We start from the raw sequence: 65,298 nt of genomic DNA on the forward strand, positions 1-65,298 counted from the left end.
CCCACCTCTGCCACTAATTGACTGAGTGGGCCAGTGTGGGTATATTACCAGACCTATAAGCACCACACAGCAGGGACTGGAGCTCGGAAATACTGGTGGCTGCCTGGAAGCAAAAAAAGGTAAGTGTTGTTTTTTTTTTTTTAACTTTCCCTTGCCTGAGCATATGCATAAAAACATCCTTCCCAGACCACATGGTTTTCATGGTGGGATTGTGAACATACTTTAGGTTTTCACCAATTACAAAAATCCCACCTTTTCCCTCATCTGGTAACCCATTTAACATGGAAGTACTATGGCCCTCCATATAGCAGGTTTTGTAGGCTTGGCTGCTCACTTTCCCTGCAGCACCCCCTACAGGTGCAATGTGCTATTGCATGGATGTCTTAACTGATCTCTTTGATTTGCCTCATCTATAGCAGCTACAACAGAGACAACCCCTTTATCTTCCCCTTTCTCCTCTATAACAGCATAACTGGGGGATCCACATTACAGGAGTCTAAAACAGGTTGGTGACAACCACTTTGTCCATAATAACAAGAGCTAAGCTGGTTGTCACCCATGACAACTAAGAAATAGTGGAAGAGAATTTCAGCAATCTAACTATGGAGACCCCTGATCAAAAGGAGTTCTAGTAACAGAAGAGACTCACATACTGAGATGATAACTTCCATTCATTCGCAAGCAGCGATCTCCAACCTATGGCTCTGCAGCTGCAAAGCTACAACTCCCAACATGCTGAGGCTGTCGGGACATTCTGGGGGTTGTAGTCTCCAGCAACATGGATGGCCATAGGCTGGAGACCACTGTTATACAGTACGGAATAAGGACATGGGGTGACAGCTGTACGGCTAAAGATCTAGCAGCCTGGAAGAGCCACAAGCCGGTAATGTACCTGGATTAGCGCCTTGATTTCCAGATCATACTTTACGATTTCCTGGTGACAGATTTCGACGTGGACATCACGGGAAGCCGCCATCGCTGTTTTCCTGCTGACTACGGTGTGCTATGTGGCACAAAAATAAGGAAGCGAGGTGATTTTGTTACTTCAAGTTTGTGCTCTGTCGCCACCTAGCGAGCAAAGTGATGTATGCAGGCGCTCACATCGAGTACAGGCGTGAAATGGAGGATGCTGCAATGTTCTGTGGAAGAAGCTAGCGCCCCCTTGTGACTTGTAAAATAAACGGAAAACATGTTTTCTTTCCCTTTGGATTTAGCAATAAATACCACACAGACACAAGGAATATATTTTACCTTTTTGTTCTGATTACAGGAATGTATTCTACACAGAATAACATACAGTCTATACCGGTACTATATATCAAATGGCCATTTTATTAGAGACTCTCATCTGGTGTCACTAGGGGAGTTGTGGGGGTCCTCTAGAAAGCATCCAACCCAAAATATATGGAAGGAAATTAAGCTATCAATCTAATTTGCAGACACAATAGTAATACTCCCAGTATAATATATGATCAGGGACGGACTGGGCATAACATCCAGCCCTGGTATAAGAGAGCATAGAGGCCCACTTGCTGTTTGGTTTTTGGTTGTTAAACATGTTTAATGGGTTTTTCACAAGAATTTCTTGGTGTTTTTACAGAGGTTATTCTGACAAAATAGACAGATTAACTTATCCACAGGATAGGTCATCCGTCTCTGATCAGTTCCTGTTCATTTAAATGGGAGCTGAGCTGCGGTTACAGGTCGCTACCTAGAGATGAGCACGACTCAAGCGTGCTGGGGAGCGATCGCTAGGAATTCGAGTGACGGTGACTAACGACATTTGATGCAGCCTAGATATGCAGTGTCCCAGAACAGAGTATTTATTTGTCACTTTATCTCTGTACCTTTTATTATGGCCAGTTCTGTTCTGGAAAGCTATGGTCCACTGCAAACTGTGTGTATTGTGTCACCCCTCTCAGTATTCAGGTCTGCTATTCCATTCATTTCTTGTATGCATATTCAGTTATCAGTGCCTAAGGGTATTGTGTCGCGCGCCCCCCCCCCCCCCCCCCCCCCCCTGCCCCTGCTTCCATGGTAACTCCAATGGCCATCGAGCTTTGGCTGGGGAATACCATGTGACTTCCTCTCTGCCTCGGGTCTTGTCTCCCACCTTCAGGGGGATAGGTTGTGTGTTGCTGCTGCTCCTGTGTCACAAGGCCGTAACCCTGCGGTATCTGCTGCAGCATTACCAGAAGTGTTCCTGGCTGTGTTCTATTCTCAAGTTCTCAAGATTCTCATCTATTCTCAAGATCTGGGTGCCGTTCTTCAGTCATTCCTCTCATCATCTTCTCTAATTATCAACAGAAAGTATTCATCTCAGTTCTATTCCGCCCAGCATCTTATCCTTAGTATCACTACTACTCCCATCATTCAGTACGCTATTATCACAGCCTATTGCAGCATCACCCATTACTCTGCCTTATTTAAGTCTGCCTTAAACCCCGTTGCATCCGGAGAGACTGTTGCTACTAGTTACCACTGTTACAATAAATATAAAACTACCGTTGTTTCTGAACCTTGGCATTGGTGTAATTATTGGTGCCCTGACTAAGGACAACGAAGAATCGTATGCCTAGTCTCCGCTCGGTCAGGAGCCCGCTTTCCAGCTGTGATCCCTCATGCCTAAACCGTAACAACCCTCTAGCTAGCAGCTGTCCCGGTTCCTGCCCGCATAAACACCTCTCAGTGGAGTAGCCCCTAGGGGCCCGGGCATCGCAGATACTCTTTCCCTACGGTCTATGGCAGTGCTTCTCAATTCCAGTCTTCAGGCCTCACCAACAGGTCATGTTTTGAGGATTTCCTTAGTATTTCACAGGTGATATAATTATACTCAGTGCATCAGGTATTATCACCGCTGTCCTTTGAATAAGATAGCCTCAAAACATGACCTGTTGGTGAGGCCTGAGGACTGGAATTGAGAAGCACTGGTCTATGGCTATGTTCACACTACGTAAGTTTCGTAATAATCACGGCCATTGTAACAACGGCCGTGATTACTACGGAATTCACATAGTGCTGCCTTCTAAGGAATCCCGTCTGGAGTCCAGGACAAAGAGTAGGCAGGGGTAGGCGATGGCCTTGGACGCGAAGTGACAGGATGTGCCAGGCTGAACCCGGAAGCAGCATACAGGAGCTGATTACATCAGCCCCATGCCAGGAGATTCACAGCACCTGTGAGTCCTCAGATGCTGCTGTACATAGGAGGGGCGGCCCCCTGCCAGGGACACTGCTCTGGCAAAGCTCCCGCTACCAGGAGGCGTCTGTTCCAGGACCTAAGACTTGGCACAGCACCCCACTGCTTAAGAACGGTGCTCCCTGACTGTAGGAGAGCATTCTCCATCGTTGCCTTAGTCCCTTTCATCTTACATTTTATGGCCTCCAGGAAAGGGTTAAGCGTTAGGGTATTGTTTACCCCCTCCCCTAACTGCTCTGCGTATAATGGGAGAATCAATGGTGAAAGTTCCTGGGCTTACGAGCCTATCAGAAATTGAGGCGCACCCAGACAACGTACCTGATATATATAGCTAGCGCAGCCCGCACTTTCAGTGATCTGCCTCTCTGAGAAGTTGAGCAGTGCACCATGGCATCGGCCGATTAATTATTGCGAGCCGCACTTCAGGCGCATGCTGCCTCGGAGGGTGAGGGCTGGCTCAGCAGGTTCCTTGCTGGTTTCAGCTCCTCTCCAGTCAGCAGCCAGCTGCAGAGCGGTTTGAAGCGGCGGTCCACTCGGCGATCCCGTGCTCCTGTTCGTCTCAGTCCCAGCCCCCAGTTTCTGGTTTCGGGGGTCGCACGCGGTAGGTCCCGCAGAGCAGCTCCTGCTGTGCACTCTCCTCCAGCTGTCTCCCCCTTAACAGGTCGCAGCTACGGTTCCCTCGGGATCGGTCCCTCTTACCTCGGCTGTGCAGTGTTCCGGGGCTTTCTCCACAGCAGCTGCAGGTTCCTCCACTTCCCTCGCGGTGCCATCTGAGGTGTCTGCTGCCCAACAGGCTGCTTCCATGTCCCTGTCTACTCAACAAGGCGTCGCCACCTTTGTGCAGCCTCTTTATTCTGTACCTAATAGCACTCCGTTAGAGATGAGCGAACTTTTCAAAAGTTCGGTCCGATCGGACTTTCGGATTTTTTCGGAAAGTTCGGTCTGACCGAATTTTGGATTTCTTCTGATTTCATAGTTTAGGGTGCCTTCACACGTACCGACTCGCAGCATTAAAACGCTGCGAGTCGGCTAGGTCCTGGCAGATCACTGTCACTACATACACGCAGCGGTCTGAACAACCGCTGCGTGTATGTGATTCTGCCAGCCGCTTAACCCCTTCTGATGCCGCCCGCCTCCCGCTCCGCTCTGTATACATACCTCCTGGCTCCACAGGGTCCCGGCGTCCTGCTCTCCTGCCCTACGGCAGGGCAACACACTGATTGGCCGGGCGCGAGAGCAGGACGCCGGGACCCCGTGGAGCTGGCAGATTTACATACACGCAGCGGCGCTGCGTGTATGTAGTGACAGTGATCTGCCAGGACCTAGCCGACTGGCAGCGTTATTAACGCTGCGAGTCGGTACGTGTGAAGGCACCCTTAAAGCATCTATATGATACGGGGGTAGTGTATTTGGTTGAATTTAGGGCTCTACATGTCAGTAACATCATTATCTTTTCGATATCAAAGTCAAATTTTTTTTTTTTTAGACTTCAATATTCACCATTACAGGGTCTATGCAGGAAATAGGTCACAAATGCAGTTAAGGAGCAGCAGTAGTCATTGGAGGCCAGTGGCGGTCCAGCAATAGTCATTTGAGGCCAGTACAGGAGCAGCAGTAGTCAACATGGAGGCCAGGCAGGAGCAGCAGTAGCCAACATGGAGGCCAGGCAGGAGCAGTCTTCAGTACTTATCAGCTGTTGTATGCCCTGCAGGAAGTGGTGTATTCTTTACAGTCTAATACAGTGCTCTCTGCTGCCATCTCTGTCCTTGTCAGGAACTGTCCAGAGGAGTAGCAAATCCCCATAGAAAACCTCTCCTGCTCTGGACAGTTCCTGACATGGACAGAGGTGGCAGCAGAGAGCACTGTGTCAGACTGGAGAGAATACACCACTTCCTGAAGGACATACAACAGCTAATAAGTACTGGAAGACTGGAGATTTTTTAATAGAAGTAAATTACAAATCTATATAACTTTCTGACACCAGCTAATCTGAAAGAAAAAGATTTTTGCTGGACAACCCATTTAACTTGGAGAAAAAACAGAATTACTTACGGTAATGATGTTTCCGTAAGGCCATGACAGCACCCCTGGAGAGGACCTCCCACCGCAGGACAGGAAACCTGTGAAGATAAAAGTCTGACACTCCTCTCCACACCTCAGCTCTACAAAAGTACCCCAGTGGAGAAAGTTAAATAGGTATAATACCATAACAAAAAAAAAAGGGGAGAGGGGGTATACCGGAGGGGTGCTGTCATGGGCTTACGGAAATATCATTACTGTAAGTAATTCTGGTTTTACCCAGTCGCCCTATGACAGCACCCATGGAGGAATAAACTAGAAACTAAATTACGGAGGGACCACAGCAGACAAAACTTTCCTACCAAATGAAAGATCAGACAGAGGATTTAGTCTATAGTGACGTAAGAAAGTATGTGGTGAAGACCAAGTTGCCGCTCTACAGATTTGGTCTAGAGAAGCATCTGCTTTTTCTGCCCATGATGCTGCCATAGCTCTAGTGGAGTTAGCTGAGAAATATAACGGGGGATCCCTGTTTTGAGATGTGTAAGCGAGTGTTATGGCTTGTCTAATCCAGCGACTAATAGTAGGTCTAGAGGCTAACTTCCTTTTGTTAACTCCAAAAAACTGGATCAACAAATTCTCTAAACATCTGAACTCTTTAGTGACCTCAAGATATCTGGAAAGGCATCTTCTAACATCCAGATTAGGGAAGACCCTTTCCTTTTCATTAGATGGATGATTTCTTGATTTTTGTGAAATTCTGATACTACCTTAGGGAGAGAAGATGGCAAGGTTCTCATAACGACTGTCCTCCAAGATTTGTGTATGAGGAGGAAAGGCTGACAAGGCCTGAATCTCACTTACCCTTCTGGCCATTGTGATAGCTAGGAGAAAAGTAAGCTTTAGAGACAGAATGTAGGTAGGTTGTCTAGAGGCTCAAATGGTTGTTTAGTAAGGGCTTTTAAGACTAAATTCAAATCCCAGGGAGGAACCGTAATCCTGGATGGAGGGTGTAGTCTGACTGCTCCTGTGATAAATCTTTTTCCTAAGAGGTTATCCGCAATTTTAGCATTTAAAAAGGTACTGAGTGCAGAGATCTGTACTTTAAGAGTGCTGGGTTTTAACTCTTTATCTAGACCTGCATGGAGAAAGCTCAGTATTAAGGGGATATCAGGTTTACCCAGAGGGTCTTGTTTCCCCTGCGAAAACCTCAGAAATACTCTCCAGGTTCTAAGGTAGATGGAGGAGGTAATTTCTTTCCTGGAGGCAAGCATAGTGTTAATTACAGCATGAGACAGTCCCCTACCTCTGAGAATTAGCCTCTCAGCATCCATGCAGTCAAGTGTAAGTGAGGGGAGATCGGGTGTACTATCGGACCTTGAGTTAGCAGGTTGTGGACTTCTGGTAGTATCCATGGTTGGTCTATTGAGAGTGTTCTCAGTAACGTGAACCACAGGCGCCTGGGCCAAAAGGGAGCTATCAGAATGCTTCTGGCCTTGTCCTGGGCTATCTTCTTTAGAACTCTGGGGACCAGATTAAGCGGAGGAAATGCATAGCCCAACTCCTTGCTCTAGTCCTGCGCAAACGTGTCTAAAGCTGTTGAGGCATCTTTTGGATTTAGGAAGCAGAACCTCCTTAGTTTTCTGTTGCTTCTGGAGGAAAACCAGTCCATAGTTGGAGAACCGAACAGTTTTATTATTTTGAGAAAGATGTCTTGGTTTAAAGACCATTCCGCTTGACTGATCCTGGTCCTGCTGAGAAAGTCTGCTTGTCTGTTGAGATCCCCCTTCAGGTGTACTGCTGAGAGGGATAGAAGGTTGTTTTCCGCGAACTGAAAAATCCTGTATGACAGATGAAGAAGGGACAGAGAGAGGGTCCTCCCTTGCTTGTTGATATATGCGACTGCCGTGGTGTTGTCCGAGTATATCTGCACCTTTTTTGAGAATACTTGATGTGAAAGGTCCTGCAAGGCTTGAAAAATTGCATAGAGTTCTTTGTAATTTGAAGTTTAGTTCTTTAGATGATGAGGCCATCTCCCCTGCACAAAGGTTTGATTGGTGTGGGCACCCCAGCCCCAGGGACTGGCGTCTGTTATTACTCTGACTATAGGAGAGGGATTCCAACTTACCCCCTTTTGGAGGTTTTGCGGATTTAACCATCACTGCAGGCTTAATCTTGCTGGGGAGCTTAGCGTAAACTTCTGGTTCAGAGCTGTTTGGGTGCCATTCCAATTCTCTAAAATGTTAATTTGTAGAGGCCTTGACCTGTTCTGGGCCCAGCGAACCGACTGAATGCATGAGGTGAACAGACCGAGCAGCGACATTGCCTCCCTTAGAGTGGGCCTGTGGGTGAGAAATAAGTCCAATGACCTCTGCCTGATTGTCTCCTGTTTTGGGGAGGGAAGGAGAGAAATCTGAAGAGATGAGTCCAGGAGTATTCCAAGAAACACACATTGTCTTGAGGGCAGTAAATTCGATTTTTTTCAAGTTTATGTTCCAATCTCTCTATTATTTGTGACACTATCTTGAGATGTTGTTGAAGACAAGAAACTGTATTTGCTACTATCATGAAGTCGTCTAGATAAGGGATAAAGACTATGGGAGGCATTTATTAAGTCCGGCGTTTTTTACGCCGGACGTAAAAATGCCCCCGCAGCTCCGGCGCTACGGAGATTTATGTAGAGGCGGACTGCCTCTACATAAATCACGTGCGCGCCGTTGCGCACCGCCGAAAACCTACGCCAGCTGAGGACTGGAGTAGGTTTTCGGCGTACATTTTGGCGGAACGGATGATAAATCGCGAGGACTCTGAGTCCGCCCCCTGGCGTACTCGGCGGAAAGTGCCGATTTGCGAAAATTTTATTCGCAAATCGACCATTTGCGTATAAAAAAAAAACGCAAATCGGCACTTTCCGCCGAAAATCATCCGTTCGCCGGATGATACATGTGGCCCTATGTTCTGTTTTCTGATATAGGAGGCCATGTCCACTACAGTTTTCGTGAAGGCCCTGGGTGCCTGTAAGACTCCGAATGGAAGTGCCCTGTACTGTAGGTGAACCCCCTTGTCTCTTACCCAGACTGCTACACAAAGATATCTCTGGTGTGAAACGTGGATGGGTACATGATAATAGGCATCCTCCAGGTCTATAGATGCCATCACACAGTCTGGGAATAGAAGATTTATTGTTGACTTCAGGGTCTCCATTCGAAATCTCTTGTATTGTAGGAATTTGTTTAGGCCCTTGAGATTTATTATCACCCTGAAAGAGCCATTTGGCTCCTTTACTAGAAATAGGTGAGTAATACCCTTTCTGTTGTTCCTCTAAAGGGACTGGGACCAAGACTTTTTCTGCAAGTTGCTTCACATTGTCTGATAATTTCCTGGTGGGGAGAAATCTGTCTCTGGGAAGACATCTGAACTCCAGAAGAAGTCCCACAGAAATAGAACTGAGTACCCAAGGACTGGGGGAAATACCCCCCCCAAGCCTGGGAGAAAAGAGACAAACGACCCCCCACCGGGAAAGCATCATTGCTGGGAAGGTTTAGGCTTGTTGTCTCTGGAATTGAAGATGAAGCCTTTACCCTTTCCTGGGACTCTAAATCTCTTGTTTTCTTGAGAGATACGAAAGGGTCTTTTATACTGTTTTCTCTGTTAAAAGGTCTTGTTTAGGCTGGGCCGGGAACCCTTTCTTTTTATCTGCGGCCTTTTCTAACAAGGCATCTAAAAAGGGGCCAAACAGGAGTTTACCATTACAGGGAATGCCACACAACTTCGCTTTAGCTCTCATATCACCTTTCCATGATTTGACCCATAATGCTCTTCTAGCAGAATTAGAGAGAGCAGCTGCTTTGGCCGCCATTTTGATAGAATCTGCTGAGCCATCAGAAAGAAAATCTGCCGCTTTGGCTAACACTGGAATATCTGCTAGCAGTTTCTTACAGGATGGTTCATTAGTTAACTGGGATTTAAATTTTTCAATCCAAACTCTTAGAGACCTTGCTACGCTCGTCCTAAGAACCCCCGTGGCCGCCTCCCATGTTCGTTTGTTATAATAGTCAGATTTTCTGTCCATTGGATCAGACAGGGTGGCTATGTCTTTGAATGGGAGAGAGTTTTTTTTTAGCTATCTTGGCCACTGGGGCACCTATTGCAGGAACTTTGTCCCAAGCACTAGTGTCCTCCTCTTCAAAGGGATATTTCCATGTAAAGTATCTGGGAATGAAGAATTTTCTGTCCGGGTTTGCCCACTCTTTATCAATCAGGGCTTTTACGTATGTGTGCAGAGAGAATGTACGGGGTTTTTTAGGAGTCAAGCCCTCATACATAGCTTCTTCCACAGCTAACTGGGCTTTCTTATCCTCAATGTTGATTGAAGCCCTGATAGCCTTAATTAGTTGGTCAGTGTCATCTGTTGGAGAAAGATTTCTACTGGATGGTCCACTATCTTGTTTCTCATCAGATGAATGTATGTATTCAATTTCACCTTTCTTCTAAACTTTTTTGCCCTGTAGGGGGCTCGGATATAATTTCTTCCTCGATATTTACAGAGGCCACCAATAAATTAGGGGCGGTAGAAGTAGTGGGTGCCAGAACTCCCAATCCCCTTAGGGAAGCCTGAACCTCTTCCCTTACAATTTGTTTAAGGGTATCGGCTAGGGATGAAGATTCCTGAGACACTAGTTTATCGATGCAAATTTGGCATATAGACTTAGCTGAGTCATCAGGTACCGGGGTTCTACATTCTGCACACTCTTTATGATGCTGTTTAGTAGCAGATTTTTTAGGTGGTCTATCAGAAACCTACAAAACATTAACATATAAAAAAAATTCATATTAGAGAAGGATCGAAAACTCTCACCAATATGTCCCCCTGGCCCCCAAGGTACCGGACTCTTAGGTGGTTTGTCAGGCTTCTCAGGTCTGTGATGTCTCTCAGATTTCTCAGATCTATCAGACCTCGAGGAGCGATCATGGCGTCCTTTTTCCTTCCTGCCAGAGAATTCAGACATGCTTAGGCTGGAAAATGTTTCACCAGTCAGGTGTGGTTGGCTGGTAGAGTCCTCCACTCCTGGACGCTAAGGAGTCATGGACAGGATGCAGAGGCGTTCCCAGGCCTTTTGAATATGCCGGGCACACCGAGCTCTGCAAGCGTCGGATGCGGTGGCCCTGGCGTCTGACATCATCCCCCCGCGCCACTGCCTCCGGCACCAGGGAGCAGGTCTGACATATGCGCGTGCGCGTCATTCGTCGTACGTCCAGATGCACGCCGGAACGCACGCCGCGCGGCCCTAGCCCCCGGATCCATACAGAAGAACTGCATGGTCCAAGGGGCTATTGGGGAGGCATCCGCTCCATCCGGAGCTCTTACCAGACTTGAGGCTGCTGTCCGAAGACAGACTTCTGCCTCCAAGGAACCCCTCTGTTGCCTACCAAGTGGGGGAACCTGCAGCCAGCGTGGAGAAAGTAGATTTTATCCCAGGATGGAACTCTTCAGAGGCCTCCTATCCGCCGGACAGGAAACCTAAACTGAGGTGTGGAGAGGAGTGTCCGACTTTTAACTTCACAGGTTTCCTGTCCTGCGGTGGGAGGTCCTCTCCAGGGGTGCTGTCATAGGGCGACTGGGTAAAAGCGGATTATGCAAGGGCCCTGCAGAAGCAGCTACTGAATGAGATCCATCTGTATCCGCTCTGTATTGCATTGCATGGTTAGCGCAAACCCCCCACACACACTTCCCCAGAGGAGGGCTCGGCTGCACTACACCATACTGATAGAACACCAGCTCTGGGAATGTCACTGCTGGTCGTTGCTGCTGATAATAGTTTTGTGTTATAACTCATGCAACAATGATCAGCCTTTAATGGCCCTTGTCCCTTGTAATAGGAACGGTGGGAACAGACCACCGCTATGTTCTATGGGTTACCTCCAGCAGCCCTTCCGGCAGCTCTCCCCCCCCCCCCCCCCCCCTTCTAGCTCGCTGTCAGTGTGTGTAATAGCACTGACAGCAAGCGGGGAATGAGGAGCAAGCGAGCACTGACCTGACAGGTTGCCGATCGCTTGCTCCTAAATATCAATCTGTGTAATATGCCTCTAAGAGTGAATGGTCAGTGGGCAGCCGCCTACCCTTCTGCCCAATGGGAAAAGCAGCTCTGCCCCTTCCCTGTTTGAAATGATCTGACTAAGTTTAATATGAGCAGCGACGATGGAAGTAACACAAGATACAGCTGAAGATAAAGATTTATTAACAACCAATTGTTAAAGGTTTAACCGCAGCATGAAATCCAGACCAGATGAAGTACATGTGTATGTACCTGGATTGTCGCCATCACTCCTGGGCCAGCGCTGTGTGCTTGCCAGCCAATGTATATTCAGCACAGTATTAGCAGTGCCTACTAGATGCGGAGAGGAGGCAGATGGTAAAGATGGTAATGCCAGATGCGGAGAGGAGGCAGATGGTAAAGATGGTAATGCCAGATTCGGAGAGGAGCCAGATAGTAAAGGTGGTAATGCCAGATGTTATAGGTAGATGGTAATGCCAGATGGTAGATGGTAATGCCAGTTGTTAAAAATGCCAGATGGTAAAGATGGATGGTAATGCTATTTTAAATGTGCCAGATGGTAATTGCAGATGGTGATGCTAGATGGTGATGCCAGATGTTGAAGATGTTTTTATAAACTTGTATAGAGCAGAGAGACACCAAATGATGGTAAGCAAAGAGGTGACAGATCACATCTCATGGCTCTTTATAGAGATGAAGAAATGAATAATTTCCTACAGAATATTCTAGGACTAGAACTGAATAAGCTGTAAAAAAATTTCTAAGTTCTAACAACACAGTAATGACCGATATGCGGGGGGCAACCAGCCATAACTATAGAGCGTCAATTTCTGGGCACTCCATACGGTCTCCACCCCTCTACTAATTCCTGCATCTATATAATCTATGGTGTATAGCAGCTTCTAATTGCCCCAGCGACACAGTATCCAAACAACGTAAATTTTCTATTAATCATGGCCATTGTTGCAATTTGTAACAACGGCTGTGATTAATTAAAAAATTACATTGCGCTGAAGTTAACGGAATCCCAGCCGGAGTTTATACACATAGTATACACTCCGGCCAGAATTCCTAGACATGTCAGTTTTGTGCGGCCGCCATTCATTGAATAACGGCCGCCCACACTGACAATTCACACAATGGAAAGTGCAGCTCCGGCCGCACTTTACATTGTCTGCTGTGGTGAATTGGGATGAGGGCACAAAAGAATGCGCTTGCAACCCAATATTGCTGTACTGGCTGGGATAAAGTTCCCTGACATCGAATGGTCATCCTGTGTGAACCCAGCCTTAAAATGCAAACATTTAACACTCTAACCGTGTAAGTATAGGACAATGTGCTGGGCTTAAGCCTCTTTACACGGGCCGATTATTGGCAAAAAACATACGGCCAATAATTGTTTCAGCGATCAGCTGAGGAGGAGGAAAACGGCCACTCAGCGGCTGATTGCATCTCTTGTGTGGGTGGTAAAATCTATCGCTGTCTTTGACATTTATGAGCAGTAGGTAAGGGGGGCAATGTGTGGAATGACTACAGAAAGGATCTGGTATACTCACAGTTTAGTCCACAACGTTCGGACGGCAGCAGCAGAAGAAGGATCTTATCCTAAGGAATAACAAGAAGAAAGCTGACATGAGGAAGCTTTAGAGACCCCCAGGAGAGGAGCGCACTGACCGACTCTCTAGCAGGCATTTCACATCCGGTGGCATCTTTGTGCAGCAGGATATGCCCCATGACTGACACCACTAGATGGCGCCTGTGTGTGCATATATAGTGTGTGCAGACAGGTTTTTTTTTTATCAGTGTCTTCTATTGGGGCAGTAAGACGTCTATATGGTGGTGTGATCTATAATGTGTCTGTATGTTAGTGTATTGCATCTCTCTACTTACATAGCCAGCCTCCTCTCCTTCTTCTGCTCTCTGCGCTCCTTCTTCAGCTCCTTTTTGCGGTCCTTTTTGGTCTCCTCCCTATTGTACATAAAACATATCATGTTATATGTAACTATACAAAGCCTGGGAAACATTATCCAAGTCTCTATTGTCAATGTAAGAGGATCAAACAGAAAATACTAATTGATAGAAAAGTACGGGGTCTTAACTGATAGGTGCCAGGGCCGCCAGGTGTTTTTCTTACAGCCGCCACTGGTAGGGATAACGTAAATGGAATCTACAGAAAATATTCAGATGTTTGGATTTTTTTTTTTCCTACAAGGAAGACTCCACCATACCTGAAAGCATAAGGAGCCGAACGCAACAAGGAGAGCCATCTGCAAGAAAAGCCAGAAGAACAAACACATTGACAAGTCTTCTACAAATAGTGATGTATAGAACTACCCACACTACCCAGGAGATAAGTGCCCATTGGGTATTAGGAGATAAGTGGCTATGGGGTATTAGGAGATAAGTGGCCATGGGATATAAGGAGATAGGGGGCCATGGGGTATAAGGACATCAGTGGCCATAGGGTATATGGAGATAAGCGACCATGGGGTATAAGGAAATAAGCGGCCATGGAGTATGAGGACATGTGTGGCCATGGGGTATAAGGCGATGGGTGGGCAAGGGGGGAGGAGGGGGTGGAAGGGGGGGGGGGTGATACTCACGCCTCGCCAGGTCCATCGTCCTCGTCAATCTTGGACTTATCAATCCTGTTATAGAGAAAAAAAGAGAATGATGATTAGTCATCTCTTTTAGCAGCTATATAGGGTTAGCTGTGGAAAATATTCAGATGTTTGAAATTTTTTTTCCTTCTACAAGGAAGACTCGACTATACCTGACAACCTGAGGGTACAGAGGCACCACCAACAGCCATCTGCAGGAGAAACCAGAATAAGAAACATATTAACAAGTCTTCCACGACCAGGGCCGGCCTTAAGGTAATTGGCACCCTGTGCAAAACTTTTTTCGGCGCCCCCCCCCCCCCCCCCTCAAGGTGTTATAAAGCTCCTACTCCTCCAGACAATATCCAGCACCCATCACCCGACCCTCCAAAATATTTCCGCCACATTACAACCACTACCATCACTATCATGTTGTTACTGACCAAATCAGTATACTAAATCCAATAAAACACAGTACCAGATTACAAGTAACAAATATTACCACCGCATACTAACTAATACCACCACATACTGACTAACACCGCAGCTGCTACTGACTAACACCACCACTGATACTGAACAACACCACCACATACTGACTAAAACCACCGCCACTACTGAATAAAATCCTTTGTACACAGATCACTATAGAGGTAGAGCCAGCCCTACACAGGTTGTATGCGCCATATACATTACAGTGAAGTTATATCCAGCGACTCACAGGAGACGTCTTCTCTGATCAGAGTTCTTTCCTTTTTATCTTCTCCATCCGCCCTGGGCCATCATGAGAACTTCTTCGAGCCACGAATCCACAGAATCTGCCAGACAGACATATTAGTCTCCTCACTCTGGCATCATCCTCATCTCTATACTAACTGCACATCTGTATTGGCCCTTTTATACCCTCATTTAGTGGGTAGGCTGACTCTATGTGACCCCCTCATAGTATATGCCCCCCTGTGTATCCTCCTTACAGATGGCCCCTTGTTTAGACTTCCCGATATATGGCCCTATGTGGATCTCCTTAAGAACCACCCTCTGTGTAGTCCCCCTATGGTATATGGCCCCCCTCTCTGTAGCCCTCCCTTATAAATGGCCCCCTCTTTGTAGTCTCCCTTACAGATGCGCCCCCCCCCCCATGTTGTCCCCTCTGGCCCTCTTACAGATGGCTCCCCTGTGTTGTCCCCTCTGCCCCTCTTACAGATTCCCCCCATGTTGTCCCCTCTGCCCCTCTTACAGATGGCCCCTCTGTGTTGTACCCCTTATAAATGGCCCCCGTGTTGTCCATCCCCTTATAGTTGGCCCCCGTATTGTCACCCTTATAGATGGCCCTCCTGTGTTGTCCATCCCCCTTACAGATGGCCCCCTTATGTTGTATCTTCTTATAGATTTCCCCCTTATAAATCGCCCCCCTTTGTTGTCCCCCTTATAGATAGCCCCCTTATGTTGTCTCCCCTTATAGCTTGCCCCCTTATGTTGTCCCCCTCTTATAGATTGCCCCCTTATGTTGTCTCCCCCCTTATACACTCACCGGCCACTTTATTAGGTACACCATGCTAGTAACGGGTGGTCTTCTGCTTCTGTAGCCCATCTGCCTCAAAGTTCGACGTACTGTGCGTTCAGAGATGCTCTTCTGCCTACCTTGGTTGTAACGGTTGGCTATTTGAGTCACTGTTGCCTTTCTATCAGCTCGAACCCGTCCGCCCATTTTCCTCTGACCTCTGGCATCAACAAGGCATTTCCGCCCACAGAACTGCCGCTCACTGGATGTTTTTTCTTTTTCGGACCATTCTCTGTAAACCCTAGAGATGGTTGTGCGTGAAAATCCCAGTAGATCAGCAATTTCTGAAATACTCAGACCAGCCCTTCTGGCACCAACAACCATGCCACGTTCAAAGGCACTCAAATCACCTTTCTTCCCCATACTGATGCTCGGTTTGAACTGCAGGAGATTGTCTTGATCATGTCTACATGCCTAAATGCACTGAGTTGCCGCCATGTGATTGGCTGATTAGAAATTAAGTGGTAACGTGCAGTTGGACAGGTGTACCTCATAAAGTGGCCAGTGAGTGTAGATACCTTCCCTATTGATTGCCCCCTTATATTGTCTCCCCCCTTACAGATTGCCCCCCTTATGTTGTCTCCCCCCTTATAGATGCCTCCCCTATTGATTGCCCCCTTATGTTGTCTCCCCCCCTTACAGATGCCTCCCCTATAGATTGCCCCCTTGTTGTCTCCCCACTTATAGATGCCTCCCTATAGATTGTCCCCTTGCTGTCTCCCCCTATAGATTGCCCCCTTGTTGTCTCCCCCTATAGATGCCCCCTATACATTGCCCCCTTGTTGTTTTCCCCTTTACAGATGCCCCCCTATTGATTGTCTCCTTATGTTGTCTCCCCCCTTTTAGTACTTTGTGCAGATTAAAAAAAACAAACACACACACATACACAACTCACCTATTCCGCGGCTCTCGTCTCTGCATCATTGCCCCGGCCGATGCGCGCTCTCTGGGCAAGTCACCGGCACTACACACACCAGTGACTTCAGCGCGCGCTGGGGCCGGTACTTCCTCTCTGTGCCGGAAGTACAAGGCTGACGGGTGACGCAGAGGTCACTGATGCGTGCTCTGCTGGGGAATTCCCAGGGAGCGCGCATCAGCTGGGGGCGTACTGTCCTATCAATCTTCTGACCGCTGGGGGAAGCCACCACAGGAGGGGGTCGCCGGGCGGCCAGCTAGGGGAGCGCTCGAGCAGAAAGACAGCTGCACAGCTGTCTTTCTGCCTCAGTGCCCCCCCAGCTAGACAGGAGTGATGCGCCCTGTGCAAGCGCACAGGTCGCACACCCCAAAGGCCGGCCCTGTCCACAACTAATGGTGTCGTGGGGTATGAGGAGATAAGTGGTATGGGGTATAAGTAACCATAGGGGATAAGTAGATAAGTGGCCGTGGGGTATAAGTAGATAAGTGGCCATTGGATATATGAGGTCCCATGAGGCAGGACATTTTGACGATTTACTGAGGTGTGACTGATGTCACTCTGTGATGTCATAAAGAAACCAGACAGCCAATCAGATACCAGATTGCTAGGTGTAATTTTCATATGGATAGATAGATAATGATTATATAGATATTTGATGGTAATTTTACTAGAACTACCTAATTAACCCTTAGAAGACCCAGCCAATTTTCATTTTTGCACTTTTTTCCTCCTCATGTATATAAGGCTGTAGCACATGCATTATTTTACCTAGAAACCCAGATGAGCCCTTATTTTTATTTTTTGCGCCACTAATTGTACCTTGCAATGGCAAACGTACCTTTTGCCTAAAATAGGCTGTGAAACCAGAAAAAAAGTATATGTGGTGAAATGTAAAAAAAAAAAAAAAAAAAAAAATTTTGTAAATTTGGGGGGGGGGGGGGGGGGGGGGGTTTACGTCGTTCGCCCTAGGGTAAAACTGACTTGTTATATATGTTTCTCAAGTCAGTGCGAATATGATATGTAACTTGCATAACTTTTATTTTATTTGATGGCTTTTAAAAAATTAAAACCTTTTAATAAAAATGTGTTCCTTAAAATTGCTCTATTTCCATGCTTATAACGCTTTTATCCTTTGGTCTATGGGGCTGTGTGAGATGTCATTATTTGCGCCATGATGTGTACTTTCTATCGGTACCTTGCTTGCCTATATGCAATTTTTTGATAGTTTTTTATTACAATTTTTCTGGATTTGATGCGACCCAAAATGCGCAAATTTGTACTTTGGCATTTTTTGGCGCTTACGCCGTTTACCGTGCGAGATCCGGAATGTGATAATTTAATAGTTCAAGGAGCTGGGGCAGGCTGAAAGAACTATTCCCCACACCTGGGAGAAGGAAGGGCAGTGCGGCAAATTCAAACAACCATTTGTTTAGAGCAGGGATTCCCCTCATAATGCCAACCTTACTGATAGTTTTTACACTCTGTGGGCCGTGCGCTCTGCATCTGACCCGTGGAGTCAGGACCGCCATCACGGCAGAATTGACAGCCTGGTGATGCCTCTTACACTGCACTTGTGTTGGTTAGAAGACTTATCCACAGTGTGTGCCTGTGCCGTACCTGGGAGCTGCTGCAGAGTGAGGCTGGTCAACAAAGAGACATTATTTTAATATAGTAAAAAAAAGATCCCTGGGGGCAGGGCCGGGACAAGGAGTTTTGGTGCCCTAGGCAGAGAAAACAAATGCACCCCCTCGAACCCAGTGTTATCAGAATCAATGTGCCACACAGTATAAAACCCTGAAATTGCCCCCACATTGTATTACGAGCCCCGGTACATATCTTATAACAATGACATATAGTTATTACATATTGCCTCTAAACAAAACCGAAGGATATCACTGATACCCGTGAATAATACCGCCACACCATGACCACTATCGCTACAGAGAGCAGTTGCTTACAGGTGGTGTCTTCTCTGATAAGAGTATTTCACATTTTCTCTTTCTCCATCCAACGTGGGCCACCTTGATGTCTTCTCCTGGCTGTGAATCTTCACTCCAGAATCTGCCAGAGAAAAATTTTAGGCCCCAACATATACAGTAGTTAGGTCCCCTGTACCCCATAGAGTAGTTACACTACTCTGCCCCCATAATTTTAAGGTGTCCCTACTTAATAATTAGGTATGCTCTGTGCCCCAGTATAGTAATAAGGCCCCTCTGTGCAGTCCCAATGTGGTATAGACCCCTGTGTGCTGCCCCCAGTAGTATATAGACCCACGTGTGCTCCCCCAGTGGTATATACACCCCTTGTGTGCTGCCCCCAGTAGTATATAGAACCCCTGTCTGCTCCCATTAGTAGTATATAGACCCCTTTATGTGCCCCTGAGTAGTATATAGACACTTGTGTGCTGCCCCCAGTAATCATTAGACCCCTGAGGGCTGCCCAGTAGTATATAGACCCCTGTGTGGCCCCGCAGTAATATATAGATCCTTGTTTGCTCTCCCCGTAGTATATAGACCCCTGTGTGCTTCACCGTTGTATATATATCCCCTGTATGTTTTCCCAGTTGTATATATAACCCCTGTGTGCTGACCCCAGTAGTATATATATACCCCTGTGTGCTTCCCCCAGTTTTATATATGTCCCTGTTTGCTGCCTCCAGTAGTATATAGACCCCTGTGGGCTGCCCCCAGTAGTATATAGACCCATGTGTGCTCCCCCAATTGTATATATATCCCCTGTGTGCTTCTCCCAGTTGTATATATGTCCCCTGTGTGCTCCCCAACTGTATGTATATACACACAGACACATTTGTGTAATTATATATATATACACACTTATGTATACACATACATTTATGTACAGTATATACACAGGCACACACTTTATGCATATGCACACAAACACAAAACACCTACCTCTCAGCTAGGTGTGTGGAACTTGCACTCTCTCTTTTCCTCTCCATCCTGGGACTGTCATGGAGGGCTCTGATGATGATGATCTAGATGAGCGGCTGACAGGAGAAGCCCATGACACAAGGCACAGGAAAACACTTCCTGGTCACCATGTGTGGTCTCTGCAGGCGGCCGTTCTTCACCACCTCCTCCTCTCTGGCCCAACAGCTCAGCTAGCTCCGAGAGGCTGGAGGATGTGCAGCTGAGAATGTGAGTGAGGGTGGGTTCACACTACGGAATTCTCGCGGATAAACTCTGCGGAATTCCGTCGGCTGTACGCGTGCCTTTCCGGCGGCTCCATAGAGCCATTCTATGTCGGTCCATGAAATGGTATCTATGGAGCCGGCAGAAAGGCGCGCGTCTGTGAGCGCATACAGCCGTCGTAATTCCGCTGAGTTTATCCTCGAGAATTCCTCAATTTGAACCCACCCTAACACTGCACACTACTCCAGTCATAGGTCCTGGAACAGGTTACAGGCCTCCTGGCAGTGGGAGCTCAGCCAGAGCAATGTCCCTGGTCGGGGGCTGCCCCTCCCCCTCCTATGCGCTATGAATCTCCTGTATGCGGCTTCCAGTTTCAGCCTGGCACCCCCTGTCACTTGGCGCCCTAGGCCATCCCCTACTCTGTGTCTTGGCCCTGCTGTGATGTCACTGGAGTTCTTTAAGTAAACAAACACAAATCCAAAAAGCAGCAACAGAGGATGATGCCTAGGGTTAGAGAATACCTCTAAGGGTCCATTTACACAGAAAGATTATCTAACAGATTATCTGCCAAAGATTTGAAGCCAAAGCCAGGAATGGATTTGAAGAGAGAAGAAATCTTAGGCTTTCCATTATAACCTGATCTTTGTTTATAGTCTGTTTCTGGCTTTGGCTTCAAATCTTTGCCAGATAATCTGTCAGAAACTGTATAAATGGACCCTAAGGAAAAGGGACAGATTACAAATTATTCCCATTTGTAATACGAAAAAAAAAAGGTTGGACAACCTCTTTAAAGGGTTATCCTAGGGATCTATGATACAGTCAGTTTAGCTCATCAAAACTTTGGTCAGGCTGGGACTTGCAGCTATAATACCCAAAAATGTAGCCATATTATACTTCAGAAATGGTACTGCACTTTATGCATTTTCCTGTTAAATCATTTTTTGGTCTGACTGGCATCAACGGCATGAGGATTTATTATGCAAGTTCTTAAAAACATCAATAAAAATTGATAAAAGTAATAAAACACATTACCCAAAAATTCTACTGTATTTTTTGTTTGTTTTATTTTTTTTAGGATTGGGATGTTTTTCCCTTTCCTATCGTTGTTAGTCTTTAAAAATGCATAAAATTCTATAAAAATTTTATTGATTAAAAAAAACACAAACAATTGGCTGTGAAGAGACAAACAGCTTTATTAAATAAAAGGCAAACAGAAGATAACAGACTGAAAAAAATAAACTTAAATACCAATATTTTTTTTTTACAGTATCATAACTTTTGTATTACAAACTCCAGATTCGGTTCCAGCTACACATCCTCCTCCTGTGTGTTTATAGTCCATTAGGGTAAAGTCCTAAAGTAAGTGGTACAATGATGATGTGCACATTGAAACAACACAGAGCTAGTCAATCTATATGAATATTCACCTATTGTGGAATGGAAGGCTGCTGGATCAAGAAAGTGTCACAGACAGACTACCCAACGCCTAACTCTTAGGACTTTAGTAATGACAGCGGCTGGGAGGAGTCAAATGAATGTGGGCCAGGTGAAATGTGGCACAGCTTACATTTATGGACACCATATAGCAGCCTAATAACAGCTATTAGGGCAACAACAAAGAAATAAAAGAGTCTGCAGTTAAATAGAATGAATCAGCAACAAACATACTTCTAACATCTTAAAGTGCCATCTGAAAACCACGTGCAAAAATAATATGAAGACCTACGAATGTGGGTTAGGTTATTTTGTCATATGCTTCTGTATAATGGCTTGTAGCAGCATCAAGCAGAGCTTCCAGAGTATATCCAGTCCAGGGAAATGATACTGACTTCTGAGTGACTGGTCAATGGAAAAAAAAAAAGATGAAGACTGAAAAAATGAGTGTTGGTGAGGCAGTAAAACAAGCATTGGAGTAAGTACATGCAAGTACTATGACATCTAGCTCCAAGCCAGACTCCAAATGACCAATAGTTACTTTTTAATTGGTTGGGGTATACTTTAAAAACTAATGTTTGGTGATACCTTTTTCTTGTATTATGAGTACTGCTATTGTGTTACTAACAGAATGACTCAAGTAACAGAATTATCATATAGCTAGCCATTTTCCTACAGCTGCTACTGCCATGTATAGAGCTCCTACCAGGGACGTTCTATTACTGCAGGCAGGTGGTATGCATGAAACGTTCCCATAACCCTGCAGGAACAGTATTGTGATATTATGGAACTACTCATAATACAACAGTATTTTATATGATGATTAGTATCAGATGGTCAAATTTAGAGAAAAAGGGGGGGGGGGGGGGGTCACTGGTAAAACTACAGTACATCAGTGATACTGTGGTCACCAGCATTTTCAGACAAACCACTCAGTATATAGCTTAACATAACAAACCCATAGCACTCATCAAATAAAGTAAAACGGAACCTAGCATACAATTTTATGTATTCACATCATATCTTACTCATAATGTGATCGCTGAGATTGTTTGCAAGCATTGCCCATGACTGGAGAGAGGCACTCAAATGTACAGTTTTTTTTTTTTTCGTCCCTAACACACATCATGAAGTTTTTGTCTTCAATGGTCCAAGTCAACAAGGGCGTAGGGCATGCCCCACTTCTATTCTGAATGTACAAGTAAGGCACAGTTATAAAAGCCACATCACACGCACGACAGGCAAGGGTAACAAACAAGACGTAGGTCTCCATAATAAGTGCTATACATGACCAAACAAAAAAAGGTAGACAGTTCTGAGACCTGGTGGGTCTACTGCAGCAGACAAATTCAGAAGTACAGTAATACTGGAAAAAGAGTTTGTGCCCAATAACCTCATTTGGTTGTTGGCTTTACAATTAGGCATTCAGAGCATAAAATTTGGACAGCAGTGAGAGACCACCATAATAAATGCACCAAGTATATGGGCAAGTACCATAAGATTCTGAATAATGACAAAACTGCATGGTGGTCATCTCTAAAGTGACAAGTTTCTACAATTCAATTTTCCCCATATAGGGACATTCCTAGACCCACAACTGCCCTTATCAAGTTTAACCAGACCTAACCCCCTAGAGAGAACATCTCTAGGTATATAATCCAGTAAGGTTTCTTTTGGTGAAATACCTCAGCCTTGCGTGACGTGTGCATGCTGTGCAAAATGAAACATTGAGTTTTTTTTAAAGTTAACACACAGAGGTGGATTATACAGGATGCTCAAATCCATGCTGAACCCACAGCTATGCCACCTTAAGTAGCTGGAATCTGGCTATCCCCAAAGTAATGTACAAAAATGCAGAAATCAACATTTATATTGTTGTTATCAATTTACATTGATTTTTTTTTTTTTCATGACAGCATTAAGTACACTAGAAGATTGACATTATAATACATGTATATATGTTTTAATGACAATAGAGGAAGCAGAATATTACTGGCATCAAAGTACAACCATATCTAGACTGTTTTTAAATACCACAGAGTCTCCTGGTTAATGTGTAAAGCCGCACAGCTTTCCTATGAAACTGTGTCATTGTGTGGAGGGTGCACGGTGGCTCCTGTGGTCTGGGCAGGCTCAGACAGTCTCCTACTTAAGTTTTTTATTGTGTTATACTGGTCCTGGGTTATTACCTTATACTAGACTGGCTGGAGATAAGGACGTAGGTGTTGCTTTGTAAGAGCTTTCTATATGATCGGACAATTCCAACAACATCTTGTATTTAACACCTATGATATAGTGATAAGAACTTTGAGGCTTCTCCTTGGAGAAAATAATGTTATACATATGCTGTTTATGGAAAGGATCATAAAAAAAGACTTTCTTAAAACGTATATTCACCAATGAACACTATGTATTCAGAATTAATGTACAGAAACGGTAAGTAACTTGGTCAATACACTGCATTGTATTGAAATAAATTCTGTTGTAGTACAGGCTGTATTCATTTTACATACACTCAATGTATATCATGGCAAACAGGACCGATATCTGGAGGACCATTTTACATCATGGCCTTCCAGTTGCTGACCAATTTACTGCGCAACAAAATAAGCATACTACAATGCCACCATATTATGGTATGCCAGTCCTCCTCCATGACCATCGGTGCAACTGTTAAACAAAACTTCTGATATGTCATTGAGACATGTCAAAAATTTTGATCTGGGTGTTTAGACTCCAATTGATCATTAGAAAAAGCTCACTGCTTGAGACAGGCACCATAGGCTTCTTTAGAATCTGTCTACTGCAGCAAGACAGGGAAAGAAGCTCTCGGCTAAAAAACAACTACTCCGGACTCGGTGGTGGTGGTGGTATGTCTAAACACCCAAGACCCTGACCGTTAAAAACTCTTGATATGTCATATGTTGTTAATGACAATATGACAATGACTCTTTAGATAATAGACTTACACAAGCTACTCAATGTTATCTGTATATTATTTCTATGTATAAACTGTAAAGTAATATTTAAAGGTGACAATACGTTTTAAGTCCTCTGCCAGACAACTTACTTTCAGCAACAATCAAAGATTGCACATTATTTTTTTTCAAAAAAAATCTCATGCAAAACATAGAAACGCTTAAGGGCTTAATACCACAACATTCAGGACCGGTAAAGTAGTAATATCAAAATTCGGGACTGCCTGACCATGTCCCCGATGACAAAGTCAAATAGACAACCGTGTGATTTTAACCTAACCTGAGGCTTAACATCCCTCTGTATATCTTAACTGCCAGCGGCACATATCTTATATCAAGTATTGCTGCAGCATACAGAGCAGTCTAGAGTTAGCAGCAAATGGCAGGAAACTATATATATCTGAATATATACAGGTATATATATTCATGTAAAAACAAAATCTATTTTAAACAAAGTGCTTATCTGATATACACAAATACTTACAAAATAAAGTGTCAGTTAAAATAAAAGAAACGTAAAACGTAAAATCTCGTAAAGCCTGCGCTCTAAACAAGCTGGCAATAACACTGCATGGCCGTGAAGAGGCAGGAGAAACAATGTGAAATGTGTCTGGTAAATACCCAGAGGGTAAGGAGGATGGGGAATAAGTGAGGGTGGTGCAATGTTCTGCTGTTATATGGGCAAACAACTGCACTTATTAATCCAATAGCAAAATGGTCAGGAAAACATGGCTCAGTTCAGACTATTACTAAAATAAAGGACACTATTTTAAATGCACAGAACAGCATAACTTATGCATTTCACATTGGACTATCCCAAGCAGGCTGACATAGTCCTTTCCTTTTACTTACACACCTTGGTTATGCATTTTCCATAAAGCAAAAATAATTAAAGCAATTTTAGTGTGTGAACCGGGGCTAATGGCATTCTGCTGTCCTCAACAGTAAGCAGCACATTTCTGCTCTTTAGTTTGTGGACAAAGATTTAGAGGCTGTGGACACCTTTGAAAAAGCATTTTTTTCATCCTTTTGTTGTGTTTTATTATAATAATAATAAAAAAAACTACTTCATAGTTCTTTAGCTTAAAAAAAGAAAAGTTGTCCCTTAAAGACGCAGTTTTTTGACAAGTTTGTAATCAGCCTTTCTTGTCTCTCCTGAATGAACCTCTCAGCTGGTGATACCACATCAGAGCTGAATTTTTATTTGGTTATAAATTAGCTTATACGTTCACTTGGGAGCGAAGGAAAAGAATGGACTGATAATAGAAACTGTACAACACACAGAAAAGTTTTAAAAATAAAAATACCCATGAAGAAACAGTTTAATGTATAACACAAGAATTGGAATCTTTTTAAAAAGGTATCCATAGCCTTTAAAAATGCTAAATCATAATGGAATGGATATGCTTATAGATGTAAGATTGTCGGGTACATGTGTCTGTTCAGTCGTCAGCTTGTGCTGTATGTAAGTGGCTCCTTGGGCCTTGTGTCAGACTTATGTAGAATCACTGCTGTTACAGCAACCAATCTAAGGTCTGGTTTCATGCTTTAGACAGTGCTAAATAAAAGATCTACGGTTGCTGTGAGAAACAAGGACAGTGTTATCTGACGCCACGCTGATAAATGAGGCCAATGATTCCTGCCACAATCCACATACAACATATATTAGTGTATAATGAGAATGTAAATTCTTTTTCTGAGAGTAACTCATGGTGACAAATACTACACAATACATAGCATTACTATTTCACCCTATGTAAAGCATGAAGAATTCAGAGAATCACTACAAAAGGCAACTGCGACAATACACAGCAATCGCCTATCCTATATCATATCAAACAGATGGCCCATCAAAGAGAAAACTAATGCAGTCATTTCATTCCACAGCAATTTAGGATACATTACACCCCATAGGTTTCTCAAAAATATCATGCTATACAGGTTTCCCTTAAAACAATATACATGTTACAAATACCATACCTAGCGATAAGAGCCCACAAAATTGAATTGTATTAGCGGGTTTCCTGAGTCATTTGTGCTTTTTAGGATAGCGGCTTTGTGTCAGATAGTTGGAGTGTTTTGTTACCTAGCCCTGTGGTTATAAGCAGATAGCAGATGCAAAACCCAAAAGCATAGGATCTGTGGAAGTCTTGATGTGTTCAGAAATTACTATATGCTATTGAAATGGCTTGGGGTGCTCTTACAGCAGTAAAGGGCTGAAATATACAGTACATTGGAATACCCTCTAGCAAGGACACATAGTAAAGGGTTTTGGCATTAGAATTGTGCGCTGCACTGACATACATCAGATGATGGATGTCAATTTATTTGCCCTCAGTGTAAAGGAGGATATGAAAGAAGCCCGCAGAACACAGGAGAAGAAGATAAGAGAATGTATATTGTATCTTTAGGTTACCAAGGAACCCACCCCATAAGAAGACCTTGAGAAAACCAGGAAGCGACACCGGTTGGTTATTATAAGGCACTCCAAAAATTCCACCAAATGTAATCACCAATAAGTTAACACAGAAATGTCATGAGGAAGGATCAGGCCTTCTATCGGACAACAAAGTGCAAAAGAAGAGGAGCACCTCCCAAAACACAGTTGGGCATTAATGTAGCAGCTACTGAAGAGGACTTCTTCAGCTTGTGGGCCTGGAGGCACACACATATTACAACTTGATAGTTCAATGTGAGATCTGAAAATTGGCTGGGACTTTAAGGATTTGCTGCTGACATCAATGGGAAATGCAGCGCAGTGTCTAGGAGATGCAATATACTTACATTTCTAACATGAAGCAATTTCTCTACTAAGCAATCTATATATGCCATCGAGAGACAACATCTACATTTTTACTGAACTCAAAAAAAGACATATAGATGTGAACAGAGGTGGCTGTGCATGCCTGCTTAGATCTAAAATCACAGCCATAAACTATCCATTAGTTCTGGGTGAAAGTAGGGAATTCTCCCAGAGGGCTGCCAAACTACAAGGTAAATCTATATGTTTTTTCTATTTTGTAACAGGTTACATCACGGAATCATAACCAAGCCCTGTTCACATAGCGTGTATTCAGATCTGCTATTGGGTGCTCTCTTAGGGTGCATGCACACTACGGAATACGCGCGTAAAGGCAGCTGCGGATTGCCGACGCTGGCCCCTGCATCTCCGCCTGTGCCAAAGAGTCCATTCTAGGCACAGACAGAATTCGCACGGCCATGAAATGGTGTTTATGGCACGGGCGGAGATGCGTGCTGCCACGTGCAGGAATCCGCAGACCTTACAGTGGCTCTGTCAGGTTGTCTTTACCATCCCATCTTGCAGTATAGGATAGGAGTGGAGAGGTAGAGCAGAAGAATATATTGTTTTGAATTAATTTAGTATTTTCATGTTAAAAGGTAATGAAATGCTGCCAAGACATGCTTATCAATCGGTCAGAGACTAAAACTGGAGTGATATGCTCAACAATACAGTTCAATATCCAGATGTTAACAAGCTCTTCAAAGAAAAAAAAAAGGCAAAGGGCAAACCACTCCAGATTAATAAATCTGGGCCAAAGAGATCTGGCTATTCTGGCCATAGAGTAATCCATATCACACTATACATTCTCAAGTTCAGCATCCCCACTTTTCTGTTCTGCTTCTGGGAAGGGTAGCATAGACGAGTTGACAGACCCCCTTTAAGCTGTTTAAACACTGGTAAATTGCTAGGGGAAAAACCAAAAATCACACAAAAATTCTATATCTTGCTACATGTGAATCTATTGCATGTGGGTTTGCTTCTGCACCATAAATAATTCTATTTAGCTACGTATTAGTTGCTTGTTTCTATGTAGAAAAGATGGTTACAATGCCCACTGCCTGCAATGGAACATAACTGTTTGTATTGATAATGCGCTGGAAAATGGTTTCAAGAAACATCTGATTTTCTAACCCGGTGAAAACAACCTTCTACACAGTGTGCAATGTCTCTTAAGGTAGAGTCACCATCAAAACAATTGCATTGTAAATGGCCATCTAACTCTCTGTACCATCTTAGGACTGACAACAAACTTTAATCCTGCATCCAGTCAGCTTAGAAGAAATTTTGTAAAGCAGCTCATCTCTAAAATAACGGGCCCTGTAAAAAGAAATACTAAAAACAGAAGTGCAGTAGGCTTTGGTATCAATAGGGTTAGATGATGGTAATGCTATTAACATGGCACATGACTGAGGTCTCATTTCGCTGAACAGAACCTCAGTATAATCTTTCTACCAAGAGACTAAATTCCATCATGGCAAACCTGGTGGTCTTGGATCACCATCAATCTCTAGGACTCCAGAACAATATTTTAGGAAAGATAGGCCAATCTAAATACCCAAAGTGTTTAAAAGTTCTATACAGCCCTTTCACTCTGGAAATCAGTGGTGGGTCTAATTGATATCTAAAACATAAAGTAAACATAAATGAATTTGGCCTTTAAAAGTGGTTGCACATGCCAATTTGGTGAGATATACCTGCTAGCAACAACCTGGTTTTAAGGCTTTTATGCAGAATTATTTTCAGGCTGTTATAAATGGGCTCTGCTCTAACTACTCTTGTGGCATATATGCTGGCCAAATATATCCTTGGACTTCTATGACCCTAACTTGACCCAAAAGTGTGTCCTTTGGGCAAACATCTGGAAAGTGTACTTTTTTGTATTGAAAAGCCCAGTTGACTAGTATACAATGTAATATAATATATTGACTGCAATGTAATATATTTGACTGCATGGCATACTGCTGATGTGAAGATTTTTCTAGGTGTGGTTTCAACAGAACTTAACAGACCAATAATACTGTTGTATAAGGGTGCCTTTACACAGAGATTTAACTCACAGATTTTTGAAGCCAAAGCCAGGAAGAGACTATAAACAGGGATCAGGTCATAAAGGAAAGATTGAGAGTTCTCCTCTTTTCTTATCCATTACTGGCTTTGGCTTTAAAAATCTGTCAGATAAAGGCAACCTTAATCAAATCCCAAGTAAAACTTAAAAATAGTTTTTAACCATATGAAGTCGCCTGAACGCAAGACTCTTAACAATCCACCTGACCCAACATAGTGCTTGCTATGGCAATACAGCTGAATTTCGGTGGCATAAAAGCTCACACTGATTAAGATTTCACAATAGTAAGGTTCAAAACTCCTAAGTTCACTATTTACTTAAAGAGGACCTGTAGTCAACTCACAAAAAGTGACATGTTACTACCATGAAATAGCTTAGGGTGCGCTGATTACACACTTTTTTACAGTTTCTTGATCCAGCCTTCTGTTCCCAAGACGTGTGGGTTTATTGTTTCTCTGACAATTCAGTTAATAGTCAAATGGGCGGAGAACTTAACTTTTATAAAAAGAGAGTGGATATCAGGTGATGGACAAGTTTATACAATCAAGGGTTATACCTGTGGCTGGTGTAATCTCGCCCATAACCTGACATTCAATCCCATTATTAAAATTAAGTTCACACCCATCTGACTATTAACTAAATTGTCAGACAAAAGATAAACCCACATACCTGGAAAATAAGGGACGTGGTTGTAAAGAAAAAAGTTTTAAGAAAGTGATCAGGGCACTCCAAGCTATATATAAATGATAGCAATATCTAATTTTTTTGGGGGGGGTTGGCTACAGGACCCCTTTAACACAAACCAAGATGACAAACTACAACCAACAATCTGTATTTACCTCAATACTGAAGTTTATCATATTGTAATTACAGCTGTCATATCATATATCACGCCTAAGTTGTACATACCAGGTAATAGTAAAGTATATAGGATTATAAGGAAAGGTGTAATGCATATTTCTGCATCACATCTATTGTTAAACGATTAAGACTTAATGAGGCCAACTCAATCCCCAAATTCACTAAATATGTAAGGCACATCTTAGGAAGCCATCTTTCTTTTTTGGCATTACAACTACCAGTGGACATCATATAAAATAATTAAGCATTATCCACAACATTTGTCATTTAAACCTTATGGCATATACTTCAGAAATTTGCATGAACAAATGGGGTCAGAATGCAACAGCGCTATTTATGCATGGGTTAGACATGGAAACACGGCATTGCCTTGTGTGAAAGAGCGGGCGTTGATCCAAACAAAGAAAACTACTTGAACTAGAGAGCAAACTATAGACTATCAGGGCTGAGCCATAACAGATATCTACTGAAACTCACTGACTTACAAAGTTTTATGAACCATTCCCTGGCTGAAACTTTCTTCACCAAGAAAGGAGCATTACTATACTCCATGCATCTGCAAAAACACTACATGCAGGATAAAACAAATACACATTTACAAACATGAAATAAATTCAAGTCCCCAACATCCAAAGAAGCAATTCCTGCAGTTCTAGTACAAAAATATAAAATCTATTTTTTTTTTCTTTTTTTTCATTTTTTTTTTATATTTAGTTTTAACATCTTAAACCTTTCATATCAGGTCATGCTCTGAATGATCGAGAACATTAAGAAAACAATATTGGCAAATATAATATCTAAATTTCTCTCTTTCTCCCCTTCGGTCTGAATATTTATATATTCAGGTGCATGTTACAATAGCAAAAATAGATATATTTATTCATATATATATATATTTTGTTTTACAATGCCAATGGGCCTACACGTTTTATACCACCTGGCTAGGATGGGAACAATCAGATTCTGGAAGTTGAACTAGATAAATGAAATGTAGCAGCTCTGCCTATCCTCCAAAAATCTGAAAATTCTATATCTTAATAAAAATAATAGTCTTTGTTTATCTACAACGGGAAAACGGTCTCTTAAATGTAGACACAAGACTGTGAATGCACCCTCCAAATATATGTTGGATACTCCTAAAATTGGACCACTACAAAAAAAAAAAATCACAGTTTAATAAATTCCCTAGCTATCCCAGAATTCCGCTGACCTCAGTTTTATATTTATATATTTATATATTTTTTACATTCATTACAGTATCTTATAAGCTGTGCAAATCTTTACTTTGACTGGCAGTCTGCCACCTCAATGTGTTTTTCTTTGGTACAAAACAAAAAGAAAACAATCAAAGTAATGTGCAATTTTTGTTTCTCTCTTTTCTAAGTAAAAGTACCAAAGAGAAGAAAAAGAACAAACAAGGAAAAAAAAGTGCGGCTTATAGTTCAAGAGCCACCTTTTTCAGTTTTTTTTTTTACTCTTTTGTTGTTTTTTATGTTTTTGTTTTTTTTTTACCTTTTTTATATTTCTATTACAATTCACAGACTCTGTGGCACATATCTACATTTTCAACATGTTCCTATGTACATTCTGAAAAAAGAGGAAGTCACAAGGATTCTTTGTTTTTAAACATGTAAGCTTAACCCGATAAATATGCACCAAACTATGCATCTTAGGCCACTACACTACAAGGTTTAAAATATCTTATAACGTTTTAAAGCATACAAAAAATCCTTAACGGCTTTAAGCTGTAGAAGAGTCTTTTTCACTCCGCAAATAACAAGGCACAAAGATAAGTCTTAAGATCATAGTTCCACTTGCGACAAACTATCAGCTATCGCAATGTTATTTTATCAACAAATACACATTTTGTATGAAGCCACATTTTGACATTTGCACACCTACTGCATCATATAGAGCAGTGAATGTGCATCTCGAACAGGAATCATGTCTTTACCTCCCATTTCAGATAGTGGCTTATTATCACCTGTGTCTGAAGCTTATTCCAGCTAATTTTGGCATTAGCTCAAAACTATGTGAACCTAAAAAGAAAAAAAATCTGTTTCTGACTCTAAGACAAACACTACAAATACAATACATGTTGCCTATTTGTTTTTGCACATTTAAGTTGAATATATAAACTCTATGGCAATGATAGAATTGCTGCTAATAGTACTCTATGAACAAATAGCTACTACCAACCAGACATTGTGATAAGAGTTCCATGCAATGGGTACTCGCACTTGTCAGCATGTCAGTTTGCTTATTCCACCCAACAAACCTGCTAAGTATAATCATAACAGATGATGAGAGAATATAACATGCAAAATCGAATGGAGTTTTTAGTGCAGACTTGAGAGAAGACATTGTATGATGACGCATCAGCGCTGGTTGAGAAGAATAGGCGTTACACCTTTGAAGTGGGTATACGGAGTCCCACTAGGCCACCGGTGGAATCTCCGTCTGAAGTTTTTTCCAAAACCTGATTTACAAATTCAGATGTTTGGCCAGCTACTGGTGCACCTGAAAATAAACAGAATTATAAATGTAATTTTACCATTATCTTTCAAATCATTATCATCAATACCTTACGGCACTGGTCCAAGATTACATCTTTCCATTAACAAAATTTTTAATTTTTTTATTGAAATCGTATCCAGTGCTGGTAGTAAAAAGCTGCTGATTCCACTGCATTAAAGGCGTTATCCTCACTTCCTGTTATTCCACATCTCGGAAGTAAACCTTCCATGTAGGGATGAGCGAACGAACCGTAACGAACTTTGCAAAAAGTTTGGTTCGTCACTTTGAGAAAGTTCGTAACAAATCTGGTTAAAATAACAATAGCAAATAAAATTATTATTACTCCTATAATCCCTTGTATCCTGGTTTTCTGTGATATATTATATATATATATATATATATATATATATATATATATACATATACACACACATACATACATACACACACACATATATACATACATACATACATATACACACACATTTATTTATATATTTTTTTATATACAGTATATTTAATTGCAAAAACATTCATTTGTTTTTTAGAACGAAACTTTGTTTTATTAAATAATTAACAACTATTAAAGGGGGCGGTATTATTGCTGGCAATTTTTTTTCAATATTTTTGCACTTTGATTTTTTCCACTTTTTTTTTTAATTGTAATAGCAACTGCAACTAAACTAAACTATACCCTATCAGACTCCCACTATTGTAGCTGCAATTATTCAGCAGGTATTGCAAGGTTTGTTTTAGGTTCGGTTCGTACGAATCCGAACTTCAGGAAAGTTTGCTGGATCCAACCGAACTTTTCAAAAGTTCGCTCATCCCTACTTCCAAGATGTGAAGGGGGTGGTTGGGTATCTGGATGAATAGGATATCACCTGCCCCTTCCTTGCCTTTAGAAGGCTTGAGCCATCTTCTGCTTCATGGGTAATAGTTTTAATTCTTAAAGGCTGCTGCTTCCCTTGTACCAGTTGGTGGGCCTGAACTACTGGGCATGGATGATCACCAGCAGTAGACCACTAAGAGAAATTTAGAATAGAGATGGGTTTGTGCAAACCCAAGTGATAGGCATTTGAATCTCACTCCATGGAGAAGGTGGATGTAGCCCAAGGACTGCCTTTAAAACATGAATACAGGCTTTTGGCAAGTTTGCTCATCTCTAATTCAGAATTAAGCACATATAGGACAGGCCAATTAATCCAGTTTCAATTGATTAATTCACAATTAAAACCCTTCACAGTTCTGATTTTCATTAGAATTTTCACTAAGATTTTTAAGCCCCACCCAATATTGGGTAGGGAGAGGTGGCATGTCTGCTTCCAGCAACAGGTACAAAATGGGGCCAGGGGAAATGGACATTTTTTCCACTACTGCTCTACTCATAGTTTGCAGTAGCAGCAGGGCAGAAGACACATGCAGATCTGCATGATCGCAACAGGAGCTCAGCTTTCCTACACAACCAAGCTCCTGCTGCAACTGCAACAAACGCCAACTGCAGCAGTTAAACCCTTTAGACAACCTAATAGTGACCACGGCTTCAAAGTGTTTGACAGTGGGGAGGGGGCTGTCCCTATCAGGCCATCAGCCCTTTACAATGTGATCATGAAATGCCAATGGTTACCCTCCAGATTTGCCATACAGTAACCTCTCGATAGGCTGTGCTAGAGCTACAGCCTAATAGGTAGTCTGACAGGCAGTAATGCTTCAGAATACTAGATTTTCCAAAGCATTATACTAGTGATCATTATTGCTGCTTCTAGTCACCTAGAGGGACAAAATAACATTTTATGCATACAAATGAAGTTTAATAATCGCCACCCAAAAAGGAAAGTTTATGATTAAAGGGGAGGGGACCAGTCACTTTTTTTTACAGACACAAAAACCACCCATAAAGACATGCTGATGGTCTAGTGTCTCCAGCGTTGCCAATATTATAGTGATATTGTCCCCCCATTTCCATATAAGGAGTTCTCAGCACCACTTTTAAGCTTATATTCTGGAAATTTCATATCTTTATAGCATATCCTTTGTACAATAAGATGCAAAATGTCCAGAATATAAGCTTAAGGGCCAGTTCACACGGAGTAAAACTGGAGTAAAATCCTGTCAGTTTCCTTGTCATACAGGCAGTCTATGGGAGGGCTCATGCGCCTCCTCTCTCCGCCCGAAACAATTGACATGTCAATTGTTCTGCGCGGAGAGAGGAGGCGCGCAAACCCTCCCATTGACTGCCTGTATGACACAGACATTAACCCCTAGACCAGTGATTTTCAACCAGTGTGCCGCGACACATGGTCGGGTGTGCCGCGGGGAAAGTTCCCCAAACTATGGTGCCCCTGTGTTTTGTTCCCCGGCAATGCGCAGCGATCAGTGGTGGATTATAATGTGGGTGGTTGCGTGGTGCGCTGCGGTGGGCCGTGATGCATGCATTCAATCGACGTGTGCGCTACGGCCCGCCGCAGCGCACCACGCTCCCGGTCTCCGCTGATTGAAGGAGCACGTCTGGGTCCTATGGGCGGCCAGTAGGTGACGCGGACAGCAGCGGCGACCATCTCGGAGGAGGTGAGGAGGAAGGGGGGGGGGGGGGGAGAGAAACCTGGGGATGGGGGAGAGAAACAGGGGGGAGAAGAAAACAGGCCCAGGTTTCACACTGAGTGAGTATAAATACATTTAGAATCTATATTATTAACTATATGTATAATATGTACTGTTTTAGTGTCATTTTGGTTGGTGGTGTGCCCCAGGATTTTTTAAGTATAAAAAGTGTGCCGCGGCTCAAAAAAGGTTGAAAATCACTGCCCTAAACGACCCTGGACGTAGGGTTACGTCATGGAAGTTTGTCCCCAGACGACCCATGACGTAACTACGTCCTGGGTGTTTCTCCCGCTATGAAGGTGGGGGCCGGAGGTGGAAGTTGGGTCCGGCTGCAGTGAGCAGCCGGGACCTCACCGGTAATGACACGCTGCATCGATCGCGCTGCCGCGTGTCATTAACCCCTTAAACGCCGCGACCGCAGCGTTTTAGTGTAAGTGACAGGGGGAGTCCCCTGTCACTTACCAATCGGGACCCCCGCAGTCCCGATCGTTGAAACGGACCACCGGAGGTCTCTGACCTGCCTCCGTGCGGTCCGATCGGCGATCTGCTACACTGAGCCTGTACAGGCAGGCTCAATGAGCAGATCGCCGATAACACTGATCAATGCTATGCCTATGGCATAGCAATCATCAGCGTAGAAATCAAACTAGTGTATGTAAAAGTCCCCCAAAGGGACTTCAAATGTGTAAAAAAAAAAAAAAAAGTTCAAAACACTATTACACTACCCCAAAACCCCTCCCCCAATAAAAGTTGAAATAACCCCCCTATCCCATTATATAAATAAAACATATAAAAATAAATAAATAGATAAACATATAATATACCGTAGCGTGCGTAATTGTCCGATCTATTAAAATATAACAAGCGTCATTGTGATCGGTGAACGGCGTACAGGAAAAGAGGGAAAAAAGTGCGCAGATTACCGATTTTAGGTTACATTATATATTAAAAAAAAAATCAATAAAAAGTGATCAAAACGTCCGATCTTCACAAATATGGTATTAATAAAAACTAGAAATCATGGCGGAAAAAATGACACCCCATACAGCCCCGTAGGTGAAAAAATAAAACCGTTATAAGCGTCACAATAGGCCCATTTTATTAATATTTAATTGCCAAAAAAAAGGATTTCATAAAAAAAAAAATACATATATATCATTAGAGAATCTGTGTAACCTGCATATGGATGTGTTCGGGCTGACCTATAGAATAATAGTATTATGTTGCTGTTACCATATAGTGTATTACGTAGACACAGGAACCCCCCAAACGTTACCATATTGCATTCTTTTTTACGATTTCACCTATTTATATCTTCATAAATAATATATTTGGAATTCCATCATACATGTTATGGTAAAATGAATGACGCCTTTACAAAGTACAACTATTCCTGTAAAAAACAAGCACTTACATGGCTTGTAGATAGAAAACTGAGAGTGCTAGAGCTCTTAGAAAGGGGGGAGGGAAAAACGAAAACACTAAGTTGAAAATTTGTGCGGTCCACTGGGTCATTTTGGGCCTGGTCCTCAAAGGGTTAAACCCTACTGCATAAAGACATGCTGACAGTTTAGTGTCTGATTTCATATAATGTGAATGACGACTATTAAAGCAACTGTAAAGGCCAATATCCAGAACATAACTGTATTCTACAGGCGACATCAGCCAGCCTGCAGGTAATAGATGAGGTGCTGGGTAAAATGTAAAAATATAGAAACATACCAAGTGTATCCTTTATAAGGATATCCAGTTTCTGTTCCATGCTTGCTGACCATTCTTCCCATGGAATCTGCATACGGGTCATGATTTCTTGCTTGATTGAATTGATCACAAAAAGCAAATTATCTGAAATTAAGTGCATTAGAAATATAAGAGATAGTGCTATAGGTCTGTTATTTGAACTGTTTGACATATACACAGTTATCAACACCAGCAGAGAGATTATTCAGAATATGACATATAATGTTACAAACTAAATTTCTTACAAATTTGTGCATTAGTCAGACAGGTTCCCTTTTTTACGAACTTACCATATTCTGTATTCAGGCCCCACAGCTTTACTTTATTAGCTTCGTATTGTGCCTTTTTCTTTAGCCGACAAGCTCTGTATTACAAAGATAAGGAAAATCTGTCAAGAAAATTCTTCAGTCTTATCACAAATGAATTCAAGAAATGTCAGAAAGGTCAGAAAACATTGCTCCACACTCTGAGAACATTGTGGCATAGTGTACATTCTGTAGATTGCATCCTAAACAGCAGGAAGCCACATACAGACACATGACCAGAACAGCAGAAAAGGGGCTCAGCATGGGGGAGGGGGGCACCCCTATATATCGATGTATAGGGAGCTCTTTCCTTTAGTCATGTTCTTCACACACACAGCTTTCAGAGGCACATTTTGGGGGTATCCATTCTAGTGACTGTAAGGGTCCAAGCTGTGAGGTCCCACAACAATAATTTACCCCACATCTTGTGGACAGGTGACACATGTCTTTTCTGGGCAAACCCATTCAAACCCTTCTACTTAAAGCATGTATTCTCCCTTAAACACTATGTTATTACTGTTATATTGATATTAAACATTGAGTAACAAATACATCCTGTATGTTGATGCACAGTACATTCACTATTATGCTGGTTACCACTGGAAATAGAATAAAATTCACCAAAATTAGATGAGCTGACCTAGGTAAAGGGGTTAAAGCATTACTTTTATATGTGTATAAAAAAGACCCCTCCTCTCTTTATCAATGATATATGTTAAAGGGGTCAAATCAAAAGTGAACAAGAGTACAATAAGGGTCCCCGTACACTTTAGAAGAGAAAGATTTAAGGGTAGTGAATTCTGACAGCCTTAAAGGCGTTATCCAGCCAAAAATCTTTTTCCTTCAAATCAACTGGTGTCAGAAAGTTATATAGATTTGTAATTTACTTCTATTAAAAAAGCTGCTGTATGTCCTGCAGGAAGTGTTGTTTTTTTTTCAGTCTGACACAGTGCTCTCTGCTGACATCTCTGGCCGAGACAGGAACTCTGTCTCGGTTTTCTATAAATCCCCATAGAAAACCGCTCCTGCTCTGGACAGTTCCTGTCTCGGCCAGAGATGTCAGCAGAGAGCACTGTGTCAGACTGAAAATAAAACATTTCCTGCATGACATATAGCAGCTAATAAGTATGAAAAGACTTGAGATTTTTTAATAGAAGTAAATTACAAATCTATATAACTTTCTGACACCAGTTAAAGGGGTAGTGTGGCGGTAAACAATTATTCACAGAATAACACACATTACAAAGTTATACAACTTTGTAATGTATGTTATGTCTGTGAATCGCCCCCTTCCCGTGTCCCCCCCCCCGCACATGTACCCGGAAGTGTGATGCATTATTATTACCTGATCCGTGTCACGCATGTCCTCCATCTTGTGCCAGGACGTCATCTTCGGACGGGCGGCCGAATCGCTGCCGCCGTCCCTGATGCCGGCCCCCCTCTGCCGCGTCATAACTGTGCTCAGCCGCGACTGGCTGAGTACAGTTATGCTCCGCCAATCGTGGCTGAGCATCTGATGACGCTGCAGAAGGCGGCCGGCACTAGGGACGGTCGGAGCGGTTCGGCCGCCCGTCCGAAGATGACGTCCTGGCACAAGATGGCGGACATGCACGACACGGATCAGCTGATGTATAATGCACCACACTTCCGGGTACATGTGCGGGGGTGGTGGGACACGGGAAGGGGGCGATTCACAGACATAACATACATTACAAAGTTGTATAACTTTGTAATGTGTGTTATTCTGTGAATAATTTCAAAGCGCCGCACTACCCCTTTAATTTGAAAGAAAAAGCTTTTCTCTGGACAACCCTTTTAAGATTAGTCACTAGGAAAGGTAGGACTCAGGCCACACAGTGAACAGAGTTTGTCTTCATTCATTGTGTAGTGGGGTCAATGTGTAACTGCAGCTCAAGTCCCACTCAACTGAATAGGAGCTAAGCTTTTGATTAGCGAGCATGCTGGATGTCACCACCCCCCCTGATCAGTCACTGATTAGCTATCCTTTTGTCTGGAAAAACCTTTTCAAAGCCCAAATAAGATTTATAAGGGAAGTGTTTTTAATAGTAAAAAAACAAAAAAACAAGAACATGGCACAATCTGGGGTTAGTTGGTGAGAGATCATAAACAATAAAACATTACTTTACTGAAAGAGTAATAGATGCTTGGAACAAACTTCCAGTGGTTAATAAATCTACAGTAACGAACGTAAAACCTGCCTGGGATAAACATACTGTATATCTATCCTAAGTTATTAAGAAAGGAAATACTAAAAGGGCAGACTAGAACCAAGTGGTCTTTTTCTGCTGACAATCTTTTAGGTTTCTGTATAGTATAACACCGATTTTCCTAGAATGTAAATGGCAGCAGCAAGCTGTACACATTGGGCAACCAAGACTCATGGATGTTAGCACTAACAACTGCTGAAAAATTAAGACAAGTAAAGGTTGTATTTTAGGAACTAAACAATGTCTTTACAAAATAACTTTTATGGAGATTAGGTTTATAGGAAACAGGTACAATTGTTTTCAAAGGAGAGACTTTCAACACCTCCGATGCTATAACATAGTATTATTTCCTACCATTTAGCGACTGCATAGAAACTGCTTTTTCCATTCATATTGAGACGCAGTGTTCTACATTTGCATTTATATTGCCTCTGTTCCACAGAAATGGCGTGTGCCGTTCTTTCTCTGAAGCAGCGTCATAATGAATCACCATAGGATATGCAGAGAATTACCTGGAAGCCAGTTTGTTTTTTTCCTTTCGAGAGCGAGGTCGTGCAGTCACAGGAAGCTCAGATACAGGCGTCAGGTCACTGATCACTTTGTTCAGTTTACGCAGCTCCCCTCCAATCTGTAAGAGTTTCTTGGGGTTGGGAGTAAGGTCTTCCACATCTGTTCTACGAGACTTCTTCACAGTGTATTTGCCTGTCAACAAAGCATTCAAGTGTAATGCCAGGAGACCAGTCAGTAAATAAAGATGACAAACAAAATCTTCAAAGATGATTATAGTTAGCAAGGGATACTGGCAGGTGTACTTGTGTCTAAGCATAGACAGGAGATATGTCACCAATGTCCGATCAGTAAAGTGGCAACAGCACTAGGAACATGACAAGCCAGTTTAGTCACCTAATATTAAAATGGACCCACCATGTGGTCTCCAAAGAAAGCTATAGCTAAAGAAAAGTGGCATGTACTTTTTCCTATTGCTCCTACTTCCTTCCTATCCAAGAGATATGCAACCTATGTTTCTAATGAAATAATCCATTTAAGTGTGGCATGCATTAAAGAAATGAGCAGCAATGAATACAGGCGATTGCCAAATACAGAGAATGGACAGGTTGGATGCTGAGCCTTCTAGTCCTTGGCTTACAGAGATAAGAGAAAACAAAGTCAAATGTCTCCCTGTCTCCCTGCAGGGCTCATCCGAACATAACGGAGCATAAAAAGTGATGTAAAGCCACTTTCATACTGCATGCTGTTTACCCGACAGAGACCAAGCTAGGGTACCTTTTTGCTTTTGCAATATGGAATGGCGCAGTCCAAAAATAATACTTACCATGATGCAAGCCATTTTTCTGATACATATTACTAGGCAGCGTGTCTCTATTCCACTCAGATGGTCTCAGCATTGCTTCTTGTTGAGCAGGGGTCAGCTGCTCACTGTATTCCCAAAAGTATCGCCGCTTTCCTCGCTTTCTTGATGACACCGCAGTTATCCCTTTTAAGTCGTCCACTGAATCATTTTCATAACCTAAAACAAAGCATATAATATAAGTAGGAAACATACCCAAATATCAGGGGTTAGTGGTTACCTCTCACGACACACAAAGTGAGCCCCTAGAGCAGGGTTGGGGAACCTTCAGCCCTCTAGCTGTTGCAAAACTTCAATTCCCATCATACCTGGACAGCCAAAGGCTGTCCAGAATGATGGCAGTTGCAGTTTTGCAACAGCCGGAGGTCCGAAGGTTCCCTATCCCTGCTCTAGAAAATCATATGTAGAGATGAGCCAACTTACAGTAAGTTTGCGTGAATCCAAACTATTGGCTGCAAGTACATTTTCCAGGCAGACCTCGAGATTCATTCATTGTTGAATGAGAAAGGCTGAGAAAGTCAAATGCACGTTCGCTCATCATGTTACACACCGCTCTAATCATGTTACACACCCTGACTATTAAAGTTTTCCCTCTGGACTTTTAAATTCTAGTTTCTATGGTGCATTTTACAGTATAGTTCCTTAAAGTGATATTCTGGCCCTAGAGTGAAAATTATTAGCTACCTGCTTTCAAGACAAGCACTCAGGAGTAGGACCTGCTTCTGGGTGTTTGTCTCTGAATCGAGGAGAGATTAAGGGAACAAAAACAGACAAACAGGAATGGTGGTGGTGGGGCTTAGCTAGTTTTGATCATCCTCTCCCCCGAGCAGTATATTAGTTTTTTACCCCTCTAACACTGTAGGACTGCAGGGGAAAGTGCTGTATACATTTATATTGTATCTTCTTATGTGGCACAAGGGCCTTTGGGCTTCCACAAGTATCAGCACCTTGTGCACCTGCCAACACTACTACTAAACCTACTTAGTTTCCAGAAAATCGTACAACTTTAATGAGTTATCCATCTCTAAAAATGCTCCCCTACCACGGAACAGGGCATAACAAACTAATCATGGAAGATCCTCACTGACAGCAAGAAACTGTACCTGCGAATAAATGATGCCCACTGTGTGTGCTCCACTGATTCTGGTAACATTTTGATTTGTCCACTCATTTTGACACAGGTATGCAGTTAAAATGGATAAAAATATATTAGGGGACATTAATAAAAGGTATACCCCTGGTGTATGCCATGGAGAAGGAGCAGATTCGCCCCTTCTCCCTGGTTTACATCAGCCATATCCCCGGCAAGGCCTCCTCCCACACCTGATTTACCATGGCAGAAGTCTCCAGCTATATCGTACTAAACTTCAAATCCCCCATGTCAGTGTACAATATTAATTGCTAATTTTTTTTTAATGTTTTTAAAACTATTACCTGGTTCAGAGAAGGTGTCACTGATATCATCTTTATCATCCTCAAAATCTTCTTCCTCTTCTTCTTCCTCCTCTTCCTCGTCATTTTCAGAGAGTTCATGCTCACTACCAAAACCTTCATCATGGTCTTCTTCATCTAAATCAACCTCCTCATCTTCCTCCTCTTCTTCCTCTTGTGGTACATCATTCTTAACTAGCTCTGTAAGTCCCTCTGACACAAAGAGTGAGTAGTTGTGCTCCTCCTTCTTTTGTGAGGGGTCAGACACAGAAGCTAATACAGTAACATTCCCTTCCACAGCACTCGCTGTCACCACATTCGGAGGTGGGCAAAACAGCTTTTGAGTTTCTCTGAAAGGCAAGATGGCACAGCTTTTTCGGCCTATTGAAGTCTCACCAATTGTCCTCTCCTGCTTTTTGGCCATTGCGCCACAAAAACATGTGTTCTCTTTGGCAGCGTCTAGCGCAACCACTGTGCTTGTCGGTCGGGTAGGATGTACCGTGCTGATCTTTACCTTGGCCTTTTTTACATAGTCCTTGCATTCCACATGAATATTGATTTTCTCTTCACAAGTAATATTAGTCTTTGCTGCCATCTGTGTACTTGCAGCTGCCTTAGCAGTTTTTAGGGAGCAATCAGCAGATGGCATATCGGCTGAAAAAGTCTTAGATGCGCTAACTGGAGCGGTAACCCTTCCAGATGACACTTTCTTCCCTGAAAGAAACTGAGCTTTTGCTCCTAACAATCCTTCTGTGTAACAAAAAGAGTCAACCACTGACTGTGAATCCTCACTGTTAAGCTGAGCGAGTGTGGGTGTTTTACTAATGACCTCCTCATCTTGATAGGGACTTGAAAAGTCATCCAAGCCAAGATAATCTACCTCCTTGGTTCCCCATATATCATAACTTGTAAGCTTTGTATACTTGGTTAGATCCTCACAATAGGTGTCCCACTGATCCCAGTGAGAGGATAGAGATGGACTGTTTCCCAGGATGTCCGCAAAGGAGTCCAAGGATTCCAAATCTTTGCAGTCTTCTAGCATTAAAAAGTTATCTGTTGGGCCCTGCTGGTAACCCAACTCGGGATCCTAAAGTGAAAACATAAACCCATCTGTTAGAATCAGACTTACCCAATGGCAGATTACTAGTAGTAAAGCAGGCGGACCCCCAGCATAGTATAATGACTGTAACTTACCAATTCATACATGAAGTCTGGGTCTGAGCTGCTCGCCAGAAGTTCTGTGCTCATTAAAGTCTGCTCAGCAAATGCTGGACTGCGAAAAGCGTCCCCAAAAGGAGGATCCATTCCACTAACACTTGGCTAAAGAAAGGATATAAAAAATATAAACAGTGTCAATAATACAAGCAAACCACAACCAAAAGTACTACAACATTTTTTCCAATAACATGGGGTAATATGGTTGTATATAAATGACAATATATGTAATGTCTTGAGTTCAATGCATAAGCCTTGGAACTAGTCAGTGTCTTGGAATGTTTATTGCAGTTGAGGATGTGCTGGACCATGATTTATAGTTCTTTAATAGTTTTATAGTTCATTAATCAGGCCGATTCTGCAGATTATCTCAGTGTAATAAATGATCAGCCGATTACAATTTTCATCAGCTGATCATGTCTTTTGGTCCTGACTAAAAAATCATCAGCCAAAGATTGCACATTGTTACGTGTAGTATCGATGCGTGGCTGACGGCTGATGAATATATAAAGTATATACATACCTGTCCACGTTCCCCGGTACCTTCCTGGCTTCTGCCTGCAGTCAATAGTGGAACTTCAGAGCCAGACTTTGAAGTGAGAGGCCAGGCCAATGACTGGCCAAGACTAGACCAGGCCATGGTCAGTGGTTGGCTGAGCGGCCTGTCACTTCAGAGACCGGCTCTGCAGTTCTCCCGGAGAATGCAGGCAGAAGTTAAGAAGACACCGAGGAACATATATATGGAGAGGTATCGGTTGAGAAATGGAGGGAACACATGCCATATTTATCTGACAAAGCTTATGAGGAAATGTTAGAGTCACACATGTCAGTGTCCCCCTCCATAAATAATAGACTTACACAACTCTATATAATTCACCAGAGCTATCTGACCCCTGTCCGCCTCCACAAAATGGGCAAGATCCCATCCCCTTCATGCCCTAAATGTTTGTTCACCCCAGCAGGATTCTGGCACATGGTCTGGGAATGCCCACGTTTGTAGGAGTTCTGGAGGGAGGTGGTATCACTCCTCACAACTTTATGCCTGATCCAGGTGCCCCTGGACCCGACAGTGTGCCTATTTGGAATACTCAGCGAGGAGGTGTGGACCCGCCATGTAGTGATCTTCCTCAGGGAAACCTTATTCTTGACTAGAAAAGCAATTGCTCTCAAATGGATAGACAAACGACCCCCCACATTGGTAATGTGGATAAACCTGGTAAATACGACAGTATCCTACGAACGTATTGTATACAAAAATAGGAAATGCCCCAAAAAGTTTGGGAAAATCTGGGACTTATGGGTACAGTCACCCAGTACTTTAATTTCTGCATCAGATTTGCCTATGTGTCCGTGATGGAGATCGTGCATGGTGGGGAAATACCTCCTGAATTGTAATACCTAGACTACTGTATACGGATGTGCCTCTGTCGTTTTAACTGTGCCCAGCTTGGTGTGCCCCATATGTACCCTAACGTTTACTTGTCGACTTTCTTTCCTTTGTTGATTACTTATTGTTGTCTCGGTTGTGCTTGTACCTTGCATCTTAATGTATATGATTTTGTGTATTGTTTTATATTGCACATGTCCCTTTTGTAAGATATACTATACACTCTCAATAAAACGAGTTAAAAATAAATATATGGAGAGGTAATGTATATATTTATTATTTTAGGGGCTGCACAAACATCGCTATGTCCTTGCAGTACGATAGTCAAGCCATGTAATGAGCACTGATGTAGCAGATCGATGCTCGTTTACTAAACTGATATGGCCCTAAGAAAGTATAACTCTCACGCTATTTGTGTATATGGAAACCCCTGTAAATCACAGCTGGTGGGTTAGGTAGAAGCCAGCTGTGGTCACCAATGACTTTTATAACCAATTCTTCTGAACCCTGCAGCATTGCAGAGTGTTTCATGCACTGTATAAATAAGGGAGTCTGTTTTATGCTGCCTATGGTTGAGCCAACAGTAAACACAGATTGCTTTTAAATCAATAGTCAACTGCTTCATGCAGAATTGTTAACAAAGGTTAATGCTCTTTAAACATACCGCAAAGGTAAAAGAAAAAAAAAAAAGAAGAAAACTGACACTTACTGCATACAGAGTATGAAAGTAATTGTAACCTAGTTAGTACAGATAAGCCCAACTACAGCATGCTCAAATTTGATTGTTCGTCATTTGATTACTGGTGGCTGAAGTTGGATGCAGCCCTGGGGAGTCCAGAAAAGAGCCTATGGCTGGATCCACGTTTTCCAGGCAGCCTTAGGGCTGCATATAACTTTTTCAGCCACCAAATCAAATGGCAAATGATCAGGTTCAATCGCCATACGATTATCATTACTTACTGATATATATATATGCATACACATACGTACGTATGTGTATATATATATATATATATATAGAGGCAGGGGCGTAGCTAGGATTCATGGGGCCCCATAGCAAAAAAAAAATTTGTACAGGGCCCCATGAATCCTGTATGCTTCCCCCCCACACACACTGGCACCATTAACGTATATACAGATACGCCACTGACATACACACATATATACACTATAATGTGATTACACTAGTGCTGATGTATACACCATGAGTAGACTGTACACAGGGAAATTATCTCAGTGTAATAAGAAATACTCAACCAGAAATAAAAGAAAATGCTGCAGATATTAATGGTGGGTTCTTTTATTAGAGCCTAGCATTAATAGAAGTTGCTGCAGAACATCTTTGGGAGCAAACCTGTCAATCACTTGAGACACTACTGACATACACAAACAAACACACATATATACCAGTGTTACAGACACTACTGACATACACACACACAACCACAGATACATACACATACTGACATATAAATATATACACAGATACACATATATACATATATACCCACAGATACATACATACACTCACTGACACACATACACAGCACTTACAGCTCCCAGGCTTGCCCCCTCCTCCTCCTGTAGTCCGGGCTGATCTTCACATAGAAGTATTGAGGACCTTTGGGTCATGTGATCATAAGGTCCTTCATCCCTCTCCTGTGCCGTGCAGGATCTGGTAGGTCCTGCTCCTCTGTGGCGGGTCCCTCTTCCTCTCTGGACCCCAGGGGGAGCGGGGTACAGTGGTCGGCTGTCAGTGCCATACAGTACCTACCATGAAGGCAAAGCAGACTTCCTTGGGCCCCCTTCCTGCAGGGGCCCCATAGCAGTCGCCTTCCCTGCCTTCATGGTAGCTACGCCACTGTATATAGGCTTTATTCACACAAAAACATCACATAGATAATTTTATAGGTTCAAAATTACATGACACAACAATTGTACTTGAAGAATCATCAAACCTCTGGCAAGTGTACAGAGCGCTAACAACTCACCTGAGGCATTTCAAAGTCAGGCTCTTCCAGACTCAGCCCTAAATGTGTGTTCTTAGTCTCCAAAGACCTTCTAAGCAGCTTCTCTTTTTCACTATCAAGGAAAGTATACATACACTGAAGAATAGTGCTTTACAAGACAGGACAAGGAAATCACAGGCACTACATCCAGAGCCTGTTTCACACACAGATCCTAAAAGAAAATGTGAAAAAATAAACATGATAAGAAGTCTGTTACAGGCTTTCTTCAAGTATTCTTTGGTGAGGAATTACTCCATAGCTCACAACACAACAGGCAACATCAACTGTGAAGGAAAAGGGATCTGCTGCAGTGGCACCATTAGGTGTATATGCATGCCCAATGTCCGGAGGTGGCATATGAACCAGGCAGTAGCCGGCTGTTTTCAGAAGAAACATGCAAAAAATATGCAGAAACATGCTCAACACACAAGAAACAGGCCCTCACATAGGTATATCATGAAAAGATAGACAATTTTTTTCCCCTATCTGTATAGCTTATAGAGAGTTGTCAATGACCGAGAAGGACCACCCACATGACTTAAAGAATAATGGAACAAATCACAGCAATCACTGAGCTCAGAGAGACCAGTGAAAAAATTCCAATAAAGTACTCAATCAAGAGTCTCCATTGATGCTTCCTAAAAATTTAAGTGAAAAAATCTGAAAAAAAAAAAATTGATTGAGTACTTCATTTGAATTTTTCACTAATCTCCCTGAGCTCAGTGATTGCTGTGATTTGTTGGTCTACTTTTCATTGCCCCCTCTAGCCAGAAACCTGCTCCACACCGACGAGGGGCAAATACCCAGAAACAGCTGTCCGTGGATGGATGCCTGGCTTGGTAACCCTTGTCATGTCGCGATACTCGCAACAGTTAGACTTTGACACAGTGACATGTGACACCAGTAGATAGAGGAGACAATAGAAGCTCCCTGTGAAACAACCTCTTCAGAGGTCATGGACTATGCTCACAAATGTTTCACATTTATTTCAAGGGGACAGACTGACTATTGTTGTCTATGTTTGTCAGTCTTGCTGTAAAGCAGATCACTAAACGCTGTTAAAAATACAGTCAAAAAATAGAAACAGATTAGAATAAGAGACCATGTTTAGTATCTGACCCTAATCAGTAAAAGAAAATGTAGGTGATACATTCCCTATAACTCAGCATAAGTGAGGTTTATATAAGTGACTAATTATCCTGAAACTTTTCACACAAAATCTATACACTGTATCAATCGGTTCAGCCTCTCCTGCTCTATAACATAATGTCTACACATTAGACAGCATTTTTAAAGCTTCACCTTTAAGGCTACGTGCACACTGAGCAAAAGTGGTGGAATTCCGCCAGCCTCCCTGTCATAATGACAGTCTATGGGAGGTCAGTGCGCCTTCTCTCTCTGCGCTGAAGAATGAATGAGGGTGTATAATATGTAAGGACTTTAAAGGGGTTATCAAGCACTACAAAAACATGGCCACTTTTCACCCTCTCGTCTCCAGTTCAGGTGTGGTTTGCAAATAAGCTCAATCTACTTAAATGGAGTTTATACACCCCCCCCAATCTGGAGACAAGAGAGGGGGAAAAGTGGCCATGTTTTTGTAGCACTGGATAAACCCTTTAAGCACATGTCAAAACAAGAATTTAAGGGCTACAGTCAGGACTTCGATATCATATTGAAGCATTTTGGGGGGAATTTATTAGGGCTTGCATGCCAGTTTTATGGCATAAAAAGTCACACATTTAAACACAAGCCTCAATTTGCAACTTTCTAAATTCCCTACTTGTCTTTTTATTTAGGGCCAGTTCACACTGAGAAAACACGGCGCAATTCCTTCTCCTCTCCGCTCAAAGAATGAACATGTCCATTATTTGAGCGGAGAGCGGCAGTAGTGGACAGGCGCACGCTCTCCCATTCACTCAAAGCAGGACACGGAGCACGGTGGGATTCCGCGGCAGCGAGAATCCTCAGTGTCGGCAGGGAGAATGCTCAGTGTGAACCGGCCCTTACATTGGGCTCACGGCTCTAGCTGTAATACTCAGGCCCAGTAGTGATTCGATATAAGGAAGCAGGATGAAGAGCCTTACTTCCTGGTTCCTGCAAGTGACATAAGAGGAAAAATCACAGCCTGTTACCGTCACCTCTTCCCCTTACAGTATCTACTCACACTCCATTCACGTTCTATAGGACCTATAGAGACAGGCAAGCACACGATAGACCGTGGCCCAGATTTACCAATCTGTCAGAGCCAAGAATCAGACACATGCAGCTCATTCTAAGAAACGGAGGCTGAGCTGTGACTGGTTGCCGTCTCTCTATCACAGATATATGAACCTGGGCCTGTGTCTTCATGTATAATCTGTTTTTCCTGTGATACTTATCTGTATTCCTAGGATATGTTATACTCTATATATGAATGCTACTAGAATAGCTGTGACAGTGTCACAATATATTTAGTGCTAGACCACTTTCTATTGTGATGACCTTCTCTATCTGTAGGATTACAATAATATTCACAGTGGTTGTTTATACACTATTGTAATTCTGTCATAAAAGGGACTTCTGAAATTCCCCATAAACTACAGTAACATGGAACCAGACCAGCAGATGGTCCGAATGTATGAATGCAGCCTTAAAATGTCACTGTCGTTACAACTTTCAAAATCTAAATGAACAGTAGATGTGATATAAAGCAAGTTTTCAATAAACATTCATTTATTTTTTTAGTTATCATGGAAAACACAGCACTTCCTATTTTCTGACTTTTTTTCCCCTCAAAAAACAGGAAACATTCAGAAAACAGGAAGTCTTGTGTATCCCAGGCCATGTGAGTGCTCACAGAGAGAAGGCGGTCATGTGATTGATGGACACACTGAGCCGTGCCGGAATTCCTGTGTTTAATCTGTTTATTTTTTGTTTTGTTTTTTTTCAACCAGCACGTCAGAAAATCTTTCTTCAGGAGACTGGACCTGGATTTCTGGTAAGTACAGCTTTGTTTTACAGCCTGATAACAACAAAAAATAATGAATGAATATTACAGACTTGCTTTATATCACATCTACTGTTGATTTACATTTTGAGGCTGCGCGTTCACACTACGTATATTTCAGTCAGTATATGTATATTTCAGTCAGTATTGCAACCAAAACCAGGAGTGGATTAAAAACACAGAAAGGATCTGTCCACACAATAGTGAAATTGAGTGGATGGCCGCCATTTAATGACAAAAATTTGCTGAAATAATGGCAGTTATTTACCGTTATATGGCGGCCATCCACTCAATTACAACATTGCGTGGACAGATCCTTTCTGTGTTTTTAATCCACTCCTGGTTTTGGTTGCAATACTGACTGAAATATACTGACTGAAATATACATAGTGTAAACACAGCCTGAAAGTTATAACGACAGGTACACTTTAACTTTAAGTTACATCCAACTTCTGCAGCCATCAGTAATCAAATGTGGCATGCTTGGGTTCGGACAAACCAAAGTGTGTTTGAGGTTCACTCATCTCTAGTCAAACTCCCAGAGCCTAGCACCATGATTTGCAATAGATTTTCACCCGTTTAACCATTTAATGAAATGCACAGATAAACAACCAGATAGCAAACCCCCTGCATCCTAGGAATGGTGAAGCATTTTTAAGTAAAAACACCTCAAGCTATAAAACCATACAAAAACTTTTTTTGTGCACTGACCACTGGTCTTTTAACCAAAGGTTAATCTTCAACACAGTATCACTACCTAGACAACAGTATTTATCAAACCAGTCTTTTCTGTAACAGTGTCAAGTTTAGGTTGCAAAACCTTTCCCTCTGGATTACACAACCTTTCAGACTCCTGACAAACAGAACATTTAGAAACTATGAATGCCAGATTTTTGGCATAACACATTCGTCACTGCCGGCGTGACAAATTTTACTAGTGGAAAAAAACCTCCAGACATCAATGACAACTCCGTTTCTAGTACAGTGGCCAAGACTTATTCATCTCCTGAACCCAGAACTGTCTGGTTTTCCACATAGCAACACTTACTGCTCAGCTTTTATATCTTAAGCTCTGGGAAAAGGAAAGCCGAGCTGTGATTGGTCTCTACGGGCACAAACTGATGAGTAAATTTAAATTATGTCATTTGTAAAAAATTTTCGTCAGAGTCTTACAGGTCAGAAGAATGAAATGGCAGAAGTGCTAGGCAGCCCTCCTTTATAAGTCTATGGGGCTGCCTATATGGAGATGATTGACAGTAGGGAGTACAGCACGTTGTTCCCTGCTTGTTCTTCAGGGCATGGGCCTCTACATGATTAAAACAACTTTTTGTGCACTCATTTGATGCCATTATTTGTTGGCAGCACATCCCTTATTACACAGGGCAATTTGCGTCCGCCAGGCTTTTTTGACATGTTAAAACCATGCCGCTTGATCACTGGCCCCATTACACCAGTCGCTATGATGACCTGTAAGAGACTATTAAATACTTCCGACAACTTCTTTAAACTTTAAAATTAATCAATATTTACTGTGATTTTCTTGCTTTATTATAACTATATGACTAAGACCAAGTATTCATGAAGAGTAAGGGCCCTATTACACGGAACGATTATTGTGCGAAAAATCGTTATATCGTTAGAATTTAAACGATAATCGTTCTGTGTAATTGCAGACAACGATCGAAAAAACTTCGTATGTCGGTGATTTAGATCTGAACCTAAAATTATTGTTCGCTAATCGTTCCCAAGTTCCACATTTTTTCACTAATCGTTCAGTGTAATTGCACATTGTTCATTGTTTTGCTGGGAATACAAGGAGTAAACGATCATAGTAACTATCGAAGCAAACCACTATCGTTCTGTGTAATATGGTGAACGATTTCAGGTTAACGATAAACAATCTCATGAGGCGTTAAAAATCGCTCCGTGTAATGCAATATAAGGTTTAAAATTATATATATATATATATATATATATATATATATATATATATATATATATTTTCTAATAGTAAATCGAAGAATACTGCGACACTCACCAGGTATCCAAACAAGTTGCTGAATTTATTTCAAGTGAAGAAGGTGGAGGGAGACAAACAAGCAACGATCACTTTGACGATCATATGACAAAGCATATCTAGCGGAAAACAATCATAGCTATTATTATGTTGTTTGTCTCCTTCCACACTGTTCACGTAAAATAAATTTTGCAACTTGTTTGGATACCTGGTGAGTGCTGAAAAATTCTTCTATCTACTACTGGATTATTTATGGACTTTTCTGCTGTTTATTACTGCTAAGCACCTCTAGTTGGGGAGGATTACTGGCTTAAATGAGTGCCAATATTGTAGACTTCCTACTTTGCATTGTGTTTAAACAAAACAGAATTTCAATGGTTTTTTTTAGACACTTTGTAGACATTACTGCACCCCTTGTATGTCAAAAGTTATTGATTCCACTGGGTCCCATAGCTGGGGAGAGGACACAGAAGCAGGGCCATCCACTCCCCAGCTGCTGAAGGCAGCACCACTTTAGGTCTTCAGGTCAGGTGTGGTTTGCAATTAATGGGGTTGTCCAGCGAAAAACGTTTTCTTTAAAAAAAATCTGGTACCAGAAAGTTATACAGATTTGTAATTTACTACTATTAAAAAATCTCAAGTCTTCCCATAGTTATTAGCTACTATATGTCATGCAGAAAATGTTTTATTTTCAGTCTGACACAGTGCTCTCTGCTGACGTCTCTGGACAACCCCTTTAAGCTCCATTCACTTCAATAGAACTGAGTTACAAATCCAGTCACCTGGGCTCAGAGGTACACATGACTAGTCAAGGCTCTCTGTCTGTCAACAATCAATGCAGGGATTATTGACAGGCAGAGAAACTCATTAGTGGCCTCTCTGCCTGTCAATCATTCCCGCACTGCATGCTGACAGGCCATGTCTCTGCTACACACAGATGTCTAGTTGCACCCCCCCTCCCAGCCTTGTGCAGTATAATAGAACATCTTGTCCCCCTTTGTAAGGCCACTGCTGCAGCTGCCAATGGTATGCTCCGCGAGCTACACGGTAGATCTATACTGTGCTGCATGGAACAATTGTGCATATTGGTTCCCTTTAAATAAAAATGATGACCTCAATTCTCAAGAATACACAGTTGGGGAGAGCAAAAAATAAATGAAACGCATATGTATTTATTTTTACTGCATTCACAAATTTAAATGCTGGACAAATAACATGGTTTCCATAGTAAGGGTATGTTAACACTGAGCAAATGGGGCAGATTTCCACGGCAGAACTCTCCGCCGCAGAATCCTGTCTGCTTTAGTGTCAGGCGGCATTTCTATGGGATGGCTCACGAGCCACCACTCTCTGCTCAATGAATTGACATGTTAATTCTTTGAGCGAAGAGCAGAGGCGCGCAAGGCCTCCCATAGAGATGCCGTCTGACACTGAAGCAGGCGGAGTTCCGCCTTATTTGCTCAGTGTGAACATATGCTAAGGGTCATTATGAATGTAGAAGTACCAACCATATGTACTTGTTTTTAATGCCTTTTATTTTTTTGCATAATCCTGCAATCCTATACAACAGTCTAATATACCTGTAAGTGTAAAATAGCTTATTTGGTCCCTTTTCAGGGCTCAAAAGGAATAAACATCAAGCAAACTAGCAGATCTGCTTTAGGCCCCTGGCTGCCATGGCAACCAGCAATAACTCAGGTACTGACCTCACTAAGTACATAGATGCTTCACTATGAGTAAATGATCACCAGGATGGGCTTTAAATTTATTTACCCCTTAAACAATTGGGACCTAAGATGACTATGTAGTTGGTGTCTGTGTGAGGTCTACCAGCGCAGCTTTTGTTACAAACTATTCACTGTAATAGAGGGTTAAAGGGGTTATTCAGTGCTACAAAAGCATGGCCACTTTCTTTCAGAGACAACACGACTCTTGTCTCCAGTTCAGGTTTGGTTTTCAATTAAAGAGGGTGTACCACCCAGTACATCCTTTTTAACCTGAACCCCATTCTAAGCAAGCCGCGTCATACAGGGGAGGCAATTCCCTCCCACTGGGGGCGGCCCGGCCGACCTCCAGTACTTCAGCACCAGCCGGTACCGCTTGATCGAACGGCGCAGTGCACGGAAACCGGCGGTGGTCCGAAAAACGGACCGCGGCACCGGCGCCGATCGATCCGTGGGTTCAGGTTAAAGAGGTGGTACATTCTCTTTAAGCTCTATTTACTTCAATGGAACTGAGCAGCAAAACCCCGCCCAAGCTGGAGACAAGAGTGGGGCTGTCTCTGGAAGAAAGTGGCCATGTTTTTGTAGTGCTGGATAACCCCTTTAAGGAGACGGTTGAAGTTAAAGTGTCTAATAGAGTGTTGTGTTATTGATACAATCACTTACAAACATTCATGAAGACTTAGGGTGGTATTACACGGGCTGACTAGGGCCCGATTAACGATATAAACGAGCGCCAAACTGCTAGATCGGCGCTCGTTCACTGGGCCTATTCCACGGCCCAACAATCGTTTAGCCAGGGCTGTAGGGACATCGTTACAGATGTCCTTGCAACCCTTGTTTTATACATAACCTATCCAGGCCTTCTCCTTCTTCCGGGCCCGCGCAGCAGCATCAGCTTCGGAGCGGCCTGTCAGTGCAGACAGGCCGCTCCGAAGCTGCTGCCGCGCGGGATCGGGAGAAGAAGAAGACCTGCAGCCTGGTGAGGTAAAGTATGATATTTTCAAATTGTTGGTCGCCCGCCATGCTGCTATTCCATGTAGCGATGTGCGGGTTTTTAGGTTTGAACCTAAATGAACGATCAGCCGATGACAACAATCATCGGCTGATCGTTCTCTATTCCACGGAGCGATAATCGGCCAAATTGGGCCGATTCATCCGATTATCGCTCCATGGAATAGGCCCCTTACAATGACATTTAATTAGCTACGTCATTTCCATGTCTATACTGACTGGAAGTATACCAGAGAGCAGGACTGACACTACAAATGCTTTTTCAATTCAATGAGAGAAGTATACAATATCCTATTGGCCATGCAGTTGTACAACCTGAAATACAGTATAGACAATAAGGCCTGGTTCCCACATTCAGCCTGAGGCATAACAACTGTGAGGACAGATTCGGTGTTGCCCATGGAAACCAATGAGTTGGTTGCTGTGGAGACTATGGAAATACATACTGACTACAGCTGTGCTTTTCAGTCATGTGATGACGTAGTTGTGCAAATTTCTCTCAGTCATAAAAGATAATCTGTCAGCTTTTAGTGAATTTTGTAAGCAGGGCCCTCGCCTCAAAGGGCCCAGATTTATTATTCGGTCAGAGACAAAAACTGGAGTGACTTACCCACAGCAACCAATCAGAGCTTAGCTTTCTATCACAAAGAGCTGTGATTGGTTACTATAGGCAAATCACTTCTAGGCTTGGACAGATTGCCAAATTTCTGTATTCTGAATAGCTGGTTGCAATATGATTTCAGATTTTGTCTATATATTTATTATGAAGTGCTAACAAATATGCTGGTACTATTTATGTGTATAAATGAATTAATAACAGAGTAGAGAAGGTATTTTCCTCTTGTACAGAAATTCACACAACATACATTTCTACTTTCTAGAATGGTTGTTTTATGGGAAATGTGGGTATTTAAAGTGGCATTATGATTCCTCACCCAATCGGCGTGCAGTAGCTCCTGCCACCTGGAGTTCATGTAACTATGGATACGACCATGCTGCTTCCGCTCAGCGCACAAGCACTTTTCTGGTCCAATAGGGCTTGTGCATGGAAACTTTTGGCAGCAGGAGCTATGCCAATTAGGTGATGAATCATAGCAGGTACACTTTAATGACATGTCTGGAGATCCAACTGGTGCTTCCCCCCTGCAAGGTGCTGCCCTAGCCACCGGACCACAGTGCCTAGTGGTAAATACAGACCAGGGTCCTCTGAGGCTAGAGTCACAGAAATTTTCATTGCTACCATCACATAACCCAACAGCAGTACTGCAGCAAAACCGAAGCCCCCCCAATCAGAAAACAATGGCATATACTAATGGTATGACATGATTTTCTGTGAAGGTAATAACCCCCAAAATGGCTTGGTGTCATCAGAGTAGCGGCCGGTGAGTGCACATTATTTTAATCCAGACTGGTAGTTTTGTTTTTAAATGGCTGCCGCTTCCAGTCCCCACTTGTCATTGCTTCCTTCCTGATCCTGTAGCATCAGCACCACAGAAACTGCCCCACTAAGAAAGTTAGTGACTGAAGCAGGACAGTGCTTTAATTGGCCGAGTGGAGCAGTTCCTGTGGAGGCAACACAGAGCAGTAATATTGCAACCCCAGCAATATATAAAACTATTTTGTTGGGCCTTGGGCAACCCCTTTAAAAAATTACAGGAAAGAAAGCCCTGAAATCCATCTGCAAGATTTTTTTTTTTTATTACTACATTATGAATCTATGTTGCACAGATACATAGTACAAAACTTCTAGACTCCCACTGGCCCTATTTCACAGAACGAATATCGGCCGTAATCGTTCCGTGGAATAGAGTGCAACGATCGATGTCGGCTGATCGTTGCAGTCGCTTGTTTTTCAACATGTTGAAAAACAAGCGACTGATATAGCAGCGATCTGCTGCCGTCGCTCCGTTGAATAGGAGCGTCGGCAGCAGACGCTGCTATATCCTATGAGCTGCCCGGACGATCAGCGATCACCCGGGCAGCCCCCCGCAGCCCCTCCCACACTCACCCGCTTGCTGCTGCTGCGAGGAATAGCGGCGGCAGCAAGCGGGGAACGAGGAGCAAACGAGCGCTGACATCGCTCGTTTGCTCCTCTATGACGACAACATTCAATCTGAAGTAATGGGAGAGAACCAAATAGAAGTCAAAAGTTTTAAAATATTTGAGGCTGAAAAAAAAGACTAAATCAATAAATTTAAAAATGCAAATAAACTGGAAATAGGAAACACTGGTACGACTCAAGCTGACACTGTTCTGTAGATAGTATATGTTTGTAAAACTAAGAGAAATAGAAGACACCGGGGGTGAACGTAGTGTGATACTGCAACTGAAAGCTTAATTGCAGGCATAAAAGCCGCTAACCTGGGGTGGTCGTGCTACGAACGCGACACTGCCAATCACTTGATCAGATACTGCCTCATGCAGCCAGTCCACGGGGTTGGGGCAACCCCGTAGGAGATTCAAGCACGGAAGCAGGCTAGAGGCACAGCCGTGCCGAAGATCCGGGACTCCTGGCGCTGGACGGCAGAAAGTACTCACTACTGTAACGATGGGAGTCGTAGTAGTAGATAAACAGTATATTTTATTACTGGCCTCTTCGTCAGATTGGTATATTACCGATCTGACGTAGAGGCCACGCCTCGAAGCACGTTATCTGTGTAATAACATCTACTGTTTATCCACTACTACGACTCCCATCGTTACAGTAGTGACTACTTTCTGCTGACCAGCGCCACAAGTCCCGTATGTCCAGCCTGCTTCCCTGCTTAGATGTTTGTAATACTGTCGCTATTGATCATACTGTAGCAAGCGCTGATAATAAGCCACAGGTTGGGGCCTATTGGCTTTTACTGTACCAGTTTCCCACCTTAACAGATTTTTGTGTTTCCACATATGTGTTTAAACACTGTGGAATTAAAGGGGTAGTGCAGCGTTTTATTTAGTGAATAAATATTACACACATTACAAAAAAAACAACCTAACCAGCTTTTCACATTGGCGTTATCCTGTATGTTACAACAGAACCCATGGCGCAGTATTAGGCTATGTTCGCACAATGTAAAAATAAGTGCAAATAACCTTAATAATCACCATCATTTTGCCACAACTGCCAATATTAACATTGTTTGCACTTATTTTAACATTTTGTGAACATACCCTTAAAACTATCAAATTGGGACATTAATGGTAGCCGATGAACCACACTAACTTATAATAGATTCGTAAGTAATGTCCATTGTTTTGCTGGGAAGACCAGTGCCACGTGCCAGGCTGTTCTCCCTATCATATCTGACATAGGCTCTAAACCTTCAGCCCTCCAGCTGTTGCAAAACTATGACTCCCATCATAACTGTAGTAGAAGGATAATCCCGGCACTCACCAATGCTTTAGTGTTCTTTAGTGTTCTTTTATTAAAGTATCACATAGTACAGGTACAAACAGGAATACGCAGCGTTTTGGCTCGGGGCCTTCATCAGCTCACAGATAAGCTGATGAAGGCCACGAGCCGTAACGCAGCGTCCTCCTGTTTGTACCTGTACTACAGTGGTACCTCGGCTCTCGAACTTAATTGGTTCCGGAAGGCAGTTTGAGAACCAAGCAGTTTGAAAACCGAGCAGTGTCTTCCCATAGGAAATAATGTAAATGTGATTAATTGGTTCCAGCAGCCACCAATAATTACCTACAATACTCATTTATTACACTGATAAGTGCTCAGTATAATCACTACAGTACAGAACAGCACTATACTGTACAGGACAGTAAACATAAGAAATGTTCATCAGAACCAGCAATTATAGTACAGTAGTCACCAACTCCTCACTCATCCTTTACTGTATAGCGCCCCCCCCCATCCCATCCAAGCACTGTAATGTATGGGAGATAGTGGTGCACTGCCTGTACTACTACTGCACTGTATATGCACTCCAGCAGTCTTATACAGCACTGTACTGTATGTGAAGCCTCACCACTGCTTAACTCGCCAGGTACAACCCACCACCCACGCTCGCAAAAACGTTCGAAAAACGAGCAAAGTTCGATTGCCAAACACTACTTCTGGGTAAATTTTCGTTCGAATACCAAGCAGTTCGAGTTCCAAAATGTTCGAAAAACGAGGTATTACTGTATGTGATACTTTAATAAAAGAACACTAAAGCATTGGTGAGTGCCAGGATCATCCTTCTACTATTCACTGGGACCAGTTACGACCATGAGCACCACCCCAATACAGTGTGCCGTCCTATTCCAGTAACACTATCCCATCATAACTGGGCAGCCAAAGCCATATCTTTGGCTGCTCAGGTATGATGGGAATTGAAGTTTTCACCTGAAAGTTCACCATCACTGGTCTAAACACTAGTGTGAGCATAGTGTTACACAGGTACTCTCTAACGGAAGCATTGCTTCTAGGGGAGACCATCATACTAGAGGCCCGCATAGAGTGACACGCCAAGTGCCGCTGTAACAGTTCACAGATTTGACAAGAACATGGGGCCTTATAGCTACAAATGTAACCAAACTACTGCTTAGCAGAAAAAAGATATTATATACTTTCATAATACACTTACTTTACTATTACAGCAGACTTGTGATCCCCAGCCTGTGGCGCTTCAGGTTTTGGAAAGCAGGGCATAATGGGAACTGTAGTTCTATAACAGCTGGAGCGCCACAAGCTGAGGAACCCCGCTCTAGATGCCCCTTCACATGAGCACATTCCCCCAGTAAGTGTACGTTCCCATATGGCAGAACACGCTGCAGATTTTCCCAATTATCTTCACTAGGAAAGACAAAACCTGCAAAACAGCAAATCTGTAGCCGATCTGCGAGGTGTGAACACAGCCCAGCACAGTGACCTGCTTTAATAACAACAGAAAACTAAAGCAAAGCAATGCATGATGTTCCCTGTTAGTGCAGCTAGCTGTCAGTCACCTTGCCCATGCCCAGCACTGCACATACCCTCTAGGCTCAGCCAGCACCTGGAGTCATGGGAACACCACAGGAAGTTGGGCCCTGCAGACTAGGCACATAGTAAGGGCAGCAGCCCGGGGTGAGGAGGGTGCCCAGCAGGGCTGCACTAGACCCGGAGACACCTAGCCACCAGCTCTGCATACACACCCCTTTCTGCTGTACACAGCCAACATGGCCTCAGCTCCAGCTAGGACGCAGCCTAACCCGACGTCATAGCCAAGGCTCAAGCTGATTGGATAGTGGATTTGCTGTCAGGGATCTCATTGGTCGGTGACCGCTGTCACTCAGCCACCCTCTTCCTTACAGCAAAGCTGCTGTGAGGCGACACATAAACAATCTCCTGCTCCATTCAATGCGAGGGGCGGGAGGGAGAGCCGCGGCGGCCGCCTCCTCCCCTACAGCATCTCGGCAAACTTGGGGCCAGGAGCAGGAGCTGGCAACCGGTTATGTAAAAGAGGAGGCCCCGCCCCCGGAGCTCACACCCCCCTGGACATACAGAGCCCTCTACCCAGCAACACACCCCCTGCACGGCCATCACTCCATGTAAACAACAGGCCCGGAGGAGCCCCGCATCGGCTGCCCCAGCGTGTGAGTGTCAGTGTGTAGAGGTCACCATCCCGGGTAGCGCCTGCTCTCGCCCACGGCCACTGCACAGTGAATGGGGCACCACGCCCCCCTGACTCCAGCCGCCTCCCGCCGTGCCCGCAGGCAGTCCCGGTACAGGAGCCACCCCGGGCACTCCGCTGCCACATGCCCCGCACACACTAGTGAGCACTGCGCCCCCTGCTCTCACCCGTCACCGGAGGCGGTCACACCGTGCGGAGTGCGCCCTGTCAGCCGTCCATCCGCAGCCGCCGCCGCTCAGCCCCTCGGACGGTCTCCATGCTTTCTGCTTTGTTTTGTTTATTTCCTTCCTGACGGGTTCCCGGAAAGCGCGTGACTCCTCGCCCACGTGACCACCCGGACAACCAATCACCGCCGCTTGGTACCTGAGTCTGACCAATCAGCGCTGCAGCTGTCAGGGGTGGAAATATAGGCAGGGAGGGGTGGGAGAGGGGGTAAGTGGAGCCGAGTCCTGAGCAGGAAGAGAGGGCAGCAGTGAGCCGGGGGGGTTACTATCCCTGCCCTGCCTTGTGCCCCTAGCACCCCTACATACCATGTGCCGGGCATGTGTCCCCATCAGCCCCCGGGCACAGGGAGGTGTGCCCACAGGAGACACCCGTCCTGTCTTATAGCCACTGTACTGTGCCTCAGCCAGGGGGCGTCCTGCACACGGCTGACATACGTGCTGTCAGTGTGTGCAGAGCGGGGAATCCCTCCGTGGGAGGGCTCACCATTCATTCATTTACATGGCGAGGAGGGGGCTCCATTGTGGAGAATGGGAGATGTCTCTAGAAGCGCTGGTGCTGGGTACTGACTGCTCTGTGCCCGCCCTGCTGCCCAAGCCTAGCTGCCTGCACATTACACACACAGCATACATACACATTACGCACACAGCATACATGCACATTACACACACAGCATACATACACATTACGCACACAGCATACATGCACATTACACACACAGCATACATGCACATTACACACACACACAGCATACATACACATTACACACACACAGCATACATGCACATTACACACACAGCATACATACACATTACACACACACACACACAGTATACATACACATTACACACACAGCATACATACACATTACACACACAGCATACATACACATTACACACACACACACACACACATTACACACACAGCATACATGCACATTACACACACAGCATACATGCACATTACACACACAGCATACATGCACATTACGCACACAGCATACATGCACATTACACACACAGCATACATGCACATTACACACACAGCATACATGCACATTACACACACACACACACAGTATACATACACATTACACACACAGCATACATACACATTACACACACAGCATACATACACATTACACACACACACACAGCATACATACACATTACACACAGCATACATACACATTACACACACAGCATACATGCACATTACACACACAGCATACATGCACATTACACACACAGCATACATACACATTACACACACAGCATACATACACATTACACACACACACACAGCATACATACACATTACACACACACAGCATACATGCACATTACACACACAGCATACATGCACATTACACACACAGCATACATACACATTACACACACAGCATACATACACATTACACACACAGCATACATACACATTACACACACACACACACAGCATACATACACATTACACACACACACAGCATACATACACATTACACACACAGCATACATACACATTACACACACAGCATACATACACATTACACACACACAGCATACATACACATTACACACACACAGCATACATACATACACACACACAGCATACATACACATTACACACACAGCATACATACACATTACACACACACAGCATACATACATACACACACACAGCATACATACACATTACACACACACAGCATACATACATACACACACACAGCATACATACACATTACACACACACAGCATACATACACATTACACACACAGCATACATACACATTACACACACAGCATACATACACATTACACACACACACAGCATACATACACATTACACACACACTATAGATACACATTACAAATACACACACACACAGGATTTATACACTTTACAGATAGATACACATTACAAATACACATATATAGATAAACATACAGTATATATACATAAATACACTTTACGGGTACGTTCACACGTAACGGATCCGCAGCAGATTTCTGAACTGAACGCAGATAACTGAACACAGCATCAGATCTGCTGTAGATCCTGTACGTGTGAACGCACCCTACAGATGTATACCTGGTAGGATGGGGGGGGGGGTCTACCATTTATTTCTATGGGTCTGTTTTGAGGCAGCCGCCCCTAGCAACCAGATTCCAGCTCCCTTTGAAAATAAAAGTAGTAATCATATTGGTTGCTATGTGCACACAGCGTTGTTTTTTTTAGAAAAGAAAGAACACTGATTGTAATGAAAATCTTTTCTTCAGCAGCACCATTGCATTGAATTCATTGTTATTTTAATGTCCGTTCTGTGGAACTGGTGTTAAAAAAATTTACATGCCTATTATTTCCAGATGCTGTCCACCGAACAGCGTCTGGGAACAATTGCTGTTACATAGTTACATATAGTTACATAGTTAATACGGTTGAAAAAAGACACATGTCCATCAAGTTCAACCAAGGAGGGGATGGATACAGGGAAGGGGGAGGGGTGATGGGTTCTATACATATGCATTTATATTATTTTGGTCTAAGAACTTGTCTAGGCCGGTTTTGAAGCCCTCTACTGTTTTTGCTGTGACCAGATCCTGTGGTAGACTGTTCCACAGATTCACAGTTCTCATGGTAAAGAAGGCTTGTCGCCTCTGGAGATTGAACCTTTTTTTCTCCAGGCGGAGGCAGTGCCCCCTTGTCCTTTGAGGGGGTTTTACCTGGAAGATCTTTTCCCCATATCTCTTGTAGGGGCCATTTATATATTTAAATAAATTAATCATATCTCCCCTTAAATGTCTCTTCTCCAGACTAAACAAATGTAATTCTTTTAATCTCTCCTCATAACTAAGATGCTCCATTCCCCTTATTAGTTTAGTTGCCCGTCTTTGTACCCTCTCCAGCTCTAGAACATCCTTTTTATGAACCGGGTTCCAAAATTGGACAGCATACTCCAGATGAGGCCGCACCAAAGCTTTATAAAGTGGTAATATTATATCCCTGTCCCGAGAGTCCATGCCTGTTTTAATGCATGACAATATCCTGCGGGCCTTAGAAGCAGCTGACTGACATTGTGTGCTGTTCTGCAGTCTATTGTCTACAAGTACACCCAGATCCTTCTCCATCAGTGACTCTCCCAGAGTAACTCCCCCCAGAACATATGATGCATGTGGGTTATTAGTACCCAGGTGCATAACTTTACATTTATCCACATTGAACCTCATTTGCCAAGTGGACGCCCAAACACTCAGTGTGTCTAAGTCATCCTGTAACATCTGTACATCCTCCATAGACTGTACTGTACTACAAAGCTTGGTGTCATCTGCAAAGATAGAAACATTGCTGTTAATTCCATTCTCAATATCATTAATAAACAAGTTAAACAGAAGAGGGCCCAGTACTGACCCTTGGGGTACACCACTTATTACCGGGGACCATTCGGAGTAGGAATCATTGACCACCACTCTCTGGGTACGATTATCAAGCCAGTTTTCAATCCAGTTACACATTAAATTTTCCAAACCGATTGACTAGGAACTGTGTCAAACGCTTTTGCAAAATCCAGGTACACGATATCCACAGCTGCGCCCCCATCCAGGCTTCTACTTACCTCTTCATAGAAACATATCAGGTTGGTTTGACAGCTTCTGTCCTTAGTAAAACCATACTAGTTATTACTTATAATACTATTAGCCACTACATATTCCTGGATGTAGTCCCTTATAAGCCCCTCAAATAGTTTCCCCACAATGGACGTTAAGCTTACAGGTCTATAGTTACCTGGGGAAGTTTGAGAGCCCTTTTTGAAAATCGGCATTACATTTGCCTTACGCCAGTCCCTCGGCACAATACCAGTAAGCAAAGAATCACTGAATATTTCATACAAGGGTAGAGAAATTACAGAACTGAGTTCCCTAAGAACTCTGGGGTGTAATCCATCAGGCCCTGGAGCTTTGGTTACATTGAGTTTATTTAGTTTATCTTGGACCATATCTAAAGTAAACCAGTTAAGTACATTACATGTGTTAGCAGCACTGGCCCCACCCACCTCAGTACTGGCCCCACCCACAACAGCTCCATCCTCTTCTTTTGTATATACAGAACTGAAGAACCCATTAAGTAACTCAGCTTTCTCCTGGTCCCCAGTTATTAACTCCCCATTGCCATTATTTAGGGGTCCTACATGCTCTGTCCTTGGTTTTTTTGCATTAATATATTTGAAGAATTTTTTGGGGTTTCTTTTGCTATCTATGGCTACCTGCCTTTCATTGTGAATTTTTGCTGCTTTTATTACATTTTTACAGGTTTTGTTGACTTCTTTGTAATGTTTAAATGCCAAAGCTGATCCCTCTGATTTATATTTTTTGAATGCCCCTTTTTTCTCATTTATAGCCCCTCTAACCTCGGTTGTAAGCCATGTGGGATTTGATTTTAACCGTTTATATTTGTTACCTATAGGAATATATTTGGCAGTACAGTTATTTAATGTGGATTTGAAGATTTCCCATTTATTAGCTGCATCAGTATGTGACAGCAGCCGCTCCCAGTCTATGCCCTGAAGTTCTGCCCTTAACCCAGGAAAATTGGCCCTTTTAAAATTAAGAGTTAACTTAATGTAAAGTGTGGCTGGTGGCAGTACTTTACATTGTAGACAGTGGTTAATGGATTGCTTATCTGCCTAACCCAATTTTTAAACTACCAAAAATCAATTTGTTTTCAGGGTCTTTGTTCTGTTTTGTGTTTCTGCACTTCCTAGTTGAGCAGTTGTACATAGTACTACATGTTCCAGAATGCATTGCTTTCTCACAGCTGTTCATCCCAGTCCTCCACCCTGCCCATTCCCCACCCAAATCTGTTGCAGAAAATCTAGGCTGTGTTAACACATTGCAGTTTTATTGTGTTACTGAATTATTTGCAATACTTTATTATTTCATTGTGTTCCCACCCACACAGCACGCTGCATTCTCTACCTATAGCACCCCACAGCACACTGTATTCTCTACCTGTAACACCACACAGCACGCTGTATTCTCTACCTGCTACACCACACATCACGCTGTATTCTCTACCTGTAACACCACGCTGTATTCTTTACCTGTAACACCACACAGCACGCTGTATTCTCTACCTGTAACACCACACAGCATGCTGTATTCTCTACCTGTAACACCACACAGCACACTGTATTCTCTACCTGTAACGCCACACAGGACACTGTATTCTCTACCTGTAACACCACACAGCATGCTGTATTCTCTACCTGTAACACCACACAGCACGCTGTATTCTCTACCT

At 43.1% G+C, this 65,298-nt stretch overlaps 2 protein-coding genes across 7 annotated transcripts in view; both read right to left on the reverse strand.

Moving 5' to 3' along the window:
* The window catches only part of BNIP1 (BCL2 interacting protein 1), an 8,355-nt gene extending 7,332 nt beyond the window's left edge, over nt 1-1,023 (reverse strand). Inside the window, exon 1 of the mRNA XM_069955038.1 lies at nt 893-1,023. Coding sequence (XP_069811139.1) covers nt 893-976 — 84 coding nt within the window. The 5' untranslated portion in view covers nt 977-1,023. The remainder of the gene's footprint in view (nt 1-892) is intronic.
* Nucleotides 1,024-28,691: 27,668 nt separating this feature from the next.
* Nucleotides 28,692-60,069, reverse strand: CREBRF (CREB3 regulatory factor). 6 transcript variants are annotated; one of them, XM_069972205.1, is made up of 9 exons: nt 59,943-60,069; nt 46,429-46,618; nt 43,030-43,155; nt 41,839-42,922; nt 40,369-40,563; nt 39,548-39,737; nt 36,793-36,866; nt 36,485-36,607; nt 28,692-32,164 (listed from the first exon to the last, which is right to left on the reverse strand). In XM_069972205.1, the coding sequence occupies exons 2-9, from the start codon at nt 46,537-46,539 to the stop codon at nt 32,049-32,051; spliced, it is 2,019 nt and encodes a 672-aa protein (XP_069828306.1). In that variant the 5' UTR covers nt 46,540-46,618; nt 59,943-60,069; the 3' UTR covers nt 28,692-32,048. The 6 variants fall into 6 exon arrangements, with proteins under 6 accessions (XP_069828306.1, XP_069828332.1, XP_069828341.1 ...); XM_069972231.1 differs by lacking the exon at nt 59,943-60,069 and adding an exon at nt 59,138-59,195; XM_069972240.1 differs by lacking the exon at nt 59,943-60,069 and adding an exon at nt 58,750-58,859.
* Nucleotides 60,070-65,298: the final 5,229 nt, after the last annotated feature.

This window comes from Dendropsophus ebraccatus, chromosome 1 (genome assembly GCF_027789765.1).
Source record: "Dendropsophus ebraccatus isolate aDenEbr1 chromosome 1, aDenEbr1.pat, whole genome shotgun sequence".
Taxonomy (NCBI): Eukaryota; Metazoa; Chordata; class Amphibia; order Anura; family Hylidae; genus Dendropsophus; species Dendropsophus ebraccatus.

Bases quoted from the DNA above. Each gene is read 5' to 3' on its own strand.
- CREBRF (XM_069972205.1), bottom strand. From the start codon at position 46,539: ATGTATACTTTCCTTGATAGTGAAAAAGAGAAGCTGCTTAGAAGGTCT. The intron at 43,156-46,428 runs GTGAGTTGTTAG...TCCTTTCTTTAG, and splicing joins CTGACTTTGAAATGCCTCAG to CCAAGTGTTAGTGGAATGGA. The intron at 32,165-36,484 runs GTATGTTTCTAT...GTTTATTTTCAG, and splicing joins CCTTATAAAGGATACACTTG to GTGCACCAGTAGCTGGCCAA.